This window comes from Tamandua tetradactyla, chromosome 2, assembly GCF_023851605.1.
Source record: "Tamandua tetradactyla isolate mTamTet1 chromosome 2, mTamTet1.pri, whole genome shotgun sequence".
Taxonomy (NCBI): domain Eukaryota; kingdom Metazoa; phylum Chordata; class Mammalia; order Pilosa; family Myrmecophagidae; genus Tamandua; species Tamandua tetradactyla.
In genome coordinates this window covers 219,183,101-219,239,393 of record NC_135328.1, presented here as the reverse complement: position 1 = coordinate 219,239,393, position 56,293 = coordinate 219,183,101, and the positions used below count along the sequence as shown (strand labels likewise).

At 55.1% G+C, this 56,293-nt stretch overlaps 5 protein-coding genes across 7 annotated transcripts; 2 read left to right on the top strand and 3 right to left on the bottom strand.

The window, feature by feature from the left end:
• Positions 1-2,090: 2,090 nt before the first annotated feature.
• RPL22 (ribosomal protein L22) lies at positions 2,091-10,392 on the bottom strand. The gene is made up of 4 exons (XM_077151491.1): positions 10,272-10,392; positions 8,484-8,588; positions 6,503-6,627; positions 2,091-3,914 (listed from the first exon to the last, which is right to left on the bottom strand). The coding sequence occupies exons 1-4, from the start codon at positions 10,281-10,283 to the stop codon at positions 3,770-3,772; spliced, it is 387 nt and encodes a 128-aa protein (XP_077007606.1). The 5' UTR covers positions 10,284-10,392; the 3' UTR covers positions 2,091-3,769.
• A 2,986-nt stretch (positions 10,393-13,378) lies between these two features.
• On the top strand, positions 13,379-25,145 carry RNF207 (ring finger protein 207). The gene is given in 19 exon segments (XM_077151490.1): positions 13,379-13,461; positions 13,669-13,859; positions 14,522-14,654; positions 15,720-15,864; positions 15,966-16,047; positions 16,143-16,218; positions 16,286-16,411; positions 16,810-16,856; positions 17,116-17,188; positions 17,269-17,337; positions 17,741-17,809; positions 17,889-17,986; positions 18,718-18,904; positions 19,011-19,196; positions 19,474-19,525; positions 19,808-19,925; positions 23,908-23,988; positions 24,850-24,870; positions 24,872-25,145. Coding segments are annotated over 18 exon segments (1,902 nt in total). The 5' UTR covers positions 13,379-13,461; the 3' UTR covers positions 25,020-25,145.
• Positions 25,146-26,212: 1,067 nt separating this feature from the next.
• On the bottom strand, positions 26,213-34,618 carry ICMT (isoprenylcysteine carboxyl methyltransferase). Of its 2 annotated transcripts, XM_077151488.1 has the most exons (6): positions 34,403-34,618; positions 33,539-33,627; positions 32,576-32,745; positions 31,513-31,730; positions 29,360-29,530; positions 26,213-29,261 (listed from the first exon to the last, which is right to left on the bottom strand). In XM_077151488.1, exons 1-6 carry the CDS (start codon positions 34,595-34,597, stop codon positions 29,214-29,216), a joined length of 891 nt encoding a protein of 296 aa, XP_077007603.1. In that variant the 5' UTR covers positions 34,598-34,618; the 3' UTR covers positions 26,213-29,213. The 2 variants fall into 2 exon arrangements, with proteins under 2 accessions (XP_077007603.1, XP_077007604.1); XM_077151489.1 differs by having other exon boundaries at positions 26,213-29,530; positions 34,403-34,614.
• A 4,490-nt stretch (positions 34,619-39,108) lies between these two features.
• Positions 39,109-42,939, top strand: HES3 (hes family bHLH transcription factor 3). Its single transcript, XM_077138155.1, has 4 exons — positions 39,109-39,200; positions 41,868-41,963; positions 42,066-42,147; positions 42,557-42,939. The coding sequence occupies exons 2-4, from the start codon at positions 41,883-41,885 to the stop codon at positions 42,937-42,939; spliced, it is 546 nt and encodes a 181-aa protein (XP_076994270.1). The 5' UTR covers positions 39,109-39,200; positions 41,868-41,882.
• A 1,333-nt stretch (positions 42,940-44,272) lies between these two features.
• GPR153 (G protein-coupled receptor 153) lies at positions 44,273-54,936 on the bottom strand. 2 transcript variants are annotated; one of them, XM_077151482.1, is made up of 6 exons: positions 54,876-54,936; positions 50,651-51,118; positions 49,990-50,419; positions 48,180-48,372; positions 47,438-47,622; positions 44,273-46,981 (listed from the first exon to the last, which is right to left on the bottom strand). In XM_077151482.1, exons 2-6 carry the CDS (start codon positions 51,004-51,006, stop codon positions 46,289-46,291), a joined length of 1,857 nt encoding a protein of 618 aa, XP_077007597.1. In that variant the 5' UTR covers positions 51,007-51,118; positions 54,876-54,936; the 3' UTR covers positions 44,273-46,288. The 2 variants fall into 2 exon arrangements, with proteins under 2 accessions (XP_077007597.1, XP_077007596.1); XM_077151481.1 differs by lacking the exon at positions 54,876-54,936 and adding an exon at positions 51,803-52,097.
• Positions 54,937-56,293: the final 1,357 nt, after the last annotated feature.

Below are 56,293 nucleotides of genomic sequence, written 5' to 3'. Positions count from 1 at the left end.
CAATTCCTCAAGTCCTGCCAGTGGACAAACACTTCTTTTAGCAACAGGCTTCCACTTAAGGCCACGGACCCACTGGCACCGACACCCCTCTCCCAGCCACCCAGGCAGAGAGAGGGCAGTACTCACACCCCTGGCCCTGCACCTGCCCACAACTGCAGTGTCCTCCGAGCAAAGGGAAGCAGCCCCTACCGCTCCGAGACTTGCATTGTACCTGAAGACTGCTTCCCAAAGTGCAGAGCTGGCACCCCCTGAATACAAAGTCTCCTTTTTTAGGGAGACACCTGGACCACAGCCCTGAACCTCTGAGAAAGCACTATGTAAATCTTAAAAACCATGTCAGGGGTTCTTTCTGGGTTTAGCTATGGTGGAAAAGACATTCAACTCGGCTGGTCTGCACAGCTTACCAGTCCGAGCTTGGCCTAAAATGGACCAGAAGTGGCATGACTTCTCAAATCCACCTCCAAGACAGGAAAATGGCTGAAGCAGAAATCCTGTCTTCAGTTCCCAGAGCTAAGTGCCCCTAGGCATCATTTAAAAGATAGACCTCTCCCTGCTTTCTTCAGCACTCCCTTGCCTAGGAATGGCATGGCCCCCACAACAAGCCTCTTTCCTGCCTTTCCAGCTCAGAAAGAGACCTCCTGAGTGTACCACACACCAAAAATAATGCAGGCCCGTTCTTTGATTCAGCCAACACCACCACACCCAAACTCGGGACAGGAAGACTCCTCACTCTGGCAGGGAGAGAGAACACCTTCCACAGCCAAGCCTTTCTACCTGAGACCTCCAACCCAATCAACCCTACGCTTTGTCCCAGGGTCACGTGAGAGGCCTCCCCCTTGGTACTGCCACCCCGGTAGTTGTCTTTTGAAAGGAGTCAGCATGCTGCCCTGCAAACTACACGTGATGAGCCTATAGTTGAGTCATGTGGGAGGGAAGGCCTGCCAGTTTCAGGAAGTTGGCCAGCACCCAACTGTATCCTCTCCTGGAGTTATCAGTGATCTTAACAAAAGGCCCATTATCCCCTCCTCTGAGTCTTTCTCATCTTCCAAGAAATCAAGTGCCCCCCAAAAGACAGGGCCCAGTATCCCAGCACATCCATAATTCTGATCATCTTCATAAAACATTTGATATGACCCATCTCCCACACTTACCTCATGTTCATGGCATGCAAACATTTTTAACACCCCCCATGCTAGAACCACTGGGGGATAAGACTTAAGTCAGGATTAGTGATAGGCAGCAGTTTCTGTTGTTAACAGTGACCGTGGCATTCAAGGACCTGTGTCCTATAGCATTTCTTATTTCTAAAAGGATATGAGGGTAGGACCACCCTGAAGAGAAAAACACTTTTACACCAATGAAAAAGCCACTGGGGAACAGGGATCCCTCAGGTTCTTGAAAGGAAAACAGCAAATATTAGACCTTTAAAAATGACCAGATCCTAGGATTGAGGGCGTTATCTCTTATTTCCTCAGCTGCTGCAACACTCAAACTGGAGAGATGGTGTGACAACCAGAGGCTAAGGACAAGACTGCAGTCAACATCCTATCTTGTTACTTTTATACACTTCAATTCCAGCTGGAAACTCCATGACCCAATCTGTGCCTTTCTATTTGAGATCAGGCAGGTGAGTCATGAGGCAGGGCAGACACAAAGCCAACTGGTCTAAAATGTGGCTGGAGAACAGCTGGGTGCAATGAGTACAATGCAAGTTCACACCACACACTCCCCATCAGAAACAGCCATTGGCTTACAAAACTATTCTTCAGGTTCTAGGTCTGAAGAAATGCTATATGGAGAGCTTGGTTATGACCATCTCTAGAATCTCACTAAATTGAGGCAAAATAGCACAACCAAGGTGAAGAAAATGGAAGTGAGGGACACATAGTCTCAATCCTAATGAAAACCAAAGTCACTGCTGGTACAGCAATTCATCAGTGAAGACAAAATTTTTGTTGCTTAACAGATTAACAAGCCAATTCTTAAAAAAAAAAAAAAAAGCCTTGCACAAGTTGCCACGTGTCAGCCACTTTAATATAAAATGTAATTAAAACCCTCAATTACAAGAGATCAAAAAGGAATAGAAAAACCAATGTGCTTCAATTTTATTACAAGTTTTTAAATCTGGGAAAATTCAGTTTTAAAAAAACTAATAAGCTAATTTCAGCCCAGGGTTAATTTTTTTTTACAACCAAACTATGAACTGCTACATAGGAACATCAATGCAACAAACAAGCAACATTTGCCAACCCAAATCACAAACTTCAGAGTTAATAGTCAGGGCAAGGGACAGTCACACAGACCCTCTAGAGCAACTGATGCCTCAGTTAAGTTTGAAAGACAATCCCGACTCCTGCCAGGGCAGAGGAGCAATGTGCAAACAATTCTGCTTCAAGAAATTTGCATAGAAATAGAAAATGCTACAGCCTTTACCGCAAATGAAATTGCAAAGCTTCAACATATTCAATTCAATCCAAGGAGTACCGAATGTCAAACTGAAGCCAATGTTGGACTGGCACATTTAATTTCCGGCTATGCAACTAGCGGATCACAAGAAGCTCAGGTGTGGAAATTAGCTGTAGCGAGCTCTTTAGAAACATGAATTTTATGTACCATGATTATAGAACAATGAAGACATTTCTGCAGAATTGTTTCCAAGTTTTTAAATGGGCAACACAAGGCATCAGGGTCTCTTTTCAAGGCCACCCTTAGGCATTTTTCTGCCAGCAATATCTTTACAGCCTCATTAATAACCACTTTTGTTGTCTCTGAATATGAGGCAACAAAATCCTAAGGGGACAAGACATGTTTTTTTTCCCCCAATGCCTTGCAGGAACACTTTCAGTTTGGTTCTTTACATTAATTTGCAGCATCATTTTTGACATTAAAACCAGTCATGACTTAAATGGTGTGGAAGCAACTATTTCCTGGAATCTCAAAATTTCTTTCCACGGTCCTAAGCATGAATTGTTTCCCAATAACTTCTCTTCCATGCCCCACCCTCAATGAAAAGATTCCTAACCTCTCAGCACCAAAGAATCCACATTACTTTGAGACAATCAGCCCTCCACATCTGCAAGGGCAGGATCTCATCTCCCGTTGTTACAAAGCCAGGACTCACAGAAAGTGATTATTTACCAATTCATTTTTGAACACAAATTTAATTTAAAACCTGGGACTTTGATAATCATTCTCTAAACCCTTTTCTGAATAGGAGAATAGGTAGCCATTCTAAAAGACCGTATCTTATTGCTATAGGAAGAAAAAGGTTTAACATACTTAATAGTATATTAAGAGTAATTTGTAATTTACAAAAAAACCAATGCCCAGAAACCTGCATTTTTAAAACTGACGCTGCCATTTTCTCACTACAAGAACTTCAGACAGAAACCATTAGTTTTGCTTTCAATTAGGAATCTGCCTGGAACTTGTCCTTTGAGAAAAGCACTAGATAAAATGTATGGTCATACTTTTAAAATAAAACAGTGACTGCCTGAAGCCGACACTCCACACCACCTCCTACCTGGTTCAATGGAGCATCATCGGTTCCCTTCGAGTAGCCTTTCTATTTGGTAAGACTACTAGAACAGAAATTTTCAAGAAAAAAAAATTCTTATTACAATTAAGTGTGGCAACCCAAGTGAAGCCCTTTTACTATGATTTCCAGTTTTCTGCTCAATCCACAGCACAGAGTTACAAGGATCACCACCATTTTGGTTCCCAAGTTTTATTCAAGGGTTTATATAAAACATTCCAGGAAAAGCGAGTTTCAATCCTCATCTTCCTCCTCCTCTTCATCCTGGTTGATCTGGAAGTAGCGTAATTCATAGCTTTCCTTGCTGTTAGCAACTACGCGCAACCAATCACGTAGATTATTCTTCTTCAAATATTTTTTGGTGAGATATTTCAAATACCTGCAGAGAAAGGACACTTGAGAACTACACTAGGCAGATGGCCTTCTTGCATTCTGAAACATTTTAACTTAAATAAAATCCACTTTTCGGATCATTAAAATTCCAGGTATTTTCCTAACCTTCAAAAATGACAAAGATGGGCTAATATACCCAGCCAGTGCTTTATTTTAACACTTTAAATATCAGCCACACTTCATCTAAACTGGCAATAAAAACAAGGACAGGTAAGCAGATGTAACTGTTGACCGTTCAGACCAGGAAACACCTACAAACCCTGGAGAAGGCTCTCACAGTAACTGGACAGTTAAGCACAGCCTTAATACTGTTAAGGAGAATCAGTGTTTCCAAGAAGCTCTGAGTACTTCACATCCGTCACTGATTCCAAAGCTGCCTGTGAGGACGTCCAGGTATGAGAGCTGCTTTTTTTATATACACTCTCACTTTGGCGATGTAACACCCACGCTGAATGGCACCGAGTGCTGACCATGCCAATGCGCTCACCTGGCTCTCAGTAGCAAGCAGAGATGTCTTCCTCCATTTGCCTAACTGCTGCTTTAGCCTGGATGAGGGCTCACTGGCCACCACCACAAACTGCTCATTAGAAAACTCACTCTTTATATTAAGGCAGTAACCCAGCATCCTAACTATAGAAAGCCTGCAATCTTGTTTCCTCACTCACCTGTTTGCCTACAAGGCCCTGAAGTTCCAGCATCTTCCCAAAACAATAAAGAGAAGAAGGAACATGATGCCAACCAAACTCACTGCTGGGCACATTACTTTCTAAACCTCAGTTTCTCCCACTATAAAATGAAAAGAGTGATACTTACCTCCCCCCCTTCAGACCGTCACAAGAAGTAAATGAGATGAACATGCAAACCCTTGGCATATGAACAAGTGCCCAAATGTCAGACCAGCAAATTCAGCCCTCCAAGAACTGAATCTTTTCAAGAGTCTTATGTCAACAAAGGCATCGTCACAAAGATGTGAAAGTCTCAGTTCAGTTCTACCTGCCTTCCCTACCTAAAAATAAACTCATCCTGTCCTTTCATTTTAAAAGTATTCTTTTCTACCATTATTTTTTTCTATCATATTCTATTATTCTAATTCAAAAGTTTGAGTGGTCTGAAAATTTTCAAAATAGAATGCTGGGGCAAATATTTAGGTAAAAACCTGCAGAAGTTCAGAAACAAGCAAGAAGTTCTACATTAGAAGCTAAATGGGTCAAGAAAATACAACTGTCATCAACAAAGGAAAGCTATAATAGAAGGATCAGGGCTCTTTCCTTTCTCCTCTGGGTAAAGAACGGAAAATCTGTTACAACTAAAGTAAGATGCATTAGAAGGCATTATCTCACTAAGTTAGCCAACTCGGACACAGGCCAAAGAAAGGTTATGAAATCTCCACAAGGTCTGCTAGAACCCAGGAAGTTGGATGTTTTGTATACTCAGGAAGCCCTATGATTCCACCCATCTCTTATTCTAGAAATATCTTTCTACACAAATAAATGATGCAGCAGCCACTCAGACTGTGAGTACTTAAGCTTTAAAGTCATCTGTGATAGTTAAGTTCATGGGTCAACTTGGCCAGGTTATGGTGTCCAGTTGTTTTGTCAAGCTAGCACTGGCCACACAGATATTTCCTATGGCTTATTTCCATATGCAGTCAACACAGCAGATTGCCTTCAGCCATGAGACATCTCTTCCAATAGGATGAGGCCTTAAAGGGAGCACTGATGAGATTAATAGTCAGAAAAAAAGAATTTCCACCTCTACAACAGCCAGCCAGCTTCCTGGGAGAATTCATAAAAACTTCATCCCAGCATGTGGCCGTGCCCTAGGAAATTCGGACTTGCCAATCCCCACAGTCGCGTGAGCCAATTTCTTTAATGAATCTGATTTTATCTCCTGTCAGTTGTGTTCCCGTGACAGGAAATCAGATCACTAATACATCACCTCTTGAGTGACAAAGTTTTAACTATAATCAACTTGTTTCAACACCTTAAAGTGTCCCACTACTTGATTCAGTTTGAACAAAAGCTCCTAAGAATGAGCTAGGCCTTGGGCTGCGGCTAGATATTTCTAACAATTTACAAAGTACATGTGTGACTTATATAGTGCTTTAAACTCATTCTCAAAACAATCATCTGTAACATGCAGGGCAGGTGAAGTACTGTGCCAATCCTGAAAAGCAGAGTGGGCCCACAGGAATGGCATGCAGTGGCTTCAATCTCAAAGTGAGATCTCCAGTCTCTCATCCAATGCCTCAGTAGCACTTACAGGGAAAGAAAATTGTGGAATTAAAAATAAGTGTTCGTTGTTGTGATCTAGACGTAAAGGAAGCATAATCTGTTTTTAAGAATACAACCTAATTAAGTCTTAGCAGCTTTACTGCTGGAAATACTTAAGCTAGGAAAGACAAGATTAAAGGAAAAACTATCAAAAATTGAATACTTTTAACTACCATTATAAAATCCACTCATTCATTTACTCCTTTGCTCTGGGTTATGTTCCAGAAATTAACAGATACAATCATAAACCAATTCTACAGGCGACAATATTCTATTCAGGGCCCAAGTAGGAATCCCTTACCTTTTGGAAAAAGGCACCTCTGAGGTTACAGTAATCTTGCTCTTGCTCCTTTCAATGGTTACGACCCCTCCACCGAGATTACCAGCTTTTCCATTAACTTTGATTCTTTCTTGAAGAAACTGCTCCTGTAGATATTAATTTATTAATTTCACCTATTAATGAACTAACAGGTTTACCCATCTCACACAGAATATTTTATTTTCTTATACTTTTGACATTAAACAAAAAGAGTTTTGTTTTTTTTTTAAGGAAAGACAGAGAGAAGGAAGGAAGGAAGGAAGAAAGGGAAACATTTTTAAACATTTTCTTGTTTTATTGTATTCTGTTTCTCCGTTTTTGTTACATGGGCTGGGGCCGGGAATCGAACCGAGGTCCTCCGGCATAGCAGGCAAGCACTTTGCCCGCTGAGCCACCGCGGCCCGCCCAAAAAAAGAGTTTTTTTAATGTCCCATCTTTTAAAGAATGGTGGCAAATCTCTAGCTATTATATTAATACAAATCTGAAATTTAGAAATAGCAGACAGAAAACGTACGCAACCTTATTTATTACTTATGGATATTACCTAAGAATATAGCATCCTAGCAAGAATATACTTTCCATACAAGGTCTTTAAATGGAAGGCTCATCAGGCAAAGTACCCACGGTTCAAAGAGTAAAGAGCAGACAGGAGACCCAGGGCTCAAGTTTTACAAGACTCAGGCAACCCAAGTTGCAAGTGACTTCTGAATTTATAAAGTCCTGTTCTCAGCACTATCAGAAAAAATTTTTAAATAAGGCTTCAACCTAGCAAAAACATACAGCAACCAAATGCTCAGGGACCACTCAAGCTAAGAAGCACAGAAATGAACTCTTGGCAAACCCCTCGGGGGAGCCTGTGCAAGGCAGTTGTCACTACAATGATGTGAAGTCCCATTAAGCCCAAAACTCTTAGAAACCTCTGCTTTAGAAATCCAATACACAATGTTAATTGCTGGTGGGGTAAAGAGTTATTAGGTCAGAAATCTTGATTAAATGATTCAAATACTCCAATTTTCTATCTTGAAGAGGTTATCTGGAAGGAAAGAGACATCCACATCACGAGATGAGTATGTAGAGGAAGAAGCCGGGAGAACACAAATTGGAAGAAGTCACAAAAGTTAGAAGGGAAAAGAGGCCACAGAGAAAAGCAGGCAGTCACTGGACAGAGAGCCTTGACAGAAATATGGAGCCACTGAGGGATTTCTTCTAAGACAGGATGTAAAAGGAACCTACATAAGGATGATAAAACTACAAGACATCACCTGATCTTCACTCTGTGGAGTGAGTAGCCACAGATTAAGCCTTTCAGTTTTCTTACTTTTAATTTTGGTTATAATATTGATTTTGGCAACCTTTCAGAGACTGAAGAGTAAATGGAAACTAAGGAGTTTTCTGCACACAAATACTATGTGTGGATTTGCCAAGCAGGGCTATTAAGAGGAAAAAGGGTAAAATGCCAAAACCAAGATGCCAAGTCAGAACACAGCAGGGAAAAGGTTGGGGAAGGGGCTAAATATGGGGTCAAAAATTACTGTAAAGCCAAGACTGAAAGAACCAAATTCCAATTACAAGTCTGCAACAGGAAATTTTAAAGTAAATGTAGCTGAGATGCTTAAATAACGAAAAGGAAGCCTCCGGAGATGCAGCCTTTTGCCCCATGCAGGCAGACCCAGAACTGGGTAGCCCCTGCCCCAAAGTGCATGGGGATTCTGGATCCAATGAACACTTTGCCTGTTCCCTAGTCTTTTATGTAAAATCAGTTTAGAAACTAAAGAGGAAGGGAGAGAAGAAAGTAAGAAAATAAGCTAATTCTCTAGCCTACCTCACTCATTCCTCACAATCCAGTTCACACACGTGAGTAAAACTTGGGGTACAGCAGGGGCAGGGGTAACCTGACCAAGCTCTCAGAGTTAAACAGTGGAACCATTTCTCTATAAAGCATGGCATCAAGGATGTAACTTACAAAATTGGCAGCATCCATGATTCCATCTTCTACGGGGTGGGTGCAGTCGAGCGTGAACTTCAGAGCCGGCTTCTTTTTTTTGCCCCCCTTCGCTACAAGCTTTTTCTAAAAAAAACATACAAAACCAAGTGCCAGAGGTGTAAAAGCCCACGCAAATGTAAAACTCATGGAGCTGTATTCCCTTGCCTGCCTAGTGCAGCATTAAGATGACACTTAAGACGCTGTTTTAGGAAGCTCTAGAGTTTGGGGTCATCCAATTTTGATGGTGAAATAATTTTACCGCTTTTGGCCCATTTAAATTTCCCACGCTCTCCAATTTCTAAGGGCATGAAGGCTTGTTTGCTTAGGAACCACAATAAAAAAGATTATTTCCTTTAATTTACCCTAAAATTTCCAATTAGTTTTAAAAACTGCTCATTTCTTTTATTCCAGGATTAAAATAAGTTGTAGGTGCATAGGTTGTTGCACACCTACAACTTCAATCTAAAGTCAATCCACGTCCTAACACTCCAGAGTCCAGTCCTGATCCACTTTAGCTGTTCTCTTCTAATTCTGCCTCACCTCTAGCCTTCTCCGGAAAAGCAACTGCAGCCGCACGGTATTCTTGCCGCCCATTCATCCACCCCAATTTGGAAAAAGAAAATTCTGATTTCAACACTTCCAGCAACAATTTCAGGTCTTTTAATTCATTCAGTCTATGGGTCGGGATTTCCAAATCACCAGTTACAGCACATCCTAGGAGGTCCCAGTTTCTTTACTCTGATCAAGAAGCTGTCTTAATCTTCTCTCTCTACAGTCTCCAAAATCACTAAAAATTCACCTGTACAACTTACTTACCTTATTTCCACTTTAAAGTTTTGCTTAGTCTAAATACCTTTTAAAGAACACACCTTCCCTTCGTTTCCCTTAAACTTTTGTTAACAGAATTAGCTTTTCAAATATTTTACTGCAAAAAACGCTAGTTTTTCCTTCTTCCTTCACATCTCTTCCCAACACTACGAGGGGTGTTAAGACCCAGCCCGGAAAATTTTAAATCAGCAAGTAAAAAGCCCTACCCACAATAGGTTTGATGCCTCCCATCAGGGTTTTAAACCAAAAGCATACAAATGCACAGAACATGTAAAAGCCCACCCAGGCAGAAAAGAGTAAAACAAATAAAAATGTTAACTACGAAGTCCCAACACTGAAGGAAAATTAGGTTCTTGGGGGAAATAACACCGAAAAACAACTTCTCTCAAGAGCCACCTGCAGGCATCTTGGAATGGGAGAATGGAATTGGGGCCTTTGCCTTACACCAAAAAGGATCTGTAGAGCTGCGCCCTAATTCCCCTCAGGGACGGTAAGGAGCTCCTCAAAACCCGGCCTTCTCTCTTAAGAAGTTGGCCAGGGCATCCTTTTGGGGACCATTTCCATTGGTCCCTGAGTCTTGGCGGTGGGTTTCCCGTAAGCGCGGCCCCCTTCCTGCCCGTCCCCCGCGCGGGTCACCAGGCCAGTGACCGGCCCAGGCCGCAGCCTCCACGGTCAGCTTCCTGCCGACCCACTCTGGGGCGCGAACCCGAGCCCGGCCTCCGAAAGCTCCCAGAGCTCTCTCAAGGCGTCAGGCCGCGGCCTCCTCCGCCCACAACGTGTTGGGCCAGACAGCAGCCCTGGCCCGCTCCGCTTGGCCTGCCGGCCCAGCCCCATCCGGACGCTGCAGAACGATGCCCCTCGCGAGCCTAAACAGGAGCCGAGCCCGGCGAGGCCCACGTGGCTCCCGCGAGCAGAGGCCTCACGCGGAGCCATACTAACCACGGGCGCCATGGCGGCAGCGGAGGCAGAAAGGGAGTTCGGCGCACTACGCAGACGCAAAGAGACAGCAGCGCGCAGGGCACGCACGGTTCAGGTGGCGCTAATCGCTCAGCCACGGCCCCTCGACCTCCGAGGCGTTGCTGTGTTCTGTGCGATCCTGAGCGATTCATTTTCCCTGAATATAAAGCCCGTCCCAACCCAGCTAGGAGGCTGGGAGCGGGACGGGGCCGGAAGGAGACCAGATGGCTTGTTCCACTGAGAATGATCAGAGGGGGAGGAAGACTAAGGACGAGTCCAAAGAAAAATAGGGGGATTGGTTCTACTTTTTAAAGTCCTTGGAAAGAAAAAAAAAACGTGAAATTGACCAAACCATAAATTAAAAACTAATGGATAGGATTCCACCCTATTCCCTTGGTAAGATGAGGCCCTTCTGACATGGAGAAATTTAGATCATAAATCCCCAAACTTAGACGTCAATTTCTTCTTCCTATCAAAAATGGCCCAGCTTGGTGAGACTCAGCATCAAGGGATTGAGAAAAACCCTAGAATGAGCTGAGATTTAGCATCAAGGGATTGAGAAAACCTTCTCGACCAAAAGGGGTAAGAGTGAAATGAGACAAAGTGTCAATGGCTGAGAGATTCTAAACAGAGTCAAGAGGTTATCCTGGAGGTTATTCTTATGCATTAAGTAGATATCATCTTGTTATCCAAGAGGTAGTGGAGAGGCTGGAGGGAAGTGCCTGAAAATGTAGAGCTGTGTTCCAGTAGCCATGTTTCTTGAAATGATGATTGAACAATGATACAGCTTTCACAATGTGACTGTGTGATTGTGAAAACCTTGTGTCTGATGCTCCTTTTATCTACCATATCAACAGACGAATAGAGCATATGGAATAAAAATAAATAATAGGGGGAAAAATGTTAAATTTAGTTTGAAATGCTAGTGATAAATGAAAGCAAGGGGTAAGGGGTACGGTATGTATAATCTTTTTTTTCTGTTATCGTTTTATTTCTTTTTCTGTTGTCTTTTTATTTCTTTTTCTAAATCGATGCAAATGTTCTAAGAAATGATGAATATGCAACTATGTGATGATATTAAGAATTACTGATTATATATGTAGAATGGAATGATACATTAATGTTTTTGTTTGTTAATTTTTTTAATTAATAAAAATAAAAATAAAATAAATTTTTTAAAAAATGGCCCAGCTTGGAAGTTCATGCCAAAGAGCTGTGTCTCCCAGAGCTACCCCTCTTGATTGCAGTCGGGCACACTGTCCAGTTGGACCCCTCCACAAATTGAAGCAACCCATCCTGTGGTCACCACCTCCTAGCTTTCCAGCTCCAAGTTTTCTTCTTCCAAACCAGCATTTCTCAAACTTGCATGTAGATAAGAATTATCTGGTGATCTGTTTAAAATACTGGTTCCAATTCAGCGGTCCCAGTGACCCATCCTTTGCGGTCTACAAACTCAATGCCCATCTCTGCCCCTGGGTCACTCTCAGCCCCACCCCTTCCCAGCTGCCCTCCCTCGTGTCATCATCAGTTTCTTTGGAGCATTGGCTAACCTTGGCTGATGGGTCCCCTTTGATTTCCTAGACCCTAGTAGAATATCAGGCCCCGTAGATGCTCAATAACTATTAGTCAAATGGATGAAGACCTGAGTGGATGGATTAAAGGAACAACTCACCTCTCCTACTGCCCCTCCGGAGAAAAACGAATGCATCATCCATTTACAAAGCACCCACCGGTTATGTATACCAGCTCCACCCCGCCTACAAAGGGTGACATTCTCTGCCTCCTAAGGCCATTGTCAGGATTAAATTAGTTAATGCAAGCAAAGGAGCTTTGAATAATAGTACCTTGGCCCATAAATATCAGCCATAGCTGTTATTATTTGGATCGTAAATGGAGCCAGAGTTAGAGAGGGTCCTTAAAAGAACAGGAAGTTTCTGCCTTAAATTCGTTTTCCTCCTGGCAAACTCCTACTGTCTTTCAAAACCCAGCTCGGATCTCATCTCCAAGTTTCTTCCTAACTGATTAGTAAGACTTTACTGGGCACCTTCTGGGGGTCAGACTCGGAGCTTGACTCTGTAATTGCAAGAAGGGCAGTGACAGGGACTGCCTTCACGGAGGTGGGGATAAGGTGTCAGGAGCAAACGGACAACGTGGACCTAGTGTAAGAAAAAAAGCAGGGAAAGAGCTCTGTGGAGAAAACAACACTAGGATACACAAGCGTCCGCCAGGCCAAGAACGGCAGGGGGGCCTCCCGGAAGGGTTTAGCGCCTCCCCTGGCCTGTCCCCAGCTCCTGAGCACTCAGCTGGCCAAGGGGGGGGGGGGGGGCTTCATTAGTTGAAAGCCTGGTATGTGCCCTGCACCTCACAGGCGTTATTCCATTGAAGTCTCGCCCCGATATTAAGAGGCGGGCCCTGTTTTACTCCAGTTCTGTGGCTTTGAGAGGTTCAGCAATTTGCCCGAGAGCCCACCACCAGTCCGAGGCAGGGCTGATCCCAACGCCTCGCTTAAGGCCGGAGGTCTGCGGAGGGGCGTCGGCTGCCCTCTGGCGCCCGCAATAGGCCGTCGAGGAAATAGGGCCGGGGGCGGGGGGGGGGCCGGCTTGCGTCCCGTCCCGAGCCGTCCCGAGCCTCCCGGAGGGAGGGAGCCGGTCTGACTCAGGGCTGCTGCACCCCGGGACACCTCGAGAGACTCCACAGTCGGGGACTTCCAGCCCCGCTCTCCGAGGCGCTCCTTCGGACTCTGACGTTCCAGGGGGAACCCAATCCGAGCCTCGAACTCTCGCCGGGATCCCGCCTCTCCCGGGGCGGGGGTTGATGTGGCCCGGGCCGGAGCCCGCGGGCACAGAGACCCGGGTGAGCGCCGCCTTCGGTTCGGGCCCCTTGCGGGAGACATCAGCCGCGGGCGCAGCAGCCGCGGCTGGGAAAGTGACCCGACGCGGAAGGGGCGTTGCCTGAGGGTCACCCAGAGGACACCCGGCAGGGAATTCCTGCGGCGGGAGTGAGGGGAGGTGGCAGAGTCCGGGCAGGGGGAGGCTGGGCGCTGAGGAGGGAGGGCCCGGCTAATGGGGGGCACCAGGGAGCACCTTCCCGGGCGGTCTGCTCCTTGGAAGCGCCCCAGCGGGGGTGCTCGAGAGGCCCGGCTCCTCCCCTCGCCTCCCTGCCCGCTGTGCCAGTGAGTGCCCAGAGCCCCAACTCCCAGCCTAGGATTCCGCCCCGTGCCCTGGAGCTTCCCACCTCACAGCCCGCGGACGCCCCGTCGGGTCCGGTCACAGGAAAGCAGGCGCTGCGGGCCGGGCCAAGCGGTAGGAGAAGGCCGGGGCCGGGACAGAGGGGCCAAGCACCCGCGCGCCCGCAGCCACTTTCCTGCGCTGCCCCACAGATGTCCGGAGCCATCTTCGCGCCCCCGGAGGGCCCGGGCGCCCTGGATGCCGCGAGCGGCCACCCGCTCGTGTGCCCGTTGTGCCACGCCCAGTACGAGCGCCCGTGCCTCCTGGACTGCTTCCACGACTTCTGCGCCAGCTGCCTGCGCGGCCGCGCCGCCGACGGCCGCCTCGCCTGCCCGCTGTGCCAGTGAGTGCCCAGAGCCCCAACTGCCCAGCCCCCGGGAGCCGGGGTCGTCTCGGCCCGGACGGGGACCCGGATGCGGGGAGGGCCAGGCCCTGACCTGGGGCAGACTCCCTGCCCGGCCGAGGCTGCACCAGCCCGCAGTTCTCCGCGCTGGAGCTCGCAGCCTCCGGCCCATTTTGCGGACGGGGTTAACCGAGGCGCGGAGAGGGAGGTGTCGCGGCCTGGGCCTCTCCCGCAATTCAGAGCGCAGAGGCGGGGCTGGAGCCAGAGCCCCGGACTCCGGGCTGCCGGGGCGCCGGGTCTCAGCGTCACGACCCTCCCAGTAACTGACTTATGGGTCGTGAAAGTCTTAGGTCAACATAAGCGACTGGCCCGTGTTACCAGCGGCGGCCCTAAATTTGCCTAATGCGTTTAGAGGCTGTTGAGGCGCCGCTTCTGCCTTTGACACGCGGGTCGCCAACGCCAGGCTCCACAGGGGTCGCGGGGCATTGGGCCCGGGATAGGGACTGAGTCAGGGTGAGCGCCACGCTGCGTTAATTATAGCAGACCCCGCCTCCTGCCGCTATTGTTAGCTACAGCCTGGAATGTGTGTGTGTTGGGGAGCGGGGGAGGTGGTGGGGACCTCGGGGAAGGGGCGCCCGATCCTGGCCCCAGCCTCTCCACAGACACCCGACCGTGGTGAAGGGCCCCAGCGGGCTCCCGCCGGTGGACCGGCTTCTGCAGTTCCTGGTGGATAGCTCGGCGGACAGCACAGAGGTGGTGCGCTGCGCCAACTGCGACCTGGAGTGCAGCAAGCAGGCAGGGGCTGGGACAGGGGTGGGAGGAAATTGAGTGCAGCAGAGGCAGAGGGATGCGGGTGGGTCTGGGTTGGGAGTGCCAGTCCGGCTGCAGATGCATGCCCCAGTGTGCTCAGAGGATTATCCATCAATAGATCCTCCAACATCTTAAAACACCCTGGGCCAGGAAGATTGGCCCCATTCTACAGCAGGGAAGACTGAGGCCTAGAGCAAGTGATTTGAATCAATAGCCAGATAGTGGTAGAGTTTAAAGTCCATTGACCTTGGGGATTGCTTATTGTTCCTCAATTTCAGGTAGAGTGGTGAACTGGCCCACGTTGGGGTCCCCCTGCTACCTAGGCAAGGAGTAAGGACAATAGGGACATTCCTATTCCTGAGTTTAGGGAGACCCCAGAGCCTGAGGCGAGGGGTTTCAGATTGCACTCTGAAGAACAAGTGGTGCTCTGCCTTGGGAGGCTGAGATGGGTCGTCTGAAAGGTTGCGCAAGTGCTGCAAAATGTGTGACAGGAAGTGCAGAGCTGGTCAGCAGGAGGTGAGGGGCTAGCGGCCAGGAAAGCCCCTTAAAGAAATGACCTTGAAAACGCCAAGGTGAGGAGCTGGGATTTTTGTCATCACCCCTTCTGGGGTCAGTGCCAGGATGCAACCCAGGTCCTGGTCTCTCGGGTCTGGGTGTGGTCTGAAGAAGGGAACTTTCTAGGCCCTCACTCCCCACACCCTCCCCGGGGTTGTGATGCAAATGGCCAGGCTGAGGACCCCGTTTGGCCACTAGTGAACAAGCTAAGGAGGAGCTAGAGTTGGGTTTTGTTTTTGTAAGTAAAATGTTGTGGGAATGCAGCTTCAGCTTCCCCCGCCCCTACTGCCGGATGAAAAGGCCTCCCCAAGCCCCTTGTAGGTGTTTGCTGCTTTCTGAACCAAGTCAGGGTCTCAGTGTCCTCATCTGTGCACTGGGTATATTAGAGCGCTGCGCGGCCGGCTGGGTTATCGGCGTGCCTGTCCCAGGTTGGGACAGCAGCGCGCAGTGACACGCGGCGGCGACGGTGGGGCTGAGCCCGTGCTCCGTGCGCAGGACGCCGAGACCATGTACTTCTGCAACACGTGCGGGCAGCCGCTGTGCGTGCGCTGCCGCGACGAGACGCACCGTGCGCGCATGTTCGCGCGCCACGACATCGTCGCCCTGGGACAGCGCAGTCGCGACGTGCTCCAGAAGTGCCGTGAGTGCAGCGTGCGGGGCTCGGGGAGCAGGGGCTGGGGCTAGGGCTGAAGGTGCAGATGGGAGCAGGGGTGCTCACCGCCACCCCGTTCCCCACCGCAGCGCTGCACGCCGAACCCTACATCATGTTCTCCACCGACAAGAAGTCGCTGTTGTGCATCCGCTGCTTTCGAGATATGCAAGGGTGGGTGGAAGGCGCGGGAGTGGAGGGGGCTAGGCGGGGGGGCGGCCCGGAGCAGGGCTCACCCGAGGGCACCCCCCTCCCCCGGCCCCCTGCAGGGAGAGCCGGGCGCACTGCGTGGACCTGGAATCTGCCTACGTGCAGGGCTGCGAGCGGCTGGAGCAGGCAGTGCTGGTGAGCGCGGGTGCCCGGGACGGGGTGTAGGGACGCGCAGGAGAGCTGACGCTGCCCTGTCCCCCAGGCCGTGAAGGCCCTGCAGATGTCCACGCAGGAGGCCATCACACTGCTGCAGGACTTGGTGGAGGAGGTGCGGCTTAGCGCGGCTGAGGAGGAGGCGGCCATCCACGCCCTCTTCGGCAGCATGCAGGTGATAGCTGGCGGCGGGGCCTCAGGCTGTGCTTCGTTGGCCCCGACTGGGTGTCCCAGATGCTCAGTACAGACCCTGCGACCTCTGGGAGCTTGCAGTTTAGCAGAGCAGCAGGCAGGAAACAATTTTCTAGGAGTCACTGTATCCCTTTTGGTAGGAGTGTTCCAGAGCAGAAGCTAGGGCCTGCTCTAGCAGTGGGAATGGGAAGATTTCCTGGGAGTTGACTGTTAGGATCAGGGTAAGGGTTCTCACGCAGCAGGTACAGGAAGGAAGGGCCCCGGCCCACTATGTGGAGATGGTGGTCTGGAGCCTAGTCTGCCTTGTGGAGTGGGAGCATAATGGGATGGTTGGAGGGCCAGGCTGGGTTTGCCATGAGCCACAGGCCCCCTTTCTCCCAGGAGAAACTGGCAGATAGGAAAGCGCTGCTGCTGCAGGCTGTGCAGAGGTGAGTGGTGGTGGGGTCACGTGCCTTGGTCCTTGACATTCAGGCACCGAGCTCACAGCCTGGGCCCAGGCAAGTCCTGCCCGGCCCTGGGGAGTAAGACACCCCTGTACCCGCTGGGCAGAGGAGGGTAGGGTGGCTCGGGGTGCAGGGAAGGGGTGACAGGGACAGGCAGGCAGTGGGATGCCCAGTTCTGAGGTTCCCCCTAGCTGGAGCTGTGCAGCCCTCCCCTCAGAGACATGCCTGCCTGCCCCTTCCCCAGCCAGTATGAAGAGAAGGACAAGGCCTTCAAGGAACAGCTGTCCCACTTGGCCACCCTACTGCCCACCCTGCAGGTGAGCGGGCTGGAGCTGGGGGTGCCCCAGTGCTCCCTTGCAAGCCCCCACCTGGCCCTGAGCATTGTCTCCTCCCACAGGTTCACCTGGTCATCTGCTCTTCCTTCCTCAGCTTGGCTAACAAGGCCGAGTTCCTGGACCTGGGCTACGTGAGTCTCCCCAGGAGTTTCCCCAGATCCTGCAGGGTCTCCCCTCCCCTTTTGAGACCATCCCGCACCTCCCCCACTGCCACCTGGCATGGGGAGGCAGAGCCAGGGGCTTCAGGACTGACTTTCCCCTCCTCCACTCGGTCCTTTACACACCTCTAAAGGTGAGCCCCTTTTCAACCGACAGTGAAGCCTGAAAGGGGGTGTCAGCCTCTGCTCCCCCAAAGTGCCCAGCGTCTGCTAGAATCGGGCCAGGGCAGCCTTTCCTGAGGGCCTTGTGGTTAGGGCGATTCCCAGGGGCACCTGTGCGGATACGGGAACGGGTGAGGACCCGCTGGCCCTCGCGGGGCCCTCCCTTGCCACCCACCTCGCCGCCAGCCCTGAGCGCCCGGGTCCGCCGCCGCAGGAGCTGCTGGCGAGGCTGCAGGGCGTCGTCACGCGGCCGCATCGCCTGAGGCCCGCGCAGAGCAGCAAGGTGCGCCGGCGGCCGGGGAGCCCGGGTGCGGGGCTGGAGGGGCAGCGGCGGCCGCCTCACGACCCCTTCCGGCCGCCAGATCGCCAGCGACCACCGCGCGGAGTTTGCGCGCTGCCTGGAGCCGCTGCTGGGGCTGGGGCCGCGCCGGGCGGCGGCCGTGGGGGGCGGCGCGAGCACGTGAGTAGCGGGGCGCCCCTTCCTTGCCCTGGGGCCGAGGGGGCGAGCGGCAGGAGGTCCGGGTCGTGGCGGAGGCTCGGGCAGCCACGCGCCGTGGGAAGGCCCCTGCAGGAGCCCGGCCCGGCCCTTCTCGTCTCGCGGTCCCCGCGCTGCGTCTGCGGCTGCGACAACAGCCACGCGGAGGGCGGATCGGCCAGCCCAGCCTGGAAGCAGCCGTCGGGGACGCCCCGCACCAGAAGCCCGAGGCAGACCCACCCTGGGCTTGAACGGGGTGGGCGGGGAGGTCGTTGCGGTGGGGGGGCCTGATCACACCCCGTGGCCACGCCCTCCGCAGTCCAGCTGGGGCCCGGGCTCCTAGGGCCTGGAGGGGACAGCTGGGGGGCACTGGGGGAGAAGGGAGTCAGGAGCGAGGCCTAAACTAGCATTTCTGGGCCCAAGGCTCAGAGTTAGGGCCCCTGAAACCACGGGAAGGGAGCCTGGGCATCAGGCCACACTTCAGGGCGAACACCCCACCTGCTCCAGACCTGCCGTGGTGGCATCTGGGCGGACTCGCCCACCGCGGCACAGTGGCATCAACCGGGGAGCTTGAAAAAAAAAAAAAAAGCAAACAAACTAATCAGTCTTGGGAACAGTGGGTGGGTTTCCAGGTGGGTGTGAGATGGAGTCTAGGTGGAGAAGGCTGGTGGCACAAAGGTACCCCCACATTTGCATTCACACTGGCCCTCCCCCAGGCTGACCGGGGGCCCAGGCCCCAAGGTGCTGATGGCTCCCAGCTGCCCCTCCCCTGGGGGAAAAGTGCCGGGATCGCCTGTCCAGAAGCCCTCGCTGCTCCGGTCCGGCAGCACCAAGGCCCTGCTGGCCCAGGGCGAGGCCACACCCTTCTCGGAGCACTGCCGCCACTATGAGGACTCCTACCGGGTGAGGGCCCAGGCACTGCCCAGAGCCTAGAGGGACAGAACTCGTGGTTCTGGCCCTGGTGCCCGGAGCCGGCGATGACCAGCTGCCCCCCGCCGGCCTCCCCCAGAGGCTGCAGGCGGAGACCCAGAGCCTGAAGGACCAGATTCAGGCCTTGCACCGCGACCTCACCAAGCACCACTCGCTCATCAAGGCCGAGGCCATGGACGACATCCTCCACGCATCTCTGCAGGTGGACGCGCAGATCGCCTCCCAGTACGCCTCCGTGGAGGGCAGGAGAACCTTCTTCCAGGAGGTAGCTCCTCCGAGAAACCTCACTGGGTCATGCGACAGCGCCTCCCCAGCCCCACCTGTCAGGATAACCCCCCACACACACAACAAAAGAGGAAAGACGGGACCTCGGCCTGGTGCTCCGGAGGCCCCAGTGGGGTTGGTTCGGGCACCTGGAGTCTGTTCCTGGACCTGGCTCAGGGATGCAGGGCATAGTCATGAGTAGCTGAGAGGACAGAAAAGCTAGAGGGAAATTCCCACTCACTGCCACGTCCGACATCCAACTCCCTTTTCTCTTTCAGATTTGGGAGGAATCCTATCAGCGAGTGGCTAATGAGCAGGAGATTTATGAAGGTGCCCCAACAGCTGGCTGTTGAGTGAACCCTTGTGTCCAAGTCACCCCACATGCTACCTAGGGGGGCAGTTGGAATTACCTACCTGTCAGACACAGCCCCCTCTTCCTTTTTGCTGACTGCCCCAACCACCACATCAGAGGGCAGGGCCCAATGCCCTCACCAGGGCTTGCTGTTTAAATAGGGAGTACTTGGAACAAACAGGTCGGGTATTTAGATGGCCCAGGTCTGACAGTAAGACGCTGAAGCCAAAAAGACCTAACTCTCTGGCCTTGGCCCCCAGCCCAGCTCCATGACCTTCTCCAGCTGAGACAGGAGAACGCCTACTTGGGCACCATTGCCAGGCAGATCACGCCCTACATCCGCTCCATTGCCAAGGTGAAAGAGCGACTGGAACCCAGGTGGGTGCCGAGACACGGGTGGATGCATGTGCACAAAAGGCGTCACATTCAGAAGACCTGTCAGGGAAATTAGTGGGCGAGGGCTGGGGCATCTGGCAGGGCTGCAGGCCGACCAGGTGTCCAGCAAAAACGCCATCAGGGAGGAGGCTGCTTAGAATTTGCCTTGGCCACTCTCTGGCCTCCCTCCTCCAGCCCTCAGATGCAGAGACAAGCAGAAGACACTTGGGGTGTAACTGATGCAAGCAGCAGGACACAGAGGGGAGAGCAGGAACTTCATCAGCCAGGAATCTAGACTGGGCCACCTGGCAATGTGTCGTCAGGCATCAAAAGGTGTTAATGTGGCAAAGACATCTTGGTGGCAAGTCTTCACTGGGGCACAGCTGTCAGCCTGGGCTCTCCCCTCGCCCCTCCTGGGAATTCTGTTTGCCTCACTTCTGCATTACATCTCCCATTCCCCACACCCCAGTTTTCTCTCTTATGTTTTGGTGGAGACCATCCCCTGGTAGCATCTTGAGAAAGAGCGCATGGGAGGTGCATTATTTTGAACAGGGCAAGTGTGAAAATGTCTTGATTCTACGGTCACACTTGACTGGTGGTTTATTAGCCACTGGGTGTCCAATTCTAGATTGGAAATAATTTTCCTTCAGAATTTTGAAGGCATTGCTCCATTGTCTTTGAGCTTCCAAAGTTGCTGAGAAGTCTGAAGTAATTCTGATCCTGAATTCTTGTAAGATGGCCTACTTATTCTCTTTGGAAGTTTCTAGAATCTTCTCTTTGCTCTCAATGTTTGGAGATTTCACATTGATAAGTGGCTATTTCCATCATGTTGGGTACTGACAGATCCTCTCATCTGGAAACTTACATCCTTCAGCTTTGGCATTTACTGTTTGAATATTAGTTGATTTCTTTACTCTCTCTTTTTGGAATTCCTACTAGTGGATATTGGGCTGGCCCTCTAAATTAACTTATCTTTTCCATCTCTCTCTCTTTTTTTTTTTTTTGCTGTACTTTCTAGGAGCTTTCCTCACTTTATCTTCCAACTCTTTTACTGAATTGTTAATTTCTACTACCTTATTTTTAATTTCCAAGAGCTCTCTTTTGTACCCTGTCCTTTTTTCATAGCATCCTGTTCTTGTTCCATGGATGCAGTAGCTGATCTGAGGCTATCATAGATTTGGTTGTTGTTGGTTTGTTGTTGCTGTTTCTCTCTTTTAGTTTTCTTCTCCCTGACATCTGTTTCCTCCAAGGTACTTTCTTTTATTTGCTGGGTTGTTTACATTTCTATCTTTCATGTTAAAGGTATTTCTCAGATGTCAGGTAATCCTGGATAGCTTGCTGCTATCAGGACAGTACTGGGGGTGAGGTAGGAAGAAAAAGGCTGATAGGAAGCTCTGAGCATGTGGGTTCATCTTCACAATAGGAGGCTTGGATAGGTGGGTGTTTTTTGAAAGCCTCAATGTCGGTTTTAGGTTCTTTCCCAGTTTCTTTCCTGGAAGGTCACTGTATGAAATATTTGCATGCATACCTAATTTTCTGATTTTCAGTATAGTTCTCAACTGTGTGTTTTACCCTTTCCAGAGACTGAGCCCTCAGACCTCTGCTGGGATGGGGAATGGGTAGCTGCCAGAGGTAGAAAGGATCTTGACTCACCCCGTATTTCAGTCCCACCCTCCCTGTTGCAGAGGCCACAGGACTGCTAGTTCCAGAGACTTCTAAGTTCTCTGTGCTGTGAACTGGGTGGTCCTAGGCTTATTCCACTGCCAACTTGGAACTCAGGTTTCTCAGGTCTGCTAAATTTGTTAATACTTGTCCACATGCTTTCCAACCTCCAAAATTTTGGTGTCCCCATCTCCTCTCCTATTGTCAACCTAGAGGTCATTTCTTTCTTGTTTGTTTGGGTCCCTTTATAGAATGTCAACTATATTAATCCCAAACTGTCAGATCACCTTTCAAGTGACCTTTTTAACAGGTTACCCCAAGAGGTTAAATTCATCAGGCTTTCTGCACAATTTTTATTTAATCTCTGCCTACCCAGAGCTGGTTGTGGTTTTTCCTCTACAAGGCTCCTAAGCCAACATTCAAAATTGTATGATTCCATTTATAAAACCTCAAAAAACAGGCAAAACTCATCTGTGGTGTTCACAGGCTATTGCTTGCACCAGGGAAAGGTGAGCAGAACAGGCATGAAGGGTGCTGTGGGTGATGCTGTTTCTTAAGCCAGCTGCTGATTTTGCAGATTTGCTCACATTGGGAAAATCTATCAAGCCGCCCTCTTACCACTTGTGCACTTCTCCTTCTGCACTGACTGCTTCAGTGAGAAGTCTGCCTTAAGTACTGGACCCGTGCCTGCCCGTAAGGGGCAGCAGGCTGGCAGCCACTCTCTCTGATGCAAAGTGGCATCTGCTCTGGCTGGAGATGCAGCTCCTGGAGGTTGGGGCAAGGAGATAGATTTCTGCTCCTCTTCATGGCACTGCTCTCCAGTTTATAGTTTCCATCTCCGCTTCCTCACCTCCCTCTTCCTCTCAGACCCGAGTCTCCGACCCCACTCATCTTGTTCGGATCATCAGCGACCACCCAGCTGCATACGAGCCACCTCGCTTGGCCTCTTAGTGGCAGCAAGGTTAACCATGCACCTTGCTTCTAAGACTCCACATGCCTGTTTCCTGCCCTCTCATCTCAGGATAGCTCTGATTCCTCAGCTCAGTGCCCAAATGTGTCTTTCGCAGGGTACAGTCTTCAGCACCCTTCTCATCCCCGACTCTCCTTAAATGACTCCACCCAACTCACTGGTATTAAAATGCAATTAGGCAAGATGACTCTCAGACCCCCCTCTCCAGTGCTCTCCCGGGTTCCAGAACTCTTTCCAACTCCTGAGTATCTCTACTTGGATGTTAGCAGGCATCTCAAATTCAACAGTGGCCAAATGGACCTCTTCGTTTCCTGCCCCAAACATGTGCTCCCATCTCCCTCAGCTCTGTAAATGGTACCACCACTCACGCAACTGCCCAAGTGAAAAAGCCTGGGAGAAGGTGGTCACACTTAGGGAGGCTGCATGGGTGGGTGTGCCCTTGTCTTTAAGAGATGTCCAAGCAGTGGTGTCTGGCGTGTCCGGTGTGTGCAGTCTACACTCAAGTGCTTAGAGAATGGATTGACAGATGGGGTCAAGGGACAGGCGGACAGGCGATGGATGGAGTGATGCAGCAATTGTGGCCAAGTTGTTGATGTTGGTATATCTGGGTGTCTGGTGGAAAGTTTATAGAAAATAAAAATAAAACTGGGAGACATCCTGGATTCCTTCCCTTTTCCCATTTCCAATCCATCCCACAGGCCTGGAGACTCCACTCCCACGACCCCAGTCCCAGTCCACCAACTTTGGGCTCCACTGTTCCCTTGTCATCCACGCCACCGTCACCTGTCCCCTGTCTCCTCCAGTGTGTCTGCCATGCAGCCAGTGACCTTTAAAACCCCATTCTTCCCTCCATACTATAGCCTAACAGCCCTTTCAGGGACCCTCCCTGCTCACCTCTCAGGCCACAGTGGTCCTTGCAACACCCCAATCATGACGGCCTTTCAGTTCCCCTAAAAGCCAGGCTGGCTCCCACTTCGGGGCTTCGGATTGTCATGCGGGCCCTCACCAGGTGGGTCTCGGCTCAAGCATCAGCAGAGTGATCACCCCAGCCCTGCCCCACCCCATTTAAAGCAGGTCCCTGCTCATGGTGGCTCTTGTCAGCTCACCCCGGCAGCACTGAGCAGGATTCTGACCTCTCACGTACACTGGCACAGCGCTCCCACCCCCCCCCCCCGCCCCCCCGCAGCAAGCTGCTGGACCTCAGCAAATGACTGAGGACTGAGTGAATGCAGGGCTAGGCAGACCCTTGAGTGTTTGCCTAAGTTTGGTTTCGTACCAATACTGAGCTCAAGGGCACTGTGCGCCGGCTCTGCTGCCGTCAAGATTCCCAGTCACTGGCTTTCTCTTGTACAGGTTTCAATCATCTGTGGATGAACAGTCAGAGAATCCACAAAACATGTACAACGACAGCGTGAATGGTGAGACCCAGGCCAGGTAAGTCAAGTCTTTCCAACCTCAGTGTGGGCACATGGGTTAATTTCAGAGACATGCACAACCAAGACAGACCAAGGGTTTTATTTTCCCTTTTGGTCCCAGTTTGCCACTGACCAGCTCAATGACCCCGGCTCGGCCTCCATTTGTAAAATAAAGGGTTGGAGAGGTTCTTAGCGTGGATGAGAACTTAAATATAAGAGAGATGAGACTTCAAAAGGCATGACCAACATCTTGTAATTATAAAATAGCTGTGACTGCTGCCAGCATTCGCTCACACTGCTGAGCTTCAGAGACTACAGACTGGCTCTTAGCGCTTACACCAAGTGTCTCAAATTCACTTAAATGAGAAAAAGTATCTTGCAGATTATTTCTTGGTGTGAGAAGATTACTATACATTGGAACCATTTTGCCAAAATAAGAAAGAAAAAAAAAAGCAGAAACAGCTATATCACCGTCTCAGAATATCTTTTAGTATTCCTCTCTAAGTAAAGTATGTTAATTGGGGGGCACAGAATAGAACTGTAGGAGGTCAGAGCCAGAAGCTCACCTGTCTAGGGTCACAAAGCAGTTGGTGACAGAGCAGAAACCAGGTCCTGCCCTCCCCAGCATGACAGAACGTTAATTCAAACCTCGTTATTACCATAAGCTGCAGACAGAGCTTCAGCCTGCCAACACCTGGCAATTAAAAACTGTTTCCAAGTGAATGACTCTTATGTCAGAAATGAGATAAGAAGCCCTTGAGACGTGGTCGCCTACTGGTACCTTCTAGGAAGGCTTTCCATGCCAGGAGCCTTGGCCCCTGTGGATTTTAGTGGAGGTACAATGGAACAGAGAAGAGTTCACCCTAAAATGTCTCTTCAGGAATGATCCAGTAGGTGTCCCAGAAAAGAGAGAAGACGTCAGAGCCAATAGGAAGCAGCTGGACTCTGACCAGTCTCACAGAAGAACTTCTGCTGAAAAGCAGAGATCATCACAGACACAAACAGAAAAACGGGGGTGGTACCCCCATGCGGAAGGAGTACCCAACTTAGCAGACAGACCAGTCCCGAGTGGACGGGGCATTTTACAACACAATCAAGACCAGGGCGTTTAAGAAAGATTTTGTTCCTATCATGGTTATTTCTTTAAATAAATTTTACTGTTCATCAACCATAAAACTCAGAAACTACAGCAGACCATAATTTCAGATTTTCTGGCTAGGTCTGGCCTTCTCCTGTATCCACGTGGCATGATGTCTGGTCCTGAACCTGTGGTCCACCCTTCCACTCCAAATGGAAAATGCTCAATGAGTGAACATCCATCCATATAAACAGAAGGTGTTTTCTAAAATCATCCCTTAGAACAGAGTCCATTTATTGAATCTGAGTGCCAGGCCCTGTCATTTGTGTGGTTATCAGGTTTTTGTCTAAGGGTCATTTGTGTGGTTATCAAGTTTTTGTCTAAGCTTTAGATAGCAAGACTCCACCATGGCATTATACCTTCCCTGTCACGAGATTCCAGTTTCTCTTGTATCACAGCCTGATAACCTGGCATCACCTGAAAGTTCTACCCAGTAATCTGAGCATTGACTCAGCAAAAGGAAAAAGATCCTCCACTCCAGGTTTTCTTCTTCTAGGGAATGGGCTGAGCTTGTATCACAGAGGCAAGGGGTCTGGCGAGTGTATACCTGGCACAAGATGGTCATTGTCACACCTTCACCACTCCCTTCCCCAAATGTATGACCCCTGTTACTCTCGGAGGTTCACCTCTGTTAACAGTAAAGCACAATCCAGCAGAAATTTTGTTCCTGGCAGTTTTTCATACTCCCCATTCCTATGTCGTACCTTTTATTGGGAGGAACTCGATATGTCCTTAAAAAAGAAAACCACCCAGCAAAAGCTAAAATTTTAAAAGTTGTAGAGGCAAAACAATGCCCAGATAGGTTTTAAGCAGATTTGCAGCTTTGCTCAGTAGTTCACGCGGCAAGTGGCTTCTAGGAGCTGTTTCCCGGCAATACCAGCACCCCTGTGTCTACTTCAGGCTCTGCAGAGCACACCTCCCAGCACGGGCAACTGCCACGGCTGTACAGAGGGCAAAGGGAATTTATCCTCATGCTGGTTAGAGGGAGTAATTCACAATGGGACAAAAGATGTGAGCAGGCAAAATATACCTGGTTTTATGCTAGAGGTTCTGGAAGTTTCTTATCCAGAAGCCATGATCTGAAGAGCTTCTAACCCCACACAATCACACTGTTGTTCGTAGTGAAATCAAGTACAGTTTTATTTAATGGGAAAGGATAATCAGAGTCTGAAAGAAAATCCGATTTAAAATATTTAATTTAAATAAACACTGCTGCATGTAAAAAGAGTAGTAGTATAATTACTCCAGTAAGGTACTCTCCTTGCTGGAGGATGGTCTCCCTTGAGAACAGGTGCTTGGGGCCACCCGGGATGGGTGGGTCTACCAACCCCATGACAAGGCATTGGGCACAAAGAAGTGTTTCCCACCATGACAGAGATGCTGAAGGCTTCGGATTTTGCCAAACCACTAAGAAGCAAAAGACAGCGAGCTGTCACCACTATCCACGGCAGTAAAGATGTGCAGGGAAGGGGCAGTGGTTCACTGTACCTGTTGCAGAGGGACTGCTACCAAAATGAATGGTGGCTAAGACCTTAAGGAGCCTATAGCAAAACAATTCAGTGATTTACTTTTACCCATCACGCCAATCATCCTCATTATTAAGTAAACAGAAGGGCTTAATAAAGTTTCCTTTCTAGGCTTAAGAGGCAATTCCTACCAACTAAGAGGTGGGTGGGGACACACCCTTTGCCTTCTCAGCTGCTGAGGGGCTCATCCCACTACCCCCCACCCCCTCTGTAAACTGCCAAGCTCAGCATCAGCCAGCAAATCTTCAGAAAATGTTTCATTTTATTCTGTTTCAGAGTAGCTTTGGTCTGTGCAGTACCCGTTTCCCATTTAAGAACCTCCACTTTAAAACCTGCAATGGAAAAAGGAATCTCTTGGCAGTTTCTTAATTTGAGGAAACTGGCGATATGGCCTTTACAGTGACTACCTGACAAGCCACTGCTTCGTTAACCTGATTCTCTGCTGTGTGCCGTCTCTGCTAAATTTATAAAGTTAAAAATAATCTGAAGATCACAGTAGGAGATGAAAGTCAATCGTGTGCTGAATCCCAGCCCTTAAATATTTCATCTTTTATCCCCAAATAATTGCTGACTTCTGCCCTGGGATTCCAAATTGGGGTTGGAATGTTCCCTTCCCACCCCAGCCCCTGCCTCCCCTCCCCGTGGAATTTTTCTTTAAAGCAGAGCAGACAATGCAAGTCCCAGGCGGGGGGCGGGGGGCATGGCAGCTCTGTACTGTGAAACATGCACACCTCCCTTCCGGGCTCGTGTGAGCTGGGGGGCCTGGGACCACGGTGGGTTTTCTGGACCCTGGCATGAGGAGGAGGGGCAGATCGCTAGATGTCAACACCCCCAGTAATACTGCCCAGGAAGCAAGGGGCCCTTAGTAGCTGGTCTCCCGTCAGTCAACAAGTCCACTTTGCAGGCCTAGCAGCAATGAAGGTGGGCCCAGTGCCTGCTAGATGCAAGAAAGAACTTCCCTCAAAGACCTGGGGGTGGCTGCCAAATCCCAACCACACCCTCTCTGAGTTTGCAGTCCTACTAAGTGGAGCTTGAGGGCAGACAGTCGAGTCTGTCCGGTTATATCAGCAAGGTCACACCAGTGTCCCATGAACCCGTAAAGCGCTTTGGTATATACATATACATTAACAAAAAAACTAAGCAAAGAAATCTAGAAATAAGTGATATTTTTGAGTTGGTAAAATGCTGTTCTGAACATACATTGTCAGGATCTGATACAGTTAACCAAATGCCTCCCTGTTTTCGTTTAATTGCTATACAGTAGAGGTTGCACTTATGCCATCTCTTTCATCTGAGTATTAGAAACGTGTGACATTGTTCCTCTAAATCCTCACAACACCCCTGTGAGGTAGGTGGTATCGGCCCCATTTTGCAGATGGGGAGAACTAGGCACAGAAAGGTTTAAGTGGCTCCTTGTAAGCCTTGTGGCGGCCGCGAGGCCAAACCACCTTCACATTCTCGCTTGGTCAGTGCCCCGCAGGGCTGAACGGAAGGTTTCACGTAGAGACCTAGTCCCGAGTTGAATAAACGTCTCACTTCTTAAAGCATGTCTGTTCGACTCAAAAAGCCAATACTCTCCCCAAACTTGGCTGAATCTCAGCTGGGATCATTTTCTCTATGTAAAACTATTTTTAATCAATTGATTTGTTTGAATTTGTAGTTGTATATGCTGTAACCCCTTTGGAAAAGACAGCCTGAAACAGCATTAGGGATGACAGAATTTTGAGAACAGAACATAGAAAACATACTTAACTGATTTAAATTGAAACACAAACGTATGAGCTATGGTGAAATGAGAATAAAATCCCAAATGAATGGAGAGCAGCATTTCTAAGCTTTTAACAAGCCCTTGCATAGAGCAGGCAGTCAGTAAGCACTTGCTTGATAAAGGGAAAAGGACACATCGTTGACACACCTGTACAATGGTCCCCTCTTGGAGAAGGGGAGGAGGCAAGGTCCCAGGAAAGCCAAAGGGAGGTGACAGTCCCCCTGCTCTGGGGTGCCAGGCTGGTGTGGTGGCAATCACAAAAATGTGCAACACAGGGCCACACCAGCACACTGCCTTAAGGGGTTCTATGCTTACTTGCTGCCAAATAAAAGTTGGAGCTATAAACACTTTCCAAATGAGCTCCCTTGAATTGACACTGTTATTGTTTAAAAAGATATGTAAATACGAGTAAATATATGAAGAGCCAAAGCATCCTAGAAGGAAGTATCTTTAAACTGTGTAGATGGTCATGCATGTTAAGACAGAAATAAAGAGGTTAAAGCTGTGCTGTTGTTTTCTCTGTTAATTCAAAGATCTCAAATGTAATTCTAATGCTGCTAGCACTGATGCCCACACACCCTTTCTGCTGGAAGCATCATGGAAAGCACTGAGTCCCCCTCCCCCGAGGAGCTGCTGATATAACCTAAGGTCACTCCCCTCCACGTGGGTGGTGGGGGCCACCTGGCTCCCCGCCAGGCCGGTTCTGAAGGGGCACTGTGGGATATTGCTGTTGTTTGCTCCTCGTTCATCTTTAATCTACGTCCTACCTTGATTCAGCACGAGAACAAGTGGCTCTGTTGGGCCCTGTGGTCCTAAGGCCTTCTGACCACTCGGTCTTGAGTGACATTGCAGAAGAGCAACTGGTGACAGAAAACGGTTGAGAAAAGTCATCCCGCAGAGTGGCTGCCCGGAGGCCGTCTCTTCCCAGGCCCCGCGGCCCCGCCCGTCATAGCTCCACCTTGACTCCCTTTATGAAAGGCAGGCCCGTGGGCACCCTCTTTTTATACTCCAGGTACTCCTCCCCAAAAAAATGAATGAGTGAGATTTCTTCTTCTTCTGTTCGATCCCGGAAAAATCGCCAAACTGTCAAAGCGTAGCCGACACCGCAGATGGGGTTGCAGAGCATCACCTGAGGAAGGAAGAAGAGAGATGGAGCTGGCTGGGCCAGCGTGGGCCTGGCGCCTCATATTTGCACGCACACCCGCTTCGCTCTCCGACCCCCACGGAGGATTTCCATGCCAAAGGTCCAAGACATTCTCTTGAAGTGCGATGAGGGCCTTGGAGAGCCAGGGTGTCACTAGTCCACCACTGAAGGGGACGAAAAGACACACAGTGAGTTTCACATTACAACTAAAAACTTATCACTGGAGGGTCTGTTTTTGTTTTTTTTAAACATACCCTGTTTTCTGTTGCTTTTATGTAAGATAAGAGAAAAAAAAATTTTAAAGACCATCCTCTTGGATTTCATCACCTGGGACAGGGTGAGAGCAGCTCCTCCTCCCACCCTCCACGTGTGAATCCCCACATGGAGTCCCACCTCCTCAGCTCGGCACTCAGACCCTGCCAAGCAGTGATGCAGCTCACTTCGTCCGGTCCCTGTCCTTCCCCAGACTGGCTTCTCTCTCCCTCTTCCTTTTCCTATATGTGTGTCTCCCCCACACAGCCAAACTTCAAGGCCAAAAGCATGCCCCAGCTCCCTCAGGCCACTTCCCCACTGGCACACACATGCCCAAGGCCTCCTGCACAGAGGAGTTTCAGCCCCAAGGAGGCCACCTGCACCTGGAGAACCGGGAGCACACCTTCAGCTGCTGCTTCTCGACCACTTTCATCAAGTGCTCGCCGGCTTTCAGCAGCGTGCTAAACCCTTCGGAACCACTAAGCCACCGAACCCTACAGCAGCCCTCTGGGGCAGCACTATCACCCCCACCTTACACTGTGCGAAGAAAGGGAGGTCAAGCAGTCAGAGCCAGGACTGGCCCTGGCCAGCTCTCTCACATCTGGGGTATTACAGCCACAGCCCGTTGCTGGGCCTGAATCTAGCTGATACATCATCAACGGCTTTAGAAATGATAAGGGAGAAAACAGTTTTGTACACAGTCGGGCTAAGTACTGTTCCAGGAAAGGCATGGTTTGTTTTCATGCTCACATGTGTGCTGGTCAAAAGTATGAAAAGCTCTATAGGCCTACAGCCCTTCTATATATGGTAAGTACTTATCAGAAGCACATTTTTTATTTTTATTTTTTCACATGGGCAGGCACCAGGAATCGAACCCAGGTCCTCTGGCATGGCAAGCAAGCATTCTTGCCTGCTGAGCCACCGTGGCCCTATGGTAAGTACTTATGACAGGTACATTATTTGACTTTGTTCTCAGGGAAGGTAACGGTGAATGTGGTAGTTTCACTCATTTCAGGATACAAGTTTTAGAAGAAACCCTATGTGGCAACCTGCCCCAGAGAGACCCAAAGGATCACATATCATCAATGGGATGCCTACGGGCCCTGACCTGATTTTCCAAAGCTGGATATGAACCGTCTCTGTTCATGGTCTCTGGTCAAGTCCTTCTAGAACCAAGAGTACAGGTTCAAGAGACAAGTGTCAAGAAAGGAAGGTCCAGGGGCAGCCCAAGTCAGAACAAAGCCAGCTGGCTCACCTTTAAACCCCGATGTGACCTTGGCCTCATTAACGCTCAGTTCTGGTGGAAACCAGCTAAGCCACCACGTGACTGGCAATGGGCTCTCCCTCCCTCAACACCAAAACTCACCCTCTCTGTCCTGAGCCCCCATGGGGCTTCAGAGCCAAGTTAGAGAGGCAGAGAAGAGGGAAGGCAGACAGAGTAACAGCACTTAGAATCACCCAGAGTTTACAACTTAAGGATACCCAGATTTTAGGTACACAGTAAAAAATATTTAGGACTAAACCCATCCCTCAAATTCTTGACTTTTAATTAATTACCACTTGAAATATGTCATGTTAAAACTAAAGGTGACTGAACACTTTGTGAATATACTATAATCCACAGACTTGAACTCTTTAAAATGGTGAATTTTGTAGTATGTGAATTATATCTCGATTTAAAAATGTAAAAAAGAAAGACATCTGGGCTCTTATACCTGGGTTCCAATACTCCAGTAAAACCACCCCACGTAGGAAGGGTGCCGGAACCAAGCGTACACGCCGCTCGTCACGAGGGTGTGAGTGTCTGATTTTTCATTCTGCACGACGTGGTTGAAATTGGAACCAGCTGTAAACATGGCCGCTTTCCTCAGGCACTCTCCGAACACCACCATCAGCAAACCGGTGGCGCTGAGCCACGTGATCTGCTTCAGCTCTGCGGGGGAGAGAAGTTGGGGGCAATCAGAAAGGGAAAAATACTGGACCGCTGAGGCCCGCCCCTCTTCTTGCTCCTTAAAATTGACCTGGGGCGGACAATGGCGGCTTAGAGGCAGAGTTCTTGCCTGCCAAGCCAGAGACCTGGGTTCGATTCCCAGTGCCTGCCCATGAAAAGAAATAAATTAACCTGTTTGTCCAAAGACAGAAACACGAGAAAGCAAGCTGGCGGGCAGTCAGCATTTCTCATCACATTAATGTAAGCAAAACACACTGCCCCAAAAGTTGTGCTTTTTGCCGACTTGCTTTAAAGTTCCAACAGGCCGGAAAGAGTGCTGCAGTAAAGAAGCCCCCCTCCGTGATGAGCACTCAGATACGTATCCCTACACCCCCACATCATGCTCTTGTCCTTCACGTAAGGATTACAGGTAATCCTAAATGAAGCAGAGAGAGGTCCAGGGTTTTTAGGCCCCAGCCTGTACTGAATCCTAGGAGCCTCACACACTGATTTCAGTTATGGTAGGAAGTTCAATTTCAGAGTAGGTTCCAGGTGCAGAGGTTTTTGCTGATAAACGCTTCACATGAAATCTCTCAAGTCACAGAAAATGAATCTATCCAAACCTCTTCTAACTGTAAAACTAGGAGTCTAGCTGCCAAGGACTGAGGATTCATATTAGATGGTGCACTATAGTATGCAAGGTTCAAAGCCAAAGGTCACTACTTCCTCAATCTAAAATCCAGAAGCAGATTTCACAAACGGAGCTCCTCCTTTATAAACAGCTTATGAGGACAGACGCCTGGGGTAAAACCACTTCCTTCCAAAAGGGAACAGTAGGGCATACTAACCTGGCCAAAAGATATTTTCAAGTGTGAACTCAATCCAAGAAGAAAGGGCAGCCACAGTATACTCCAAACTGTGATTCAGGAGAAAGGAGTCCAAGGACAGACTCTTGGGGTTATTGACTGCTGTCACTAAGTATTCGGAATAGTGGAATAATGACAGGGAGCACATGTACCTATTTAAAAACAAAAAGAAAGCAGTAAACAGCACAAGAGAATCCTAGAGCCATCAGTGAAGTTACAGAGCTGGGTCTGCTGATTTGTTCTTGCATTCTACAATGAAAACCTGTTGTCACCTGCCTGAGAGTACACACTGGATGCCCAGGTGTAGCATTCCTCCCTCAGGTTTGCAAACAGTGGGTTTTAAAGGGACTACAGTTCTGAATGTCATATGCAAAAGAAAAACCAAAAAAACTTGGTTTGGGAAAGTTTTACAGACCCTTTAGTCATTCTGAAATGACCCCAATACATGATAAAACATGAAAGTGGGAAATATTAAAATAAAGTAGCAATGTATGTCAGATACAGAAGTTCAACAGAACTGAAATAATTTCAGCAAAGAAGGATTAGATGGCTCAGGGAACGGATAATAGGAGATAAAGTTTTTACCTTGCAGCCACTGGTTCATATCCAGGTCAGGGACTAGAAGGCTCAAGGGATTGAAATCATAGTGTAGGGAAAAATCTTACACTGGCCGTGGGGGTGCACTAGATGTGACCTAATAGAAATTAGAGATGGAAAAGGCCTGTGAAGACAAGCTGGACTCTTTCCCTTCCCCATCACCGAGGATCTCAACTCTGTTTGGGGATGCACAATAGCTGTGATGAGGCACCTGTGGGGAGTTATGGGCAGAATTCTAGATGGAGATTGGACACCTCATTGCTATAGAACTCTAAACAGAATTATTACTGGGGGTCCTCTGACCCATCCACCCTCTCCCTAAAACCATTAATCCCAAGTACTTCTTACCAGCCAAAGTGATTCCAGGAAGACTGGCTAAGACTTAGCAGCACTCCACAGCCAAAGACGAAGCCAAGGAAACAAGCTCGAATTGCTATCTGAAATGGACCCAAAGGAGCTCAGTTGCCGGCCATTCTGGAGCACAAATCCAGGCTGCTGAGCTTCCTGAGTGGAACAGGATGCCCGGTGGCTTTGTGGGAAGGTCAGGGGGTGAAGCCAGGCTGCCTGGGTTTAAAGCCAGTGTCCACCCTCGTTGGCTGTGCCGCCTTGGGCAGGTTACTTGACCTCTCTGGATCTCGGTTTCCCATCCCAAAGCAGGGAACAATAAGAATACCAACTCTTAGGACAGCTTTGAGGATTACCCACGCAAAACCCTCTAGAGCAAAACATAAGTTTCAGCTGCCACTGTTATGACTGCTATTACTGACTCAGGGCCGTGGGAAAATAAAGCTGATAAATTGGCAAGATTTCCCCAAGTCCAGGCAGCGCTGTGGGACTGCGTGCCCTGGCCCCTCCATCTAACCGCGGGGCCCCTGACCTCGGGCCCGCAGCGGGTAGGACTCCACACCTTGAATTACATAAAGAACTCGTGGGCTCCTGCTCCCCACCCCACGCGCATCTGCCGCAACTGCTGAACAGCACCAACGGCAATTAAACACCCACTCCTCCGGATGGAGTGCCCCACGCCCCGGAGCCTGGCGAGGCGGGGTCTTCCGTCCGATCTCAACTTGTGGTTGAAAACCACGCCCGTGGGCGGCGTCCCCGGTCTGCGGACCCCACACCCGGTCCAAGCCTGATCCTAGGGGAGGAAGGAGCCGGACTCACCCCCACCCCGCAGGACCCACCCGCAGCCCCGGCCCCGGCCGGACCGACCTGGTAGCGCGGCGGCCGGTAGAGCAGCAGCAGCAGCGCGTTGAGCCCGGCCACGTAGAGCGCCAGCCCGGTGCGGCCCTGCAGGCCCGCGCGCGTGAGCAGCGGCAGCGCGAGCACCGAGGCCCCCAGCAGGAAGGTGGCGAGGCTGAGGCGCGCCTCGGAGCCCGGTGGAGCCCGCGCCGCGCAGCCCGCCATGGCGCAGGCCGTCTCAGCAGCGTGCGGCGGCTGTAGCCCGGGGAAACCCGCCGGCCGCGCCTGCGCACCGCGCCGCCGAAGCCGTCCGAGGAAGGGCAGCCTGCCCGGAGCCGCGAGCCGGCCACGAGTTCTCGCGATAACGCAGCCTCGCGGGGTTGGCGGCCGGCATTTGGCGGGAGCGCCCCGTCCCGCCCCGTCCGTCCCCACCCCTCGGGGTGCTGGGGGACGCCGAGAGCCGCCGCGGCGCGGGGCCCCAGGAGGCGCCACGGGCTTCAGCCGGAAGCTTACCCCAAAACTCAAGAACGTTTCGGTCTGAAGAAATCATTTGAAATCGGAGATGACCCCAATCTCCACCCCCCGCCCGGCCCCGCGTGCTGCCCCAGCGAGGCCCTTACGTGCGCAGGCGCGAGCGGAGGCCATCGCCCCCACTGCCGCCCCACACCCCCGTTTCGGGGTCCGCGGACTGGAATCTCGGGGCCCCCTGACCCTCAGCCGGGCCTCCAGAGACCCCCCGAATCTCAGGGCTGCGCGGGGCGCTGGGACCCACATACCCACCGCAGGGGCTTCCACGCACTGGGACGAGCCACCGTTCACGTTCGTGTTGGGGAGGAATGTTGACTGGTGGTGAGAGATGTTTTTTTTAAAGCAGAATGCGAGCATTTACATGCAGTCCTGAAATAAAAGCAGATATGTGTGCCTGGAAAAAACGATTGCAATAGATTAAGCCAAATTTAGCAGTTATCCTTAGATGGTAGAACTTTGGGTGACTGTCATTGTCTCTATATAAATCTTTTCCATATGCCTACAATGCATGTGTGTCACTTTTAGATTCAAAATTGTCCTTCACTCTTCTTACGGGGTAAATTTTCCACCTGGGTTGCTCACAGAGCAGTGAAAAGCAAGTAAGCCAGTGCAAGAATAAACCGCGGTGGGGTGGGAGGGGAGCAGGGGCAGAGTGAGGGTGGAGAGGACAGAACGACCCTCGGGAGCACGGGAGGGAGGAGGCTGCTGGAAACCAGGCCTTGGGGCGCTCTGGGACAAGCTGCCACCGGCCTGCTGCTCAAAATGAGAGCAAGGCCATCAACCCGGAGGGAGGGGACCACATTTGCAAAGATACAGGCAGGAGGGAGCAAGCCTGAGGCTGGATAGGGGACAGGTCCTGGGGGAGGCTGGAGTCCAGGCATGGTGGCTGAGAGCCCCACCCAGCCAAGTTCGCGTCAGGCCCCCACTCTTCTGTCCCTGCAGGACCTGGTAGGCGCGGGGGAAAGGTGGAGAGCTGGGCTGGAACCACAGCTTTGTGACCTTGTTTCTTTGGTGATAGGCTGAATCGTGCCCCCCAGAAGACACATTCAAGTCCTAACTTCCAGTCTTTGCAAATACGACCTTATTTGAAACTGGGTCTTCGGAGATGTAATTAGAGACCAAACTGGAGTAGGGTGGGCCCTTAACCCAGTATGACTGGTATCCTTGTAAGAATAGAGAGAGGGAGAGAGAGAAGACGGGCTGTGACAAACATGGAACCCCAAGGATTGCCAGCAAATCAGCAGAAGCCAAAGAGAGAGGCATGGCATGGATTTTTTCCTAGAGGAACACGGCCCAGCGACATCTTGATTTCAACTTCCAGCCACCAGGACTGAGAACACATTTGTGTCGCTTTAAGCACCCCACAGTTTATGACATTATGTTAAGGCAGCCCCAGCAAACTAAGACACTTGGGAGAATCATTCTATGAGCCTGGGTTTCCTGTACAACGGGAATGCTGATTTCACACTCATGCACTGGTACACTTCCTCTAGAACCTAGAACCAGGTTTAGATGGTACCCACTTTGCTAAATGGGTTAGTGGGATTGAAAGGAAGTTTCATGTTTTAAAATCCAAAGTTGCCCGGGTGTAGTGCCACATGAGAAGGAGGCCTGGACTTGACAGGGGACTGAGAATCGGACCTCCTGCCCCCCAGCCTCTCCCCGACTCCTCCAGACACAGGGCGTCCCCCATGGTGCCAGGATGCCCCGGGGCCGCTAGAGGGCACTCACGGTGCCCATTCCCAGGTCAGCCTTTCCCGGGTGGGAAAGCCCGATGGAGGCACAGGGCTCCTCTCAAGTCAAGAGACGGAATCACATGTAACCCAGACTGAAACTAACCAGAGCAACATTCTCCTCTGCCCCCCACCCCCATACCCTACATCTTCTCAGCCCCACTGGGGACAAGGAAGAAGGACAGGTGAGGTGATTCCCTCCCAGGTGGGGCCAGACTCCAGGGAAGAGGGATTCTGGGGAGTCGCTGGAGTTGCTGAGTCTTTCATGGTCCGGGGCCTACCCTTTCCATCTGTGCGCACAGACATACACTCAGAGGCACACGGACAGACCGTCACTTACATGGGGACACAAACAGAAACACATATATACAGACCCTGACAGACGTGCTTTCGCAATCGGAGCAAACAAACGCAATGTGCACCCAGCTCTTGGGTGGAGCATGCAAAGTGCAGGAGCGCCCCTCCCTGGCCTTCAAGTTGACAAACCTACGAAAATAAAGATGATGCAGCCCTGGGGATCCCCGGCATGCCTTTACTTGTAAATAAGCATTTGAATGTGTTTTGTTCTAGAAACTGCAAGGCAAGCACAAAAGGGCCTCTTTCTCATGCAGGAAGCTCCCTTTGCAGCTTTTCCCCCACCCACCCACCCCGCCCCCACCCCCACCCCCACCCCCACCCCCACCCCCATGCTGCTGCCCGCCTACTGGCTGAGATGACTTTCCTTCTGGGACCAAGTAGGGAATCCCTCCTGTCTTAAAAAGTCCTAAAATCACCATGAAATTTCCAGGTTAATCTGCAGGCTGAGATTAGAGGAGCCTTCTTTTTTGAAACCGGTTGCTTTCCACTGAGCGGGAGAGAATGGCAAGCCCAGAGCATGAGAATGCAGATGCAAGGAGATTTTTCTCCTCTCAGTGTGACCCATGCACCCCAACCCACACCAGCATCCCACGATGAAAAGTTTCTCCTGGTACTTCACAGGCCTCTGTCTCCACCAGTTTCCACGTGGAGCCCAGGTGGGCAGCCGGGAGGCACCTGTCCCGTGTCGCCGCAGCTCCCCTATGGGAACCCTGTCCCTCCTAAGGTTTTCTTCCCCTCCTCTGGCCATTCCAGGGCTGGAGGCAGGAAAGCTGCCTCTCTCTGGTCTGGAAGCAAGTAAATGGTGTGTAATTTATGACCACATCAGCCCGAAGAGCATAAGTCATAGGTGCACAAAGGGGCCGGGTAAATATTTAAAGATTAGAGCCAGCTGGGGAGAGGCACAAAAGCCTGGGACAATGGGGGTCTCCCTGAATCCCCTCTCCCCGAGCTGGGCCAGCCCGGTTCAGCGCTGATGCACTCACAGAGTCCTGGCCTTTGTCCCCTGAAGGGCCCTCGAATGCTGGGCTATTCGTTGGCCCCAACACAGCTAAAGAGAGTTAAACAATCACAGCCTCTCCAGCTCCATCTAGAGACAATCGGTGGAGTCATTTCAGTGCCTTTGCGGTGCCCAGATAGTTAATTACATGGAGCAATCACTTCATTCCACTTTGAAATGCATCTGGGGGAGGGGAGGAGGTGGCACCCATTTTGCCGTCTTGTCCCAGGCACCTGCAGGGCTGACCAGTGAGCATTAGTTTAATCCTTGGGGGCTGCAAAAAGCCCCCACCTGCCTCTCAGGGCAGAGCCTCAGGGCCAGGACAGTGCTATGGGCTAGGATGGTGGTGGGACCTCTCCTGGAGTCTTGTACTGTAAGGCCCCTCCCCATCTCCCTTCCAGATCCGACATGTTCTGCAACGTTCTTTCCTTGCCAAAGCCAAGAGGTGGGGGGTTTGGGGGGTGAGGAGGGGTGTGAGGGGACCACACAGGTCACTTTTCATCTTAAATTCCCCAAATGAGGATTGAGGATCCCTGAGCAGGCCTGGAGGCGGGACAGCCCTCAGGGGTTAGGAAAGGACATTTTTCTGAATGAGCAGAGGGCCACCTGCGCCTCCCCAGTGCCCCACCTGAATGAGTGCTCCTTTCCAGGCCACTCTGGGGGCCCCAGCTGCTAAAGATGGACCAGGAGCTGTGGCCTACATCAGGCCTGCTTCAAAGCTGGTCCTGCCCTTGCCGGAGCCAACAGAGCACTGTCTCCTGTTCGCTCTCAGAGGACTGGGTGAACCCGCTACCCCCACCCTTGAAAGAAGGTCCCTGCGGCTGTGCACCCTGGGGGAGCCTGCTCCTGCCTGAGGGTGTGTTCGGGTGCCAAATGGCAGGACATGCAAACAGAGTGGGGAAGACCCAGTTCCAGTCTCAGGAAAGGGGCTGGGTAAGAGATGTATCTACTGGCTGTCCAGTGCAAAGATGTGACTTGAGCTGGTGGGGAAAGTGGCAGCTCTGAGCCCAAGTGGGGGAGAGGAGGGTGCGGTGAGTTGGGGCGGAACTTCTCTCCGAGCCTGGGAGTGGATGGGAATGGGAATCGCAAGCCGATCCTTTCCGGCCTGGAGCGCTGCCTGGCCCTGAGACTGAAAGGAGCCTCGTCCGGCTTGAGGGAGGAGAGGAGCAAGGGGCTGAGAGGGAGCCCTAACCCGGGACGGGAGGCCGTGAAGGTGGGGTCAGCCCAGACGGGGGAGACCTCCGGACCTGCCACAGGGGAGGGGGCGCAGCGGGCAGTGCGAGGGGTGGGGGTGGGGGCGGAGGCGGGCTGCGGAAGCAGAGGACCGTTCAATGGGCTGGGGCGGGGCGTGACGGCTGCGAATCCCGTCCCGGCCGCCGCCACTCCGCCTCGCCTCCCGCAGCCAAAGCAGAACATTGCGAATTAGCGCGTTTTGCGGTCAATTTTCCACTGCTTAAGAGACATTGCGCCACCCACGTGAGCGGCCCCACCCAGCACGGCGAGGATCCCAGGGCTTGCCTTCGGGAGGGGTGGGGTGGTCCCGGGAGCGGCGGGTGCAGAGGCGGAGGGGCCCGCGGGCCCCTTTATGGCTGCCCTAAGTCTGGCGAGGGGGCGGGCCCTGCGCCCCCGCTGTGGCGGCGAGAGCAGCGCCCCAGGGCCATTGGTTCGCTGACGTGCGCGAGTTGAAAGGCGCGGGCGGCGGTTTATGGGGAGGGAATCGTAATTAGGGGACAAATTGCCCCATTGCCCGCGCGGCTGGCGCGTCGAGTAGGGGCGGGCCGTCCCCAGCGAGGCGAGGCGCGCGCCCCGGCCTCGGTGCAGATGTGCGGCAGCTGGAAGCCCGCGCGCCGCGGGGCGCCGGGAGTTTGGGCCGAGGGGGCGGCGCGGCCGGGGCCCTGGGGGGGCGGGCACAATGCCCTTAACACTCGGCTGCCCCCTTTGTGGCCGGCCGCGCCGCCCGCCCGCCCCGCGGAGCCTTTGTAACGCGCCGCCGCCGCCGCCCCAAGCCCGGAGCGAGCCGCGCGGAGGCCGCCCGGGCCCCGCCGGCCCCAGCGCTTCAAAGCTGCCCGGCGCGTGCCAGGGCAGCCCGGCCTCAGCCCCGCCGCCTGGGCCCAGCCCGGCCCGACCCGGATGTGGCCCGCGGGTGCTCGGCCCGGGACGGGAGAGCGCCCGGGAGCCACTGCGGCCGCAGCCGCGGCCTGAAAAGAGGAGGGCGGGCCGCGATTCTCCACGCTGCGAGGGCCTGGGAACGCTGCGGCCCGGGCGGGGTCGGTCAGTAACCCGGCGGAGCTGGGGCCAGGTTGAGGTGCCCGGGACCTAGCCGCCTCCCTCCCCAGGCCCAGGAGAGGCCAATTTAGCCTACTCCTCTGCCGCAGAGCTGTCCATGCAACTTCCCCTTCGCCCTCGCAAGCAGCCTTGGGGGCTGCGTTGTTCGGACCCTATTTTACAAACCCAGATACTAAGGCCGTGAGAACCCAGTAAAGGGAGGTGTGTAGGTTGCAGCCAGGCACACCCTGGGGCGTCAGCCTTTGCCTCAGTCACAGTTACTGGAGTCCAGCCCCCTGGGGATTGTCTGGGGTTCGAGGTGGACCCCAATCCACCTGGACCCACCTAGGGCCAAATCAAACGGATCCCAGGCACCTCCATACTGGGCTTCCCCTTTCCCCAAGTTCAACCTTGAATCACAGAAAGGGGTGCTGTGTCTCCACCGGACTGGACCGCCCAAAATGCAAACTCTCCCAGTATGACTGGTAGGCTCTTCTGGTGGAGACACAGAGAGGTCCCTGGGAGTGGACTTCAGCCTGAGCTGCCCAGCCTGGGCCTGGGGCTGGAGGACAGGGTGCAGGCCCACACGCTGGCCCCCAGCCTGCCACTGCCAACATTACCCCCCCCCCCCCCCCGCTTGGAAGGGTCCTGGATTGAGCCCTAATGGGGCTGGAAGACCCCTTGCTCAAGCTGCAGGCTGGCTAGGGGACACTCCGTAGCCTAAGGCCCGGAGCAAGGAGGAGACCTGCTGTGGCCCCGAGGGCGGGCTGCACGCTTTAATGAGACACATGTCTCTGCGTGGCCCCCACAGGCCCAGCCTGCATCAGGCTTTGAGCAGTCATAGGCAGAAAATCGCTGCATTGTCCCGACATTAGGGCAACTAATGCAGCGTCGCAGGCACAACCCCGAGCGTGAAGTGCACAGAAAGGCCTGGCTGGCGGGCACCTCCCAGCCTTGGCATCTTCATCAGCCTCACAGAGGCCCTAAGCTCTGTCACTGTCATTAGTGTAGCCCAGGCCGTGGGGCCCAAGGACCACCCCTAGCAGGCGCCCCCCCCCCTGCCACTGGCCCCTGGGAGACACCAATATCACAGATCCGGAAAGGTTGGTGAGGCCCAGACACCAGGGGGCTCAGACGGGACATGGTGTGTGTGGGGTAGGGACAGGAGAGAGGATTCCAGATTTGGAAAGTGGTGGCTGAGTTGAAAGAGGAAGGAGAGACAAAGAAAGTGGGGAAAGGGGTCCACTGGAAGAAAAAAGGGGTCTGAGATGTGAGGCCGAAGCCTTGGGTGGGGGGAGGGGCTGGATGAGCGGAGTGTGGGCCTCCCTGTTCATCCCCTTTCTGTCCCCTCCCCCTTGGGGTTCCTCGAGTCAGGAGCGCCTCATTGACATGTAAACGAGAGGCCCCTATAAAGGCCACGGTGCCTACTGCCAGCCCAGACTGACAACATGGGCACCGAGCCCGCAACCAGTGGCAGTCCCGGAGGCGCCGCTGGCAGCTTCCGCAAGGTCTGGGGTTCTGTAGGGGTGCGGGGAGCCTGCTGGAGGGCCAGGTCTGCATGGGGGCAGAGGGCGGGAGGAGTTGGCCCTGCATTTTAACCAGCTGCTGTCTGCAGATCTCCAAGCCGCTCATGGAGAAGAAGCGACGTGCACGCATCAACGTGTCTCTGGAGCAGCTCAAGTTGCTGTTGGAGAAGCACTATTCACACCAGGTGAGACCTGGGGGCGCAGGGTGTGAAGCGTGACTCCCACTCCCCAACTTACTCCTTCCACCCCAGACTGTAGGGCTAAGAGCCTTTTCTATGGACCCACAGATCCGGAAACGCAAGTTGGAGAAGGCAGACATCCTGGAGCTGAGCGTCAAATACATGAGAAACCTTCAGAACTCCGTGCAAGGTAGAGGAGGAGGCCCGCCTGGAGGGGGTGGGACCCTGGGAGCTAAAGGGGGTGGCGGCGGGGAGGCTTGTGGGGTCCGAGCCATGGATAGGACTGGGTCAGATAAAGGAGGGATGAGTGGATAGAAAAGGTTGGGGCAGGTGGGCGGCTGAATGAGGAGGGGCCCCAGCGAGCTGGAGGGGAAAGCAGGACTGTTAGCAGAGGAGGTGTGGGCCCCAGGGGAGGCATTTGGGTCGGCCCCTCTTCCTTCTTCTCCTCTTCTCTTTCCCTCCCTATTTCTCCCCTCCCATTCTCTTTCCCTCCGTTCCCCTCCCCCTCTCCTCTCCTTCCCCCTCTCTTATTGTCCCCTCTCCTCCTCTTGGCTCTCCTCCCCTCCACATTTCTCACGTGCGTTCCCCTCCCTTCCCAGGGCTCTGGCAGGTACCCAGCGGCGCCAGGTACCCGTCCGGTTTCCGCGGCTGCCTTCCAGTCAGGAGCCAGCTCCCGAGGCGCGGCGAGGAGGAGAGCGGTGGCGGGCTGCGCTGCCCCCAGGCACCGGAGCGCGCGGGTGGCAGCACCACGGACAGCGCCGGCGTCCGCTCGGAGTCGCCCGCACCGCGAGGCTCCTGCGCCCCTGCGGTCTGGACCGCTGCTCCGGCTCTCGGCGTCGGCGCCCCGCGGTCCCCGCCACCTCGGCTGCTGCTCCCCGACGGTCCCCCTGGTCCGTCCCCCGGTGTCCCGGTGCCGCAGCCGGCGTCGTGCTGCCGCGCGGAGGGCCCCGAGTCGGGGCTGCGCGTGTGGCGGCCCTGGTGAGGTCCGAGCGGGCGGAGCGCCCATCGGGTCTGGGAACACAGAGGTGGCCGTGGGCACACCCGTGGTGATGCACCCGCCAAGCCGGGGAAACACACGGAGCCGCGCGCAGCCCGGTGGGAGAGTCTAGGCATAACCCGTCCCCGCCCCCTCCCCCGGAGCCTCTCTCTCTGCCCCCACCCTCTGGGGGGCGGGCAGGAGGGGGTGTCCCGGGCTGCGCCCCTTTCCCAGGGACCGCGGACGAGAGCCCCCCCCCCCAGCCCCGCCCGAGGCTGCGCGCGGTGGGAAGGTCGTGGTCGGCAGTGGCGCAGAGCGGACCCCTCGCAGCGAGGAGAATCGCTGCCCCGCCCCGGCCCATTCAGCCCGCCACTGGCCGCCGGTTCCCACCGGCACAAAGCGCGCTGGGCCCCGCCCCGCGGGCGAGGGGCCCCCATCCCACCCCTACCCGGGGACCCCCTTGGCTGCCACCAACCTCCACCTCCTCAGCACGCGGCCGGGTCCGCCCCCAAGGGACCCGACCTCCAAGACCCGCCCCCTCAGAGCGGCCTCCCCCGCAGCTGTAGCGCCCGCCCCCCGCCGCCCCCTTCTCCTTGTTCCTAGGAGGGACCTGGAGCTCCGCTGCGCCAGCCCCAGGGCAAAAGAGCGAACAGGGGCGCCTCGTGGAAGCGAGGCCTCTTCCCGTCCAACAAAGACCCCCGCCCCGCAATCCCGGCTCCGGGCCTCTCGGACTCCGCCCCGCAGAGCTCCTGCCTTAGGACCCTCGGCGCCTCCGTTTCTTCCTCCGCATGGGCTCGACCTTCGGTGGTGGCTTCTTCCTCGGCGCCTGTATCCCGGCGACAGGGCCCTGGAGGGGCAACCTCGGTGGGACCTGGGGGGCAAGGGCCGAGCTCAGGATGGGATCCCCGCCCGTCTTCCCAATCGTTATTCGGAATAAAGACAGTGTGAACCAGTAAAGCGGGTATAAAGATGCCAGGAAGGTTCTAATTTCTCCCCTGACGCCAACTTCAGTGCGTTTTCAACCACAAATACCAACTTCCTATAGAAAGATTTTCCTGTTTGGGGCTGCCCCCGCTTGGCGCTGAACCTGTCCTGGTCCGACCGCGGGGAGAGGGTCCCGCGCAGGAGGCTCTCCCGAGCGCGGGGCGGAGGTCTCGGCTGCAGCGGACCCCGGCGGCCTCCCGGACCTGGGATCTGTCCGCCAGGTGGTGAGGTCGGGACGAATCCCTCCACCGACCATCAGGTGGCGGCCTTGCACCGCAGACCCCTGGGGCGGGTCTTCGAATTCGAACAGGAGCCCCGGAAGGGTCCATAGCAAAAGGGGTCCTGCACCGCCGCAGCCCCGCTCCTCTTCATCAGTCAACCCGATAGGGGCGGCCACGACCCCCGCTGGAAGGGCTTCCGCGCAACCCCCCCTTCATCCCCGTCTGGCTGGCTGGCCTGAGCACTTGCCCAGAGATAGGCAGCAAGTCCCACCCAGAGGAATGAAGCACTAGCATAAGTATCACAGGGTCAGGAGGGAAAGAGATTCTGGGGCAGGTGGCCAGTGGTGCTTTGGGTTCTTGTAAGTTGTTTCCATGAAACCAGCCGGGGAATGCCAGGTGCAAATCATAATTAGGTTTTTATTGGGTTCTGTAGAAGAGAAATGCTCAGTTGTCAAAAAACTACAAACGTATCCCTGGCTCTGGGCTGGGTCGTGGTAACTGGACGGAGCCCCCTCCCTGGTGGGCCCAGGGTCAAGTTCTTTAGAAACATGGTAAACAGGCCTGGAGGCTGGGCAAGGTGTGGGTGGGGGGCCCAGGGAACTCCGATTGGCTTTTTTTTTCTCTGTAAAAACCTGGACTGGAGGGACTTTGGGGGACAACATCCCCTGCAAGTATTGCCACTGGATATGACCCAGCAGAGTGAAAATCCAGGGTGACAAAAGGGTCAGCCCAAAGTGGGGGGGGGGATGATAGTAGCTGGTCAGCAGTCAGTGACAAATCACATGTAAGTCCTTGAAGGCACGACAGCACTGGCCAGAGGGAGCCCCTCCCATGGCCGGGGCTGGGCTGTGGTCCCCTCCCACGTTCACCAGTGGCCAGCTCCACCCAGCTACCCCACAGCCTGGGGGGCCTCCAGAGCCCACCACTCCCCCCACCTCCAGCTGCTTCTTCCTGGGCTGGAACCCCGTGAGGAGGGCCATCTGAAGGGATAGGGTGTGCTGTAATTCCAGGTTTGGGGGAACAGGGTGCAGGCTGGACAGGGAGGAAGTAGCCTTAGCAGACACCCCTGCCTCCCCCACCTCAAAGCCACAGCTATTCAGAGCCCCTCTTAGCCGGGGTCTGGTGTCTTACGCCACAAAGCAGCAGCAAGCTCCTGCCCAGGCCTGCCAGGAATCAGGAGCCGCCCAGGAGAGGGAGCAAAGAAAAGTTCTGCCCCCAAGGAAGGGGACTGCCCTTGCCGGGCTCAGGCCTTGAACCCATAACTCACAAAGGGCCCTTTCCTGGCCAGGTCTGCACAGGTGGGTGCTGTGTCTGGGATGGGTGCCACGTAAAGGACCCCATCCCCCCACTTTAGTCCTTCCCACCCACATGCCCACCCCCTTCATGGTAGAGTCACAGAAGTGGCTGCCATGCTGGACACAGGTGACATTAATGGTGAAGGTGGCTGTGGTGCCTAGAGTGGGGTACAGCAGTGTTGTGCTTAGCTGGGTTGGAGTGGGGTGGGAGTGCCCAAGGGCCAGGGGCACCCCAAGTGGGAGACCTTAGCCTGGGCCACCTCTCATGCCCCTATCCCCTCAGTGGACAGGACATGTGGATCAGGAGACTTCTCCCAACAGCCCTGAGAGTTTGCAAGGGTCACCTGCTTGTGGCAGATGGGGAAACTGAGGCAGAATAGGGCAGAAACAGTGAAACCTGCTCAGAGAGCTTTCTGGGCTTTGAAGACCCCTGTGCTTAGAGAACCTCAATACCTCTACCCTGGGGTGTGGCAGTTACAGTGCAGAGTGGAAAGCCACTGCTGCCCAGCGGCCACTGCCTTCCATTACTCCAAGGCCGGCCTTTGCTCCGCTGATGGCTGCCCCACCCCAAGGGCTGCCTCAGGCCCAGCCCATCTGCCCCAGAACAGGGTAGCTGCAGCTTCACCCAGACCCAGCAGCTGTGCCCGGTGGCTGGTTCCCCACCCAGCGCAGTCCTCCAGGGCAGGGAATCCCTTTCCTGGGCGGCCAGGCAGGAGCAGAAGACCCAGAGGCCGAGACTGCAGCGCCCTGGCAAGGCTGGGCCGGGTGGGTTGGCCCCAGAGCAGTGGAATCTTTGGTGCTGTGGTCCCCAGGGCGATCTGGCCGGTTTGGGGTCTGAGAAAGGGGCCGTCGGGCCTAGGACGCAGAGCCCAGGGAGTCCGAGTGCAGTGTGACGTAGCCCGAGGACTCGGACGGCGAACTCAGGAAGCTGCTGGTGCTGCCGACGCCGCCCGCCGCGCGCAAGCCCCCGGGCTCCCCCCACGACGCGCTCAGGCTGCTGCGCAGGGGTCCGGCGGCCGCAGGTCCAGCTCGCCGGGGCCCGGGGCTCCGCCGCGCGCCCCCGCCTCCAGAGGGCGCCCGCGGCCAGGTGGGCTCCGCGCCATCGGGGGTCCGGGCGGCGCTGGGAGGGAAGGGCCGGGGCGGGGCCGGCGGGCAGCGCAGGGCCTGCGGCTCGCGCTCGAAGGCGGTCAAGGCGAAGGCATCCGGCAACCGCGAGGCCGAGGCGGAGCGGGCGGCAGGCCCGGGACGGCGGCGCGGGCTGCCCGGGCTGCAGGGGGGCGAGTCGTGCTCGCGGCGCGGGCCGCCGTTCAGGCCCGGGGAGCGCAGCGACAGCAGGCTCTCGGCCGAACGGCGGCGCGGGCGGAACGGGGCCGCGTCCTCGGCGAAGGCCAGCGAGCTGCCGCGGCGGCGGGCGGGCCGGGCGGGCAGCACCAGCTGCGCCAGGGCAGCCAGGTCCTCGCCGGAGCCCCAGCGCGGCAGGAACGCGGGCAGCGGCACGGCGGCCCACACGTCCGCGTCGTCATGGGAGAAGCGCCGCGTAGGCGGGACCTGTAGGGACAGGGCTGGTCTCACCAGGAGCCCCAGAGCCTCCAGCCTGCTTCAGGAACTGAGGACAGACACCTTCCTTCAGGGTCAGGCTCTGGGCCCTGGGAACCCTGGCTCAGAGCTGTGAGATTTAAGGCAAATGACAACCTCTCCAGGCCTGTTTTCCCACCTGTAACTTGGGCGGGTTGGGGAGAGGACCCTCCTGGGGGGGGGGGGGGTGCTGAGCCCCAAGGGAAATGACACAGGCCCCAGCAAACACTCTCCTAGAGCCCAGAGGAATCTGGAGACGGGGTCTGGGGGGCCAAACTGAGGCCACCTGCACAGGTACTGTGACTCAGGGCCACTTACTGCCATTCCCAGCCCCTGGAGGGTAGGAGCCACTTCTGGGGCTGCAAAGGGTTCAGAAAGGCCCAGGGAGGTCAAGATATATGTGGGGTCCCATGCCCCACCCATCCCTACCTGCAGGTACTGCATTTTATCCTCCTGCAGGGGCCGCAGTGGGTAGAGCTGGGGCAGACCCCCCTCCAGGGTGGACAGCTCATATTTGCCCATCCTGTCCAGTGCCACGAAGTCGCCCCTGTAGCCGTAGTCGAGGGAGCGCTCCACCACCAGATCCGGGGGGGCACCGCCCTCTAGGCTGGTCTCTGCAGTGTGAGGCAGGCACTTAGGGCGTCTGCAAGGCAGACCCAGGGACACCCACACCTACACACAGGGCTGGCTGAAAAGCAGGGAACTGGGTCCTGAGTTTGAAGTCTGCCAGCGTCGTCATTTAGAATAATAGGTAGGACCTGAGTTTACCTGGGGGGGGGCACTAAATACTACACACCCAGGACTGATGGTGCCCGGCCCGGAGCAAGGACTCAGCCTAGGGTGATTGGCTATAGCTGAGGGGGAGATAGGCCTGGGGTCTATCTATAAGATCCTCTGGGGCAGCTCACCTGGAGACCCCAAAGGTTGGGGGGTGAGCCCGGGAGCTCGGTGGAAGGCATTCAGTGGCACAGGATGTCCCATAACTGGAACCCTATGGGACACCCAACCCTTAGGTCCCTTAGGGGTTCGGGTACATCCCAGGATGATACAGGGGGTGTCTGTTGGCTGAGAATGGGGTGACCTGAGTACCATGGGGAGGTCCCCTGGCAGATGTTTTTCTGCTGATCTCAGTGACTTCACCCAGACACTGCCCTCCCGGGGCCACACCCACCATCATCTGAGTCCTCGTCATTGGCCATGAGAGTCACGCACTTCTCCCAGACAGCCTTGAGGTCGGCGCGGTAGCGGTCACAGGCCCAGAGGAGCGCGGGCAGCAGCAGGGTCTGGGTCACGGAGCACCACAGCACACTCAGCGCCATCCAGGGAGCAGAGGCGTTGGCCCGCAGGCTGCTGAAGCTCACCACCTGTGGGCACGCGACACGCCTGGCACGGCAGAGCCAGCCCCTGTCACCCCACCTCCCCTCCCACCTGTCCCACCAGCCAGGGAAGAAGGCGGCCATGGGCAGGAGTCCTGCCTGGGAAGGAAAGAGCCAGCGTGTGGAAGGTGGGGCCTGGCCCCCCAAGACTGCTCAGTGGCCAAGGTCAACACTGGACCCTGCATGCACACAGCCTTTCCAGGAACCCAGCAGAACTGAACTCGGCGTCCATCCCCTTGCCTTACCTTGACCTTCTCCAGCCCTTGGGATCAAGGCCCCACCTCCAGCTCCAGCCACCCCCTCACCCCATGACTGCCCTGGAGAGGGGAGGGGCCGGGAACCACTGCCCCCCACCCCCGCTTTTGGATGGAAGAAGCTGAGGCTTGGAGAACCCAGTTCTGCACTCTCATGGTTTAGGGACTATTCTGCCATCACCCTGCTCTCCCATGTCTAGTGGCCTCCTCGACATGTCCCTGCTCTGGGGTCTGGACCTCAGACCCAGGAAGAGGAGGGCCAAAGGGCAGGCTCTGAAAACTGGAGTCCAGCTCAGGCAGCTCTGGGTCCCTGCCCAGGGATCCCTTGTCCCCCTCTCCCAGGAGTTCTGCCCCTACACAGTGACATTTGCTTGTTCCCCCAACAGAGTGGAAGTGGGCTTGCTGCAGACACCACGGGGATTCTGCCAGTGAGCTGTGTGACCTTCTAAAATTGCCAGCAACTAAGAATTACCCCACACTAGGGAGCTGGGGTGGGCCCCCTCCCCTGTCCCCAGGCTAACTGCCCCATCCTGCTGTCCCCACATGGGTGCTCTGAGTTCGCAGAGCCCCGTCCCACATGCTCCTTCCCTCCACCAGCACACCTGGTGCAGCTGGGACACCATGCCCCACTGCACACCCAAGGACCCTGGACTCTGGGGGGTAACTGGCCTGTTGGGGGAGGTGAGGGTGGGGCTGCAGCTGAGTAGGTCTCCTGGCCCTGAGGTCACCACCCCATTAGTCACCTCTCTGGAGGTCTCTTGAGATGACTCCAGAGACACAGCCATGCCCTCTCCCTTCAGGGGGCTGGGCTGGAGCCCCATGGATGGAAGGGACATCATTCTCAGGCCAGGCCAGGTTCCAGCCTCATAGAGAGGAGCGTGGGCAGCCCCACTGGATGTTGGATCCTTGTCAGTAGGGCCTTTCCCTTCTCCTTCCCCAGCCCTTGGGATCAAGTCTAGCCTCCCAGGAGACATTCCAGGCCTGTCCCAACTGGCCCTGCCCCCGACTCATCATGCTGAAGTCCGCTCTCTGTATGCCCCAGGAACCCCATGAGCATGTGACCCCACCTGCCACACCCTCTCTGCACCAAATGGGTCTCAGGAGAGGGAGGAATTTCCCTGTGGTGTGGCAAAGATCCAGGTACTTGCAGCCACCTGGCATGGGTTCAAATCCCATTGTGGCCACCCTGACTTTAGGTGGGTCATCTCAGTTTCCTAATCTGTAAAATGAGGAAGAGAATAACGTCCCCTTCTCCAAGCACTGGGTCTGCAGACTCAACCACAAAGGACCTGCAGTGTGGCCAGTCCCGGACTGTCCCAGAGCCCCCCCACCCCCACCCCCCGCCACGCACCAGCACAGGGAAGCCCACGAGGCAGTCGTAGATGACCACAATCGTGGCCACGAGGCCCGTGATCTGCAGCGAGGTTTTGGTGGGCTCGGAGCCATCGATGGAGGAGCGGCGCTTGCCCTGCGCGTCTTCCACCACGATGGTGGGCACGGTAAAGGCGCGGCCGTCCGCCCGGCGCCCGGCCCACGTGGCCAGCGTCTGGAAGAGGGCGATGGCCGTGCAGCCCACGCCCATGGCCACGCTCCCGCCCACCAGCAGCAGGAAGCAGACGCCAAAGCCCAGGCCGATCTCGGCCACGATGAAGCGGCAGCCGTGGGCGTAGAAGCGCTCGCGGGTGTCGTGCCAGCCGACGGCGGGCAGGGCCGACAGGGTGAAGGACACCATCCAGATGCCCATGACCGTATGCACCGCCTGCTTCTTGGCGTTGCTTAGCCTGGCCCGGGCAGGACAGAGGGACGGGGCGTCACTCCAGGGGAGACCTGTGCACGTCATCACACCTCCCCCACCCCCACGTGCACACCCCATTGGAGCCTTGCTGTTCGGCCCAGCATGCCCACACGGGGGCGCTGTCCTCCACACCAAGGGGGGTGGTGCGGGCGTGGCCCCCTGTCTAGGAATGCCCACAGCGCGCTCATGCTGCTCAGCCCCTGTCCCCGCAGCTCACCGGTAGTTGACAGGCCAGAGGACCATCCACATGCGGTGATAGGACAGGGAGGTAATGGAGAAGCAGGTGGCCAGGGTAAGGGTGTAGAAGGTGGAGACGAAGACCTTGCAGAGGCCCTCGTTCCACTCGTAGTCGGGGTGCTGCCGCCGCAGCTGCACCACGGCGTAGGTGGCGATGGGCACCGCCACGTTGAGCATGTGGGTGGCCGCGAGTGTGCACAGCAGGAACTCCAGTGGCTTCCACTTCTTCTGCTTGGCGCCAATGCTGAGGATGCCCCAGGCGTTAGCCAGCAGGGACAGGCCCCCGCACGCCAGCCAGCCCACCGCACTGCCAGGTAGCCGCCGCTCATCACTCATGGTGCAGGCCGGGGCCGGCGGGCGGCCGGGGCATCGTCCTTGCAGCCAGGCCTCGGCGCAGAGCAGCGTCCCTCACGCGTGGTGGCTCCGGGGCACTGGGGACCACGAGCATCTGCAGAGGGCAGAGCCCAGGAAGCTGGCATGAAGCTACCAGCGTGCGGTTGCCAAGCCAGCCTTGGCTCAGGCCAGACTGCTTGGCCCTCCTCCTCTCCCCCCTGAGCATGTATACTGGGGTGCCCAGTATACTTCCCTCACTTTCGCCCACCCTGCTGATGGCCTGGAATTGGGCTTCGCTGCAGGCTGCCTGTGTGCAGGAGAGCAGCCCCACTGGCCTGGCTGGTGCTCAAAACCACCCCAGAACAAGCCCTCTTGCCTTGGAACATCCCCAAACCTTCTCACGGCCACAGTGGTCTGCCCTAGCGGGCTTCTCAGGGCTCCACACCTTAATTTGTCCTACTTCATCTGGCCAGACAAGGACATGCCTGGCAGGAGGATCGTCTAAACTTCCCACTCCCCCTTCCTATCCCTGAGTGACCTGGGGGGGAGGGGGGATCAGTGCCCACTTCGCACACATCTGGGAGGGGCAGCCTGCCTTGTCCAGCCAGTCCCAGTTGAGTGCTCTAGGCGGGGCCTGGCCCATTCCCAGGCTGGGGTTCAAATGAAGCTCCAGCCCACACAGCCACCAGCTGCATGGCTTGGCAAGCCCCTGTGAGCCAGTGTCCTCCTCTGCAGTGGGACTGTAGTGCTTCCTCTGCAGTTGAGCTGGTCCCTGAAGCCCTGAACCCAGGTCTCATACCCAGCGGGTCACTGGAACAGGGGTCAGTGTCACACACTGAGACTGGGTCTGGCACACCATCGGTGCTCGGCTGGAATGGGCAATATCATGTACTGAGCCCAGGTCTCAGCAGGCATTCCGGAAAGCTGTCAATATTATATACTGAGCCTGGGTCTCAGCGGGTACTCTGGGGGAGCAGTTGGTATTATATAATGGGCTTGGGTCTTGCACACAGTGGGTGCTCTGGATGAATGGTAAGTATTATTACATCACAGGCCTGGAGACAGCCCAGAGACCAGACCTGGACCCCAAGGAGGAACTGCCCACAGTGACTGGATGTGAGCCAGGTATTTAGGATGCAGGGAAGACTCACTGCCAGAAGGCTGGGTGGTGAACCCCTCCTTGCCTCTCCCCAGCTCGGCAGACCTCAGCCGCCTCCCTGTGCTGAGCTCTGGCCCATCCCTCTGGCATGAGGCTCCCCCGGAGGGTTGGGCTCCAGCCCGTCTGGCCAGAGCAGGCAGCTGGGGAGGAGCACGGCACTAACTCAGACCGCCTGGTGGCCTTTTCTCTCCAGAGCCAGCTTAGTCCCACTGCTGCATTTCTCATGTACCCCATACTTATGGGCTCTTACTGTCCCAGACACAGCTATGTGACACCCCCCCCCCCAGAGGACGGGGCATCTCCAGCTTGGGACAGAGAGCCCTCTGTTGCCCTACCCAAGCCCCCTCCATCCTCAGGACAGGATCCCCACACCATCCCAGCTGGTGGCGGGTGCCTCCATGCTTGTCTTAGCTGGAGCTCCCTAGGTCTGACGCCACATGGACCCCAGGGATCCCCAAGTGCTGGGTCTCATTCATCTTTCCCACTTTCACCAGCCCCCATCCCCAGCCTGCTCCAGGCCCCTGGCCCAGGGGGAGTCTTGTCTGAACAACAGTAGCTTCCTTTAATGGCCTCTGTGGGAAAGGGTCTCCCTTACAGACATTTATTAGGCTTCAGCTTGCAGAGCGGCCCAGACCTGGTGGGGGAGGTGGGGCTACCCAATCTGACCCCTGCCCCAGCCATTCCTGTGCCACCCTAATTGCAGTGTACAGAGGCTGCAGGGTATAGGGGCTGCCTGGACTTCAATTCCTCTGTGCCTGAGTTTTCCGACATGTAAAGTGGAGATAGTATCTACCTCACAAAGGGTTGTGGGATTAATTGAGCTATTCCAGGTAAAGTGGTACTCAGTGCCCAATAAATGCTTGCCCTATAAATGGCTGTCCCAAATCCCCCCAGCTCACTGAGCTTTGCTGTCTATTAAGGAGCAAGACCTTGAGCTTAGAGGCTGTGGGTGAGCTTCATCCCTGCAGGCGTACCCATGTTCACCCCAAACAGAGTGTGGGACAGTCTGGTGTCAGGGTGAGGAGGCCAAGGGACCACCTCCAGCTTCTGGGTGAAGCTGGCCCAGGCCCCCAGCCCCAGTGGGGTGCCAGGTGGAGAATGAACTGCAGGTACATAATGATCTTTAGGCTGTCAAAAAGGAATCCCAATTGGGCATGCACCCTGGCAACGGGGCATCTATTTCTACCTGAGCTGGGCTCCATTTGCCATCAGATTGGGAAGCCTCCCCTCATATGCCATCTGATCCGTTAGTCCAGACCCAGGGCAGCCCCAGCCCACCCTGCCCGCCTGCTGATCTCTGGAGGAAGAAGGAAAGCAGTGCCACGCCCCATCCCCCCACCCCGGCTCTAGTCTGTAGGTAGGCCATGTACTCTGTGGGTGGAGGGAAGGGGTATCCTCAGCGATTCGGTAGAATGGATCATTATCCCATTTTGAAGCTGACCAGTAGATGGCTAAAAGCCACACAGCTGCCACGTGGCAGAGCCTCATCTGAACCATTTTGAGGTCTGCTTGCCTGACACCAGAGCCCTTGCCTCCCAAACCCTCAAAGGTGTTCCAGCACAAAGCACTTTCTATTGGAGAGCTGAGGTGGTCTTTTGGAGCCTCCTCTCCTTGGGGGTATGGGTGGGTGGGTGCTATGGACCCCACATTGCAGAGGGGAAGTCAAGGCTCCGGGAGGCTCAGGGACTTGCCCCACGTGGCACAGTGAAGCAATGGCATGGCGGGGACTCGGAATCCCCTGAGCCCAGTGGTCCTGCCTGGGATGGTGGGGGGACGTCACTGGGGGCAGGTGAGGTAGCGGTTCTCCAGCTACGGGGCAAAAGGGGGCAACCTGGGGGGGCACAGCGTCCCCTGTCCCCAGGTCGGCACCCACAGTGTCCCCGTTCCCACGTCGGCGCCCACAGCCGCGGACCCACATCCCCGCTGCTCATCTTCACGGGGGGGCAGCGGCCACTCGCGGCCAGACCCCAGGCCGGGCTTCCCGCCCCCCTGCCGCCAAGTTTCCCACGCGTCGCGCCCCACGCTTCCCCGCAGCACTGGGAACTGGGCTTCCCGCCTCCCCGCAGACTGTCCTCGAGCCTGGCCCGGGACCCACCCGCGCCGCGCAGCTGCCTCCGCAGGGCCCGTGGGCGGGGCCAGGGCGTGACGTCACGGCTCAGGGCCAATGAGGCCGCGCGGCCACGAGGCTCTATTGCGCCACAAAGAGAACCCAGAACTTGAAAGGATTCCCCGGGCTTGGGCAGCGCCCGCCGGCCTCGCGCGGGCCGGGGCTCCCTCCACGCAGGGCGAGGCTGCCCCGCGGAGCCGCCGCCGCCCGGGCCCCCGGGCCCCCGGGCTCCAGCCCTCGCCCCAGACTCCCCCGCCCGGCGCGGTCCTGCCCGGCGCGTCCCACAGCCGGCCCCCGCCGCCCCCTGCCCTGCTCGGCCCGAGGACGCGTCCGGGACGGCCCCGGGAACCGAACGCTGGGTGACCGTCGCCCCCGAGCCCCGCGGGGCTGCGCTGCGCAGGGGGCTCTGGAGATCCCCAGTCCCGCCATCTCCGCCCCCGGCGCGCCCCGGGGACGGCGCTGCCAGGCTCGAGGGAGGGGCCGGCCCCAGGGAAGTTACCCCGAAGGTCTTCAAGTTGGCGGGGGGGGCGCCCTCCGCCCGAGCCCGCGGCCCTCCGAGCCGGGTCCTCCCGCCCCGGCGGCCCTGGGCAGGGCGGCGGCGCTCACCGTGCGGTCGGGCACCCGGCGCTCCTGCGCGCTGCTCCCGCCTCCGGCTCCGGCTCCGGCTGTGGCTCCCGCGCCCCCCGGCCGAGCGCGGGCCGCCGGGGACCGCGGGAGTGGCTGGCGGTGGAGCGGCCCACGGGCCTGGGCATCGTCGCGGCGGCCTCCAGTGGCCGGCGCGCTCCGCTCCGCTCGTCGCTCGGCTCGGCCCCGCTGCCCGCCCCTCCCTCCTCCCTGCCGCCGCCGCCGCGCTCCGCTCCCGCCGCTCGGCTCGGCTGCGCTGGCTGGCGCGGCGCTCCCCGGGCGGCCGGGGGCGGGGGGCGGAGCAGGGCGCATGCCTCAGCCCGGCGGCCTCCGCGCCGCCCCGCCCCGTCCCCCGCCCGGTCTGTCGGTCGGTCGGTCCGTGGGTCAGTCCGTCCCTCCCGCAGCTGCGGAAGGCGAGGCCTCAGGTCCGGCGTCCCCGACCCCTGGCCCCTCTCCGCGAGGCCGGGGTCCCAGGACTCCTGGACCGCGCCGTGGTGGTCACTCCCGTCGCTGCCTTGGGGTGGCCTCAGACCGAAGCTCTGCCGACGTCGGACAGAAAGGGACCATCAGAGCCTAGGGCGGGGGTTGGGGGCTTCAGGGAGACCTTCCAGGAGGAAGCCATCTCGGGTGAACCATCAGTTGGGGGTGTGGAGAGGAAGGCCTCTGTGAGGATCTGGGAGTCCTAGCGGAATGTGGGGCAGGCGGTCAACTCATCCTCAGGGCTTGGGGGCCCAAGTAGGAGAAGGTGCAGCCTCCACCCACCCTCCCATCCCCCCAAGCAGCTGAGAAACCTTCTGGCTCAGGCCTGGGCCAGCAGCTGGGAGATGCCAGGGTGTGCAGCCTGCCAGGGCACCCCCTAGCCGGCTACCCTCCCTCCCTCAGGGGCACACTCCTCTCCATTAGAGCTCCCAGGGGCCGCACAGTCTGTCATCAGCAGATGGACAGCCTTAGCTGTCTTGGAGAGGCTTTTGGTGACCCCTCAGAACCACAAGAGTGGCCCCAGGCATTCTGCCCTCACCTCCAGCCCAGGATGGCACCTGTGTCTTCTAGGAAGCTCCTGGACCATGCCCCTCTCCCCCTGGAGGCACAAGGCCTATGGGGCGCTCTGGGCTGTGCAGCACAGCACAATCTTCCCTGGGCGTGGGGCGCATCCATGAATGGCAGTCAGAGGGTGGGCAGTGGGCACCTGACCAGGATGAGACCCAAACTAGCTGCAGACAAAAGCCACAGGGCGTTTGCCTGGGCTGGGCAGGACAGTCCACCCCTGCCATGGTCTTGCTCCCCAGCCCACAAAAACCGCCTCTACCCCAGGCACCCGAACATCTGGACAGACAGATGGGCAGCTTGTTGGGGGCCCAGGGAGTGTCGTGGGGGCAGTCCTATGAGACAAAAGTAAAGGT

Coding starts and splice junctions, on each gene's coding strand:
- RPL22 (XM_077151491.1), bottom strand. Junction 6,628..8,483: donor TCATGGATGCTGCCAATTTT/GTAAGTTACATC, acceptor TAATATCTACAG/GAGCAGTTTCTTCAAGAAAG. Junction 3,915..6,502: donor GAGGTGCCTTTTTCCAAAAG/GTAAGGGATTCC, acceptor CTTTCTCTGCAG/GTATTTGAAATATCTCACCA.
- ICMT (XM_077151488.1), bottom strand. CDS start 34,597: ATGGCGGGCTGCGCGGCGCGGGCTCCACCGGGCTCCGAGGCGCGCCTC. Junction 32,746..33,538: donor TCCTGGAATCACTTTGGCTG/GTAAGAAGTACT, acceptor GTTTTTAAATAG/GTACATGTGCTCCCTGTCAT. Junction 29,262..29,359: donor CTTTCATAAAGGGAGTCAAG/GTGGAGCTATGA, acceptor TTCTGTCACCAG/TTGCTCTTCTGCAATGTCAC.
- HES3 (XM_077138155.1), top strand. CDS start 41,883: ATGGAGAAGAAGCGACGTGCACGCATCAACGTGTCTCTGGAGCAGCTC. Junction 41,964..42,065: donor AGAAGCACTATTCACACCAG/GTGAGACCTGGG, acceptor ATGGACCCACAG/ATCCGGAAACGCAAGTTGGA. Junction 42,148..42,556: donor CCTTCAGAACTCCGTGCAAG/GTAGAGGAGGAG, acceptor CTCCCTTCCCAG/GGCTCTGGCAGGTACCCAGC.
- GPR153 (XM_077151482.1), bottom strand. CDS start 51,006: ATGAGTGATGAGCGGCGGCTACCTGGCAGTGCGGTGGGCTGGCTGGCG. Junction 50,420..50,650: donor CTCTGGCCTGTCAACTACCG/GTGAGCTGCGGG, acceptor TGCCCGGGCCAG/GCTAAGCAACGCCAAGAAGC. Junction 46,982..47,437: donor ATAAAATGCAGTACCTGCAG/GTAGGGATGGGT, acceptor CTGTCCCTACAG/GTCCCGCCTACGCGGCGCTT.